The sequence below is a fragment of the Sapajus apella genome, unplaced genomic scaffold (assembly GCF_009761245.1).
Source record: "Sapajus apella isolate SASKATOON/1434 unplaced genomic scaffold, GSC_monkey_1.0 scaffold69, whole genome shotgun sequence".
NCBI lineage: Eukaryota > Metazoa > Chordata > Mammalia > Primates > Cebidae > Sapajus > Sapajus apella.
In genome coordinates, this window is record NW_022437009.1 from 8,986,158 (window position 1) to 9,058,246 (window position 72,089).

The following is a 72,089-nucleotide window of genomic DNA, read 5'->3' on the forward strand; positions in this document are numbered from 1 at the left end:
TAGCAGCACAGTTTACAATTCCAAAATCGTGGAACCAACCCAAATGCCCATCAATCAACGAGTGTATAATTGATATCTATATATAGATATACATATCGATATATATACATATATACATATATATACATATATGTATATATATAGATACCAATATAGATATCCACATATATACACACATAATAGATATATAGATATACATATAAATATGCATATATGTATATCTATAGATATCGATATAGATATCCATATATGTGTGTATATATATATATATATACATATACACATATATGGATATTCCATTGTGTGTGTGTGTGTATATTATATATATGTGTGTGTGTATGTATATATGTGTGTGTGTATATATATACACACACACACACACACGATAGAATACTACTCAGCCATAAAAACGTATGGATTAAACGTATTTTCAGTGACCTGAATGAGATTGAGACTATTATTCTAAGTGAAATAACTCAGGAATGGAAAACCAAGCATCATATGTTCTCACTGATATGTGGGAGCTTAGCTATGAGGATGCAAAGGCATAAAAATGATACAGTGGACTTTGGGAACTTGGGAATGGTGTGGAAGGTGTTGAGGGAGAAAAGGCTACAAATATGGAGTAGTATATACTGCGTGGGGGATGTGGGCACCAAAGTCTCACAAATCACCGCTAAAGAACTCACTCATGTAACCAAATACCACCTATAGCCCAATAACTTATGGAAAAATTAAAAAATTCCATGCAAACTTAAAAAAAAAGAAAAATCCCAAGGACTTTTTACCATTATGTTTTCACAAAAGAAAACATTAAAGGAGGTTTTTCATTCAAAATAAAGAGGGATTCCAGAAGCAGTTTTGGAAATTGGAGAATAAAGAAAAACAGAATGGATGAATGCATGCATAGATCTAAATTTATTTGGACTGTATACAAGAAAAATAACATTACTATATTCTGTGTTCTAAAACACATATAATTAAAATATATGAAAAATTCACATAAATCAGGAGATAAGTAAATTGAATAAAAATGTTTTAAGTTCCCTTAATTGTTCAGAAAATTTACAGAATATTTTTGTTAATAGATTAAGGGGTGCATTATTGATGGTTGATCCCCAATCAGTACATTGAAACACTAACTCCCTGTGTGATAATATTAAGAGGTAGGGCCTTTGGGGAGCCTAATTAAATTAGATGAGATTATGAAGGTGCACTTCCCATGATGAGACTAGTACCCTAAAGAAATGGAGACACCAGAGCTTCCTGTTGTCCCACCGTGTGCAAATACAGCAAGAAGACAGCCATCTGCAAGCCAAGAGGAGAATCCTTACCAGAACTCAACCTTGCTGGCACCCTGACCTCTAGCTTCCCACCCTGTGAGAAGTAAGTGTTTGTTTTTTCAGCTACCCAATCTATGATATCCACTTTAACAGATTTTTAACTGATGAAAAATTAACACGTTCTCTGCTTTTTAAGAAGGAACTTATTTAAGAAGGAAGTAATTCATTCCCTTTTCAAGAGGTAAATTTATGTTTTTGGCAAATTTATACATCATTAGAAACACTTTAAAATATTTAATCAAAGATGTTATTTACTGAAGATCAAAATTATATAAGTTGTTGGGGGAACAGGATATTTACATAGTGCAAAAGGACTAGTGGACAGAATACTTGCCCATTGTAAATAGAAAACACAACTTTATATTGGAGAGGACTGGTGGTCATATTAACCAAGGGATCAAATTGGGATTCACTACTTTTGGGATAGATGGACACAATGTGTACCTCCTGTTGGAATACATGGCATCACCTGTGAAAGATTTTGCCAGAGGTGTTTAACCTGAAGGTAATGAAGTGTTTATACCAAATTTCATTTTACCAAAAATATTGAAGATTGAGAAAAAGTTAAATGACAATGGGATATCACAGAAAAAATTATTTGGTATGTTAAGCAAAACAACTGGCGCCATTTCTTAAAAATGTTGATGTTGTAGATCATAGACTCATATTTCTGAGTGTAATCTTAGACCATGGGAGCCCAATGCTCCCACGTCAACAACTTTAAAAAATTCAAAAATTATGTTTTTGAAGAAATTGGAAAGTTGTTAAAACAGTGGATATTGAAACAATTGGAATTCCAGAAAGGGTGACCTTGTAATTGCCATTTTGTTCCCTGAGGGTTATTCACTGATTCTGGTCATGAACTGATCATGAGGTTTGTCTCACACAAAGAGACTCTATTAAGTAAATAGGACATAAACAAAACTTTTAACATCTCTTGCCTGAGATGGAACAACAGATTGGAAAAATGAGCTGCTTTATGTAGATACAATATTAGTTAATGATATGTCAAGCAGACAAAAAAGTACAGAATATTTTAGCATGTTTCATAAATGCAATAAAATTCTTACTTGAAAACACTATTTTTCTTCCATGTTCTTTGTCATTTCAAGAATGTAATATAAGTATAATCATAACCTTCCCCAGTGGTAGAGGTGGGGCCTTGTGGAAAGTGGGCCATGGGGGAAAGATTCCTTGTGAATGGATTTGTTATGCCTTGGCAGCTTCCATGTGGTGGTGTCTGCAGGTGTGCAGAATGCAAGCATGTGCAAGAATGGTGGAGACTTGGTAGCTTCCACCTAGATTTCAGAGGATGTATTAGAAAGTCTGAATGTAAGATAGCCTCTACTGTGCCTCTTCACAGCCTGTCTGTGGAGGGGTTCCAATCCCACATTTTCATTTCCCTGAGGAGCCAACACACAGAGTTCCCACTAGGGCACTGCCTAGTGAAGCTGTGGGAAGAGGATCACTTCCCTTTAGGCTTGAGAATAATTAAGCACCAGCAACTTGCATCCTGAGCCTGGAAAAGCTGCAGGCACTCAATTCTAACCCTGTGGTGAGAGCAACCATAAGGGCTCCACCCTGTAAAGCCATAGGAACAGAGCTGCCCAAGGCTTTGGTAACTCACCTTTTGCACCAGAGTGCTCTGGATGTGGGACATAGAGTCAAGGATTCTATTAGAGCTTTAAAGTTTAATGTCTGCCCTGCTGAGTTTGGGACCTTTGTGGGACCTATTGCCCCTTTTATTTGGCCAATTTCTCCCTTTTTGAATGGGAATGCTTACCCAATGCCTGTACTACCATTGTATCATGGGAGTAAAGAACTGAAATACCTGGTTTTTTACTTTACAAACTCATAGATGGAAGTAACTTGCCTCGAATCTCAGATGAGACTGGACTTTGGACTTTTGAGTTGATGCTGGAATGAGTTAAAACTTGGGGACTATTGGGAGTAGTCCCCCGCAGTGTGAGTTTGCACTGTGAAAAAGGCATGAGATTTGGGGAGGCCGGGGGTGGAATAATACAGTTTGGATGTTTGTCCCCTCCAAATCTCATGCTGAAATTTGATCACCAGTGTTGGAGGTGAAGCCCAGTGGAAGATGTTTCGGTCATGGGGGTGGATCCCTTGTGAATGCCTTGGTTCAATCCTTGCGATAATCCGTGAGTTTTCACTCTATTAGTCAGCACAAGATCTGATTATAGAAAAGAGCCTTGCCCCTCCTCACAACTCTCTTACTCCTTCACTTGACACGTGACATGCCTGCTTCCCCTTCACCTTTCACCATAAGTGGAGTCTTCTGAGGTCCTGACAGAAGCAGATGTTGATACATGCTTGTGCAGCCTGCAGAACCATAGCCAAATAAACCTATTTCATTTATAAATTACCTAGTTTCAAGCACACCTTTATAGTATAAGCCCAAAATATCTGACACAGGCCTCATTCAATTTAGAAAGTTTATTTTACTAAGGTTAAGGACACCTCTATGACACAGCCTCAGGAGGCCCTCACAACATGTGCCCAAATGTTCAGGATACAGCTTGCTTTTAAATATTTTGGGAGACATAATACATCAATCAATATGTGTAGGATTTACATTGGTTCAATCTTTACATATTTCATCCATGTTATCCATCTCTTTTATTCTATTTACCATGTTTATAATCTTTATTTTATAGTTCTTATTTTCAACATTTTTATCAACTGTGTATCTATTTATATTGTCTATTTTTTTCTGAACTGTTAGTAACATTGTCTTTTTTCTTAGAATGTCTTGTATTTTTTTTTTTTTTTTTGGAATGGAGTCTCATTCTGTTGCTTGGGCTGGAGTGCCATGGCATGATCTCAGCTCACTGCAACCTCCGCCTCCTGGGTTTAAGCGATTCTCCTGCCTCAGCCTCCCGAGTAGCTGGGATTACAGGCACCTGCCACCACACCCGGCTAATTTTCTGCATTTTTAGTAGATACGTGGTTTCAATATGTTGGCCAGCCTAGTCTCCAACTCCTGACCTTGTGATCCGCCCACCTCGGCCTCCCAAAGTGTTGGATTGCAGGCTTGGGCCACTGCGCCCTGCCATCTTTAATTTTTAAATGGATATTGGAGATAATATGTAAGGAATTACAATTTTAGAACACTTTATTATCTGAGGAAGTAACGCTGTATCTTTTAACACTTACCTCTCATTTCCTTAACCCCCACTTCAGCCTTATGTAACTATTAATTTACTTTCTGTCTCTATAGATTTATTTATTCTGGACTTTTATATGAGTTCAATTATACAGTGTGTGGTGTTTTCTGAATGGCTTCTTTGCCTTAGCATAATATTTCAAAGTTTATTTATGTAGTATCCATCAGTACTTCTTTCCTTTTTATGGCTGAATAATTGATTGTATGGTTATAAATTATACCACTTCTTTTTAAATTTATTCATCCCTTCAGGGACATTTGGGTTATTTCTACCTTTTAGATATAATGAATAATAGTACTGTAAACATTTGTGTATAAGTTTCTATGTGGATATATGTTTTAATTTTTCTGGAAGACTTACCTAAGAGAGGAACTACTAGATGATATGGTAAACTCTATATTAATTATTTGATGAAAAGTAAGACTGTCTTCCAAGTCAGCTAGACCATTTTAGATTCTGTAGTGTGTGAACATTCTGCTACCTCCATGTGCCCACCAACACTTGTTAACTGACTTTAAAAAAATAATAGACTATTTTTAGAGTGGTTATAAGTTCACAACAAAATTGGGTGGTAAGTACAGATATTTCCCATATACTCCCTGTCATCACACCTGTAGAGCTTGCCCTGCTATTTATCAACACCTCTAACCAGAATGGTACCTATGTTACAATTGATGAACCTACATTGACACATCATTACTACTTAAAGTCCATAGCTTACATTAGGTTTCACTTTTGGTATTCATTTGGTGGGTTTTGACAAATGCATGACATGTATCTATCATTATAATACCATAGAGCCGTGGTCCTCAACCTTTTTGGCACCAGGGACTGGTTTCGTGGAAGACAGTTTTTCTGTGGACTAGGGTGGGGGATGGTTTCAGGATGAAACTGTTCTACCTATGCTCATCAGGCATTAGTTAGATTCTCATAAGGAACATGCAGCATAGATCCCTCAGATGTGCAGTTCACAAAGGATTCACACTCCTATGAGAATCTAACATCACCACTGATCTGGCAGGAGGTGGAGTCCAGGCAGTAATGCACCCCAGCTGCTCACCTCTTGCTCTGTGGTCTGGTTCCTAAGAGGCCATGGACAAGTACCAGTTTGTGTCCTGTGGGTTGTGGACCCTTGCCATAGAGACTACTTTTTCAGCCCTAAATAGTCTCTGTTCTGTCTATTCATTGCCCCCTTGCCTCTAAACCATGGCAACCACTCAACTTTTTACTGTCTCCATAATTTTGCCTTTTCCAGAGTGTCATATATTTGAAATCATATACTGTGTAGACTTTTCAGATCAGCTTCTCTCAGTAATATGCTTTTAAGGTTACTCTTCTCTTGTCATGGCTTGCTTCCTCATTTCTCTTTAGAAATGAATAATATTTTATTGTGTGGATGTACTAGAGTTTACCATTTTATCTACTGAAGGACATCATGTTACCCTTCAAAATTTGGCAATTATAAATAAAATGGCTGTAAACATACATGTGGATGTTTTTGTGTACACATGGTTTTCGATTCCTTTAGGTAAAAACCAAAAAGCAGAGTAGCTAAATTTTATGTTCAAAGTATGTTTACTTTTAGAAGACCCTGCTAAATTATCTTTTAAATTGGCTGTACCATTTTCCATTTCCACTAGCAGTGAATGGGAGTTCTCGTTGGTTCACATTCCCACAGTATTTTGATGCTGTCGGTGTTTTTGGATTTGGTCATTCTAATAGTTGTGTAGTAGTAGTGGAATCTCAACATTTTAATTTGTAATTTACTAAAGACACATGATGTCAAGCATCTTTTCATATGGTTTTTCTGCTATGCGTATTTTCTCTGATGTGCTGTTTCTTTAGGTCTTTCGTCCATTTTTTTTTTAACCAGGTTGTTTTATTATTGTGTTAAAATTAGAGTTCATTGTGTATTTGTAGAAACAATAGATTTCAAGACAAAAAGTATAAAAAGAGACAAAGAAGGTTATTATGTATTGATAAAGGGATTAATTCAGCAAGAAAATGTAACAGTTATGAATATATATGCACCCAACACTGTAGCACCCAGACATATAAAGCAAACATTATTAGACACCATGAGAGAGAGAGAGAGTCTAATACAATAGTAGCTGAAGACTTCAGCACCCCACTTTCAGCATGAGACAGATCATCCAGACAGAAAATAAAGAAATATCTGAATTAATATGCACTATCAAGTAAATGGGCATGATATATATGTACAGAACATTTTTTTTTATTAGCTACCAAGGACATTTTTTCCCTCAGCACAGGAATCATTTTCAAAGATTGAACATAGGTCACAAAGGAAGTCTTAAAAATTCAAAAAATGGAAATAACATCAAGCATCTTCTCTGACAAGAGTGGAATAAATCTAAAAATATGAGACATTTCAGAAAATATACAAACACATGGAAATTAAACAGTGTACTACTGGGTCAATGAAATTAAGAAGAAAATTGAAAACTTTCTTGAAACAAATGATAATGGAAACACAACATACCAAAACTTATGGAATACAGCAAAAAAGTACTAAGTGGAACTTTATTTTTTTATTTTTTTTCTCCATTTATTTATTTTATTGCATTTTAGGTTTGGGGGTACATGTGAAGAACATGCAAGATTGTTGCATAGGTACACACGTGGCAGTGTGATTTGCTGCCTTCCTCCCCATCACCTACATCTGGCATCTCTCCCCTTGCTATCTCTCCACAACTCCCCACCCACCACCATCCCTCCCCTATTTCCCCCCAACTGACCTCAGTGTGTAGTGCTCCCCTCCCTGTGTCCATGTGTTCTTATTGTTCAACACCCGCCTATGAGTGAGAACATGCGGTGTTTGATCTTCTGCTCTTCTGTCAGTTTGCTGAGAATGATGGTTTCCAGGTTCATCCATGTCCCTACAAAGGACCTAAACTCATCGTTTTTGATGGCTGCATAATATTCCATGGTGTATATGTGCCACATTTTCCCTGTCCAATCTATCATCGATGGGCATTTGGGTTGGTTCCAGGTCTTTGCTATTGTAAACAGTGCTGCAATGAACATTCGTGTGCACGTGTCCTTATAGTAGAACGATTTATAATCCTTTGGATATATACCCAGTAATGGGATTGCTGGGTCAAATGGAATTTCTATTTCTAGGTCCTTGAGGAATCGCCACACTGTCTTCCACAATGGTTGAACTAATTTACACTCCCACCAAGAGTGTAAAAGTGTTCCTATATCTCCACATCCTCTCTAGCATCTGTTCTCTCCAGATTTTTTAATGATTGCCATTCTAACTGGTGTGAGATGGTATCTCAATGTAGTTTTGATTTGCATTTTTCTGATGACCAGTGATGATGAGCATTTTTTCATATGTTTATTAGCCTCATGTATGTCTTCTTTTGTAAAGTGTCTGTTCATATCCTTTGCCCACTTTTGAATGGGCTTGTTTGTTTTTTTCTTGTAAATCTGTTTTAGTTCTTTCTAAATTCTGGACATCAGCCCTTTATCAGATGGGTAAACTGCAAAAATTTTTTCCCATGCTGTTGGTTGCTGGTTCACTCTAATGACTGTTTCTTTTGCTGTGCAGAAGCTGTGGAGTTTGACTAGGTCCCATTTGTCTATTTTGGCTTTGTTGTCAATGCTTTTGCTGTTTTGGTCATGAAGTCCTTGCCTACGCCTATGTCCTGAATGGTTTTGCCTAGATTTTCTTCTAGGATTTTTATGCTGTTAGGTCTTATGTTTAAGTCTTTAATCCATGTGGAGTTAATTTTAGTGTAAGGTGTCAGGAAGGGGTCCAGTTTCTGCTTTCTGCACATGGCTAGCCAGTTTTCCCACCACCATTTATTTAACAGGGAATCATTTCCCCATTGCTTGTTTTTGTCTGGTTTGCCAAAGATCAGATGGTTGTAGATATGTTGTGTTGCCTCCGAGACCTCTGTTCTGTTCCATTGGTCTATATCTCTGTTTTGGTACCAGTACCATGCTGTTTTGATTACTGTAGCCTTGTAGCATAGTTTGAAGCCTGGTAGTGTGATGCCTCCTGCTTTGTTCTTTTTGCTTAGAATTGACTTGGCTATGCGGGCTCTCTTTTAGTTCCATATGAAGTTTAAGGTGGTTTTTTCCAGTTTTGTGAAGAAGGTCATTGGTAGCTTGATGGGGATTGCGTTGAATCTGTAAATTACTTTGGGCAGTATGGCCATTTTCACGATGTAGATTCTTCCTAACCCTGAACATGGAATGTTTCTCCATCTGTTTGTGTCCTCTCTTATTTCGTTGAGCAGTGGATTGTAGTTCTCCTTGAAGAAGTCCTTTACGTTCCTTGTTAGTTGTATTCCTAGGTATTTTATTCTCTTTGTGGCAATTGTGAATGGAAGTTCGTTCTTGATTTGGCTCTCTTTAAGTCTGTTATTGGTGTATAGGAATGCATGTGATTTTTGCACATTGATTTTGTATCCTGAGGCTTTGCTGAAATTGCTTATCAGTTTCAGGAGATTCTGGGCTGAGATGATGGGTCTTCTAGATATACAATCAGGTCGTCTGCAAATAGGGACAATTTGACTTCCTCCTTTCCTATTTGAATACCCTTTATTTCTTTTTCTTGCCTGATTGCTCTGGCTAGAACTTCCAGTACTATAGTGAATAGGAGTGGTGAGAGAGGGCATCCTCGTCTAGTGCCAGATTTCAAGGGGAATGCTTCCAGTTTTTGCCCATTCAGTATGATATTGGCTGTTGGTTTGTCGTAAATAGCTTTTATTATTTTGAGATACATTCCATCAATACCTAGCTTATTGAGGGTTTTTAGCATAAAGGGCTGTTGAATTTTGTCAAAGGCCTTCTGTGCATCAATTGAGATAATCATGTGGTTTTTGTCTTTGGTTCTGTTTATGTGGTGAATTACGTTTATAGACTTGCGTATGTTGAACCAGCCTTGCATCCCCGGGATGAAGCCTACTTGATCATGGTGGATAAGCTTTTTGATGTGCTGTTGTAGTCAGTTTGCCAGTATTTTATTGAAGATTTTTGCATCTATGTTCATCATGGATATTGGCCTGAAGTTTTCTTTTCTTGTTGGGTTTTGGAATCAGGATGATGTTGGTGTCATAAAATGATTTGGGAAGAATTCCCTCTTTTTGTATTGTTGGAATAGTTTCAGAAGGAATGGTATCAGCTCTTCTTTGTATGTCTGGTAGAATTCAGCTGTGAACCCGTCTGGAACTGGGCTTTTTTTGGGTGGTAAGCTCTTAATTGCTGCCTCAACCTCAAACCTTGTTATGGGTCTGTTCAGGGTTTCGGCTTCTTCCTGGTTTAGGCTTGGGAGGAGGCAAGTGTCCAGGAATGTATCCATTTCTTCCAGGTTTGCTAGTTTATGTGCATAGAGTTGTTTTTAATAATCTCTGATGATAGTTTGAATTTCTGTGGACTCTGTGGTGATATCCCTTTTATCATTTTTTATTGCATCAATTTGGTTATTCTTTCTTTTCTTTTTTATTGGCTAGTGGTCTGTCTATTTTGTCGATCTTTTCAAAAAACCAGCTCCTGGAATTATTGATTTTTTGAAGGGTTTTTTGTGTCTCTATCTCCTTCAGTTCTGCTCTGATCTTAGCTATTTCTTGTCTTCTGCTAGGTTTTGAGTTTTTTTGATCTTGCTCCTCTAGCTCTTTCAATTTTGACGATAGGGTGTCATTTTTTGATCTCTCTCCTTGCTTCTCATGTGGGCACTTATTGCTATATATTTTCCTCTAGAGACTGCTTTAAATGTGTCCCAGAGATTCTGGTATGCTGTGTGTTCATTCTCGTTGGTTTTGAAGAACATCTTTATTTCTGCCTTCATTTCATTGTTTATCCAGTCAACATTCAAGAGCAAGTTGTTCAGTTTCCATGAAGCTGTGTGGTTCTGGGTTAGTTTTTGAATTCTGAGTTCTAACTTGATTGCACTGTGGTCTGAGAGACCGTTTGTTATGATTTCCGTTCTTTTGCTTTTGCTGAGGACTGATTTACTCCCAATTATGTGGTCAATTTTAGAGTAGGTGTGATGTGGTGCTGAGAAGAATGTATATTCTGTGGTTTTGGGGTGGAGAGTTCTGTAAATGTCTATTAGGTTTGCTTGGTCCAGGTCTGAGTTCAAGTCCTGTATATCCTTGTTAATTTTCTGTCTGGTTGATCTGTCTAAGATTGACAATGGGGTGTTAAAGTCTCCCACTATTATTGTGTGGGAATCCAAGTCTCTTTGTAAGTCATTAAGAACTTGCCTTATGTATCTGGGTGCTCCTGTATTGGGTGCGTATATATTTAGGATTTAGCTCTTCTTGTTGCATCGATCCTTTTACCATTATGTAATGTCCTTCTTTGTCTCTTTTGATCTTTGTTGCTTTAAATTCTAATTTATCAGAGATGAGAATTGCAACTCCTGCTTTTTTTTTTTTTTTGCTCTCCATTTCCTTGGTAAATCTTCCTCCATCCCTTTATTTTGAGCCTTTGTGTATCCTTGCATGTGAGATGTGTTTCCTGGATACAGCACACTGCTGGGTTTTGGCTTTTTATCCAATTTGTCAGTCTGTGTCTTTTGATTGGGGCATTTAGTCCATTTACATTTAGAGTTAATATTGTTATGTGTGAATTTGATACTGCCATTTTGGTGCTAGCTGGCTGTTTTGCCCATTAGTTGATGCAGATTCTTCATTGTGTTGATTCTCTTTTTACCATTTGGCATGTTTTTGGAGTGGGTGGTACTGGTTGTTCCTTTATATGTGTAGAGCCTCTTTCAGGAGCTCTTGTAAAGCAGGCCTGGTGGTGACAAAATCTCTGAGTACTTGCCTGTTCACAAAGGATTTTATTTTTCATTCACTTATGAAGCTTAGTTTGGCTGGATAGGAGATTCTGGGTTGGAAGTTCTTTTCTTTAAGGATGTTAAATATTGGCCCCCACTCTCTTCTGGCTTGTAGGGTTTCTGCTGAGAGATCTGCTGTGAGTCTGATGGGCTTCCCTTTGTGGGTAACCTGACCTTTCTGTCTGGCTGCCCTTAGCATCTTCTCCTTCATTTCAACCCTGGTGAATCTGACAATTATGTGCCTTGGGGTTGCTCTTCTTGAGGAATATCTTTGTGGTGTTCTCTGTATTTCCTGGACTTGAATATTGGCCTGCCTTGTTAGGTTGGGGAAGTTTTCCTGGATAATATCCTGAAGAGTATTTTCCAGCTTGGATTCATTCTCTTCGTCACATTCAGGTACACCTATCAAACGTAGATTAGGTCTTTTCACATAGTCCCACATTTCTTGGAGACTTTGTTTATTCATTTTTATCCTTTTTTCTCTATTCTTGCCTTCCTGTTTTATTTCATTGAGTTGATCTTCAACCTCTGATATCCTTTCTTCTGCTTGGTCAATTCGGTTGTTGAAACTTGTGCATGCTTCACGAAGTTGTCGTGTTGTGTTTTTCAGCTCCATCAATTCACTTATATTCCTTTCTATTTTGTCCATTCTCGTTAGTATTTTGTCAAATCTTTTTTCAAGGTTCTTAGTTTCTTTGCATTGGGTTAGAACATATTCTTTAAGTTCACAGAAGTTTCTTACTACCCACCTTCTGAAGTCTGATTCTGTCATTTCATCACACTCATTCTCCATCCAACCTTGTTCCCTTGCTGGTGTGGAGTTGTGATCCCTTTTAGGAGGAGAGGTGTTCTGGTTTTGGGTGTTTTCATCCTTTTTACTCTGGTTTCTTCCCATCTTTATGGATTTATCCACCTGTCATCTTTGTAGTTGCTGGCTTTCAGATTGGGTCTCTGAGTGGACGTTCTGTTTGTTGATGATAAGGTTATTTCTGTTTCTTAGTTTTCTTTCCAACAGTCTGGCCCCTCTGCTGTAGATCTGCTGAGGTGCACTCAATCTGGGTTCATAGCCAAGTCGCCTCTGCACTGCGTGGGATGCTATCTCCGAGGTCCACAGGGAGAAAGCAGGCCGGCACCAGCCCCCTCGTTGCCTCCAGGCACGATCTCCTAAGTGCAACTTTATAAGTGCCTATATATATTTAAAAAACAACAACAACAACAAAAAACTTAACCAAACAATGCGTCTTAAGGAAGTAGAAAATCAGAGAGGATTAAAATGAAAATTAGTAAAAGAAAATAAGAAAGATCAAAGCAGGAATAAATTAAATTGAAATGAGGAAAATGAGACAGAAAATCAACAAAACAAAAATTTAGTTATTTGAAAAGATAAACAAAATGGAAAAACCTTTATTTAAAATAATTTAGAAAAAAAGGGACAAGACCCAAATAAATAAAGTCAGAGATGAAAAAGGAGTCATTACAACTGATAACAAAGAAATGTAAAGAATCGTTAGTGGCTACTATAAGCAACTATGTGGCAATAAATTGGAAAATCTAGAAGAAAGGGATAATTTTCTACAAACAGAATGCACCAGGGTTGAACCATGAAGAAATTTAAAACCTGAACAAACCATTAACAAGTAATGAGATTGAAGCTGTAATAAAAAGTTTCCCAGCAAAGAAAAGCTCAGGACCTGATGACTCTACTGCTGGTTTTTTCCATATATTTAAAGAAGAACTAATACCAATCCTACTGAAACTATTCTGAAAAATAGAGGTGGAAGGAATACTTCTAAACTAATTCTATGATGTCATTGTTACTCTGTTTCCAAAACCAAAGACGCATTAAAAAAGAGAGAGAGGGAGAGAAAGAGAAAGAGAGAGAGAGAGAGAGAGAGGAGAGAGAAAACTATAGGCTTATATTCCTGGTGAACATAAAGACCATATACAACAGACCTACAGCCAGTATCATGCTGAAAGGGGAAACTGAAAGTCTTTTCTCTAAGATCTGGAACACAACAAGAATGCCCACATTCACTACTGTTATTCAACATATTGCTAGAAGTCTTCACTAGAGCAATTGGACAAGAGAAAGAAATAAAGGGCATCTAAAATGGGAAAGAAGTCAAATTTATCCTTGTTTTCATATGATATGATGTTATATGTGGAAAAACCTAAAGACTCCACCAAAAAACTATTAGAACTGATAAACTAAATTCAGTTTAGTTGCAGTTTAAAAAATCAACATACAAAAATTACTAACGTTGGTTCCCGCGAGTGGCCTCGCGCCCAGACTGTGCGGGGGGCTGTTCGGGTGGAGGCGGGGGAGCAGCAGGGACACCAAAATAGGAGCTGCTTGTGGGCTGGAGCCGCACTAGCTGGCGGCCTGGGCACGCCTCTTCCAAAGATGGTCAGAGGGGCCAGAGGCGCCCCAGCTCCGGCTCGCTGCTAGCCCGCTGGCCAGCACAGCGTCCCAAGCCCCGGCAGGAGGTGTGGGAAATGCTACTGCCTGTGTCTTACATGATGTTATCTACGTCATTGGTGGCCACTGTGGCTACAGAGGAAGCTGTACCTATGACAAGGTTCAGAGCTACAATTCCGATATCAACGAATGGAGCCTCATCACCTCCAGTCCACATCCAGAATATGGATTGTGCTCAGTTCCGTTTGAAAATAAGCTCTATCTAGTCGGTGGACACACTGCAATCACAGAATGTTATGATCCTGAACAAAATGAATGGAGAGAGATAGCTCCCATGATGGAAAGGAGGATGGAGTGTGGTGCTGTCATCATGAATGGATGTATTTATGTCACTGGAGGATACTCCTACTCAAAGGGAACATATCTTCAGAGCATTGACAAGTATGATCCAGATCTTAATAAGTGGGAAATAGTGGGTAATCTTCCCAGTGCCATGCAGTCTCATGGGTGCGTTTGTGTGTATAATGTCTGATTGAATCTGTAGAAATGACCAAGCAATCACTGTTTTGGAGTATAGTTAAAAAAGAATGCAGGGTTTGAAGTTCCTTACCTGATATCGTGTCTGGCACATGATAAGGGATCAGTAAATTGTAATTCCTAACCCTACTCTACTCCCAGATGCAATGATTCATGGTTAAGATCTTAAGTATATACACAGTTGAATTAATGGGATTTTTACCTATAATCTCTGCTGTTCAAAGGTAATATGGAATATTTGACACTTGGTAAAAGGTGAACTACCTTTGCAGTGAATCCTTTCCTCTTGGTAGCATCAACACTGGGGATAGATCAGAATCATTCTGTGGAATGAAATGTCTCTCAAGAGCCTATAATATAGTAGATAGCATTATTAAGATGCCTGGCTGGGTATGGTGGCTTATTCCTGTAATCCCAGCACTTTGGGAGGCTGAGGCAGGAGGATCGCTTGAGCCCAGGAGTTGGAGATCAGGCTGGTGAGACCCTGTCTCAAAAAAAAAAAAAAAAAAAAAAAAAAAAAAAAAAAAAAATCCAATAGCTAACAGGGATTTGAAATTTAAAGAGGGAATCTTCTCTACCTCTACAAAATCAACACCTAACACTTTTTTCACCTTTAGAATTATTTAGAATGTGGATTTACTTTGTCTAGTTTTTTCCTTTATAGTATAATTTATTGTTATTATTGTCTATTTACTGACTACCAGAGATATACAAAATACTGTGCAAAAGATTGTTACTGTTCAGAGAGTTTACAAATGAAATTTAAAAGAACGGCAAGTCTGAAAAATCGATGAGAAGATAGTGAAATATTTGTTTATGCTAAGAGCTGTTTTTAATTTTCAGCTTTGATGTAAATTGCTAGTTTAGGTGTCTTTAGTTCAAGCATGTTAGGAAATCCTCTTTATTCTTAAATATAGATACACATCTGCACATATGATTGAATTTTAGTGCCAGAAAGCATGTAGAGCAGTTGTGATTAGTAGAAAATACATTGATAAGAAGATATTTGCATTTATTTCCCAGCGCTGCCACTAACTAGGTTATGTGACTTGAGTTTAAATCATTTAATGTCTCCTTGATGAGAACTTCCTGAGCCATGCACACTGGCACTGCAGATCACAGATATGCCTAGATACGGATCCCCTCACCCCTTGCTACACTCAGAGGTGTCCTGAGTGGCTGGAGCCGCTGGCCAGAACCACCTTTGTTCATTTTCTTCAGTGTGCCTACAGGATCACTTTCCATGTGTGCCATAACTTGGGAATAGTTGGGATGTGTTGCTTAACTCCTTTAAACCATTAGTTATCTGTGAGACCATCTATTCCACACTCTTCATTTTTTAAAAAGAGACAATAATTATTTTTAACTTTACTGAAGTTTAAAACTACCTAGCATTTTTGATTTAAAAAAAATTTAGAAGGAAATTTTTAGTGCATTTATTTCAGATGGTATTTTAAATAGATACAACCCTTTGGAAACACAGTATGGTACTACATAGCAAGGGCCGTACAAATGACCATATCCTTTGCCCTATAAATTCTGCTTCTATACTTTTAACCTTAAAAATAATTCAGAAAAAAAGATAAATGCATGAAGATGTTTATGTCTGCATTCTTTATAATAACAAAAATTGGGAAAAACTTCTCCATGTCAAAGAAGAAAGTAGGATAATAAAAATAGTGAAATATTATACTGCCATTAAAATAATTATTTGGAAGACTGTGGACATGTTTGTGATATGGTAAGTAAAATGATCACAGTAGAAAATAGTATGCATACTATGGTTGTGACTTTGTAAAATCTTTATGCATGTGGAAGGTAATATGCAAAACAAATTCATTGTGTTAGTATAGCAGGATATGGAATGACTTTATTTATTTAAATCTTTTCTTTAATATTACTTTGCATTTTCAATAAAAATAAACCACTATACTTAGTAAGACTAAAAACAAAACAAAACAAAACAAAAAAAACAAAAATTACTAACATTTCTATATGCGAATAGTGAGTAATCTGAAAAAAAATCAAGTAAGTAATCTGATTTACAATAGTTGTAAATAAAATTAAATACCTAGGAATTAGCCAAAGAAGGGAAGGATTTCTACAATGAAAAGTATAAAACATTGATAAAAGAAATGGAAGAGGACACAATTAAATGGAAAGATGTTTCATTTTCATGAATTAAAAGAATCAGTATTGTTAAAATGTCCATCCTACCCAAAGCAATCTACATATTCAATACAATTTCTATCAAAAATACTAATGACATTCTTTATAAAAATAGAAAAAATGTTATAAAATTTATATGGGACTACAAAAAACTCACAATAGCTAAAGCTACACTAAGCAAAAAACCCCAAAACTTGAGGAATCACTTTACCTGAATTCAAATTATACTACAGAGTTATAGTAACCAAAACATGGTAGCAGAATAAAAATTGTCACATGGAACTTTGGAGCAGATTAGAGAACCCAGAAATAAATCTATGATGAACTTTTATTTGTTGACAGTGATGCCAAGAACATGTGCTAGTGAAAGGACAGTCTCTTCAGTAAATGGTGCTTGGAAAACTGGATATCTATATTTAGGAGGAAGAAAACTGGACACTTATTTTTTGCCATATAAAAAATCAGGCTGAATGTTGTTTCTTAGGCCTATAATCCCAGTACTTAGGTAGCCAGAGGCTGGAGGATAGTTTGAGCTCAGGAGTTCAAGAGCTAGCTCGGTAACAAAGGAAGACCCTGATCTCCACAAAAAGAAAAAAAAAAAAAGAAGAAGAAAAGTTAGAATAAAAAGCAAATCAAATTTTATTAAATCCTTAAATCTAAGACTTCAAACTATGAAACCACTAAAAGAAATTATTGGAAAAACTCCCCAGGACAGTGGATTGAGCAAATATATATATATATATATATTTTTTTTTTAGTAATACCCCATAGGCAGAGAAAACCAAAGCAAAAATGCACAAATCAGATCACATCAAGTTAAAAATCTTCTGTAAAGCAAAGGAAACTATCAACAAATTGAAAAAGACAACACATAGAATGTGAGTGATGTGATTATTATACATTGTGTGCCTGTATCAAAACATATAACCCGTGTGTGTGTGTGTGTGTATATACACTATGTAACCACAAAAACTAAATATAAAAATTGTTTTAAAGAACTATCACCAGCCTACAGCACACTGCAGCTGCCTTAAGGAAAAGCTGTCTGAATGTTTTCCATGTGCTTCCCTGACCATGCTACTTCTCACTGGGTAGGACCTCCTGATCTGGGACCCCAGACAGGACAGTTGCCCTGCTCTATCCTGATCACTTCAGTCAGTAGTGGCTCTATGTTCCTCTGGGTAAGAAATCCCAGAGACAACCTGCAGGATCTCTCATTGCTGCTGCAATAGTACTTTCCCTTTTGCCCTCAGGCTGGGAAAAGAATAAAGCCTCCAATGCTTTGCATGCACCTCTAGCACTCCACAGCTGCCATACAGAGAGGAACCCAATCTAACTACCCTGTAAGCCCCACTTCTTACTCTTCACAGACAGGGCCTATGCCTTGGGCCCACAGCACAGCCATTTTATCCCTGGCTGAGCATTACCATTGGCAGTGGTTTTGTGTCTCTTTGGGATGGAGTTTTCATAGGCAACTAATAGCCCCTATGCTGCAGCTGCTGCTACACTATATGCCCTTCCCACCACCAGGCTGGGAAGGAACAAATAGCCTGACTGCTTTATTCACACCTCCAGCATGCCATTGCTCCCCTATAGAGAAGAGGGCATACTGTCTTCCCCATATTTCCCCTGTTCCCCTTGTCCTTCTCCAGGCAGGGCCTCCTAGCTTGGACCTGATGTACAGATACCCCACCCTAGGCTGATTATTCTGATTGGCAATGGCACTGCAGTTCTTTGGGGTGGAGCCCCAAGAGACAAGTGAAAGGCCCTCTGCCATTGCCACTACGAAGTTCCCTCACTCTGCTTCCTCTATGCTGAGTTGAGAACAAAAAGCTTGAACTCTCCAAGGCTGTGGTGTGCAGCCTGGGAGTGCCAAGCCAAGATCTGTAAACAGCACTTAAGTGGGAAAGGAGCTCAAACTCTTAAGACGGAGCACAGCTGCAAGTGTGAGGAAATATACAGGATTCATATGGCTGAATAAGAGCCTATCACTGACCATTACACTAAGCACCATCTACTGGATCACTGCCCAAACTCAACACCAAAAATACTTTGCGAATATACCCCCCTGTGAAACCAAGGACTAGATTTCAGCCACAAAGAAAGCCCCAGGCCTCTGAAAACATGCAGACATGAAGCCAGCTGTCTATAGTCAGATTATACGACTGTTAAGGGAACATCATTGCACACAGATGAGAAAAACCAGCACAAGAACTCTGAACAACTCTAACAACCAGAGTGTATTCTTACTTTCAAACAATCATACTAGATCCTCAATAATGGTTCTTAACCAGAATGGAATGGCTGAAATAGTATAGAATTCAAATCAGCATGGCAATTAAGATCATTGAGAGTCAAGAAAAGTTGAAACTAAATCTAAGGCATCTAAAGAATGCAGTAAAAATGATTTAAGAGATTAAAGACAAAATGGCCATTTTAAGAAAGAACCAAACTGATCTGATAGAGCTGAAAAACTCACTACAAGAATTTCATAAAACAATCAGAAATATTAAGAGCAGAGTAGACCAAGCTGAGAGGAATCTCAGATCTCAAAGCCTCGTTCATTGAATTAATTGAGACAAAAATAAAGACATATGAATTTTTTTTAATGAACAAAACCCCTGAGAAATATGGGATTATGTGAAGACACTGAATTTATGACTCATTGGCAGAATGAAAAGGTAGAGAGAACAACCAACTTGGAAAACATATTTGACAATGTTCCCTACAAAAGTTTTCCCAATCTCACTAGAGAGGTTGACACTTAAAGCAGCTAGAGACAATGGGCAAGTCACCTACAAGGGAATTACAATAGGCTGACAGTGGGCCTTCCAACAGAAACCCTACAAGCCAGATGAGATTGGGGGGCCTATATTCAGCATCCATAAATAAAAGGTATTCAAACCAAGAATTGCATATCCAGGCAAAATAAGCTTCATAAGTGAAGGAGAAACAAGATTTTTTTGAGACAAGCTAATGCTAAAGTATAGAGATCCAGAGTAGCCCACCCCTTCTGGGGGGATCAGCAGCAAGGCTGCTGTGAACTTTGGGTGAACTCCAGAGAAGTGAAACCATAATAGGAGGATGTGTATGTCTCAGGGTAGAGCAGACAGGCCTAGAGAGATAGTTAGCTTTCACTGACCTTGCTGCAAGGTAGTTGTTAGCTGAAGTATGTTAAGTGAAGTATGAGAATAATATTCACAGGCTGTTCTAAGTAACTGCACCCCCCGCCCTCTACTATGTGCTTTGTGAACATATAAAATAAAGTACACTGAGACGGGACAGGGCCGGAGAGATTGACATCCTTCACCTCTTGGACTGCCTGGCCCAGCTTTCTCTATGTTTCCGTTTGTGTCTTTATTCCCCACCATTCCCTCTTAGGTCTTTGAACGCTTGTGCAGCACTGGATGCAGCACATGCCAGACTAAAGGAATTCATTACCACCAGATCTGCCTTAGAAGAAGTCCTTAAGAGAGTGCTAAAGATGGAAATGAAAGACCATTACTGGCCACCACAAAAACACACTTAAGTACATACACCATTGGCACTATAAGGCAACCACGCAAGTCTACATAAAAACCAGCTACTAACATGATGACAGGATTGAATCGGCACATATCAATATTAACCTTGTACATAAATGGGCTAAATGCCCCCACTTAAAAGACACAGATTGGCAAAGTTGGATAAAGAAGCAAAACCCAACTATTGGCTACCATCAAGAGACTTATCTCAGATGCATTGACATCCATAGGCTCAAAGTAAAGGGATGGAGAAAGATTTCTCAATCAGACAGAAAACAAAAAAACAGTAGAAGCAGTGACTCCTTTTTCAGACAAAACAGACTTTAAACCAGCAGTGATCAAAAGGACAAGGAATAGCATTACAAAATGATAAAAGGTTCAATTTAACAAGAAAACGTAACTATCCTAAATGCATATGCACTCAACATTGGAGCAAGATTCACAAAATAAGTTCTTACAGACTTATAAAGAGACTTAAATACCCATACAATGATAGTGGGAGACTTTGTCACCCCACTGACAACATTGGACAGATCATTGAGGCAGAATGCTAACAAAGATATTCAGGACTTAAATTTGACACTTGACCAAATAGATCTAACAAATATCTACAGAACACTCCACCCAGCATCACCAGAATATACCTCTTTTTAATCTGTATGTGGCACATACTCTAAAGTTGACCTCATGGTCAGCTATAGAGCAATAATCAACAAAATTTAAAAAACCAAAATGATGCCAACCACATTCTCAGACTACAGTGCAATAGAAATACAAATCATTACCAAGAAGATTTCTCAAAACCATATAATTAAGTGAAAATTAAGCAATCTGCTTCTGAATGACTGTTAGGTAAACAGTGAAATTACAGCAGAAATCAAGAATTTCTTTTAAACAAATGAAAACAATGATACAACATACCAGAATCTCTGGGACATAGCTAAAGTAGTGTTAGGAGAAAAGTTTATAGCACTAAACATCTACATCAAAAAGTTAGAAAAATCTTAAATTAACAACCTAACATCACACCCAGAGGAACTAGAAAAACAAGGAAAAACCAACCTTAAAGCCAGCAAAAGGAAAGAAATAAGTAAAGTTAGAGCTGAATGTATGAAATTTTATTCCTCATCTCTGAGATGAGTAAAACCACGTGTAGAGTTTGTTCTCACACTGGTATAAAGACATACCTAAGGCTGGATAATTTATAAAGGAAAGATATTTAATTGACTCAGTTCTGCATGGCTGGTGAGGCCTCAAGAAACTTACAGTTATGGCCCAAGGGGAAGCCAGCATCATCTTCACAAGGTGACAGGAGCAAGAGAAGCACGAAGGGGGAAAAGCCCCTTATACAACAATCAAATCTTGTGAGAAATCACTCACTATCATGAGAACAGTATAGAGGAAGCTGCCCACATGATCCAGTCACCTCCCATTGGTCCCTTCCTTGACACATGGGGATTATGGGGATTACAATTTGAGATGAGATTTGGATGGGGACACAGAGCCAAATAATATCATCATGCAAAATCTCAAGAAAAGCAGAAGCTTTTTCTTTGAATGAATAAAATTGATAGATGACTTGCTAGACTAATAAAAAAGGAAAGAGGATCTAAATAAACATCAGAAATGACAGGAAACATTACCATCAATCATACAAAAATTTTAAAAACCTCAGAGACTATTATAAAAACTTCTATGCACACAACCTAGAAAATCTAGAAGAAATAGATAAATTTCTGATTGTATATAAGCTTACAAACTCCAAAGATTGAACCAGGAAGACATTGAAACCCTGAACAGAACAATAACAAGTTCTGAAATTGAATCAGCGATAAAAAACCTACAAATGAGAAAAAGCCCTGACGAGAGAGATTCACAGCTGAATTCTACCAGATGAATAAGGAAGAGCTGGTATGAATCCTACTGAAACTATTGCAAAAAATCAAAGAGGGAGGACTCTTTTTAACTCTTCTGTGAGGTCAGCATCATTCTGACACCAAACCTTTCAGAGACACAACAAAAAAGGCAAACTTTAGGCCAATATCCCTGATGAACATAGATACAAAAATCCTCAACAAAATATAAGCAAATCAAATCCAGCAGCACATCATTAGCTTTTCTTCCATGACCAACAAAGTATTATTCCTAAAATGCAAGGTTGGCTCAACATACACAAAGCAAAAAATTTGGTCAATCACATAAAAGCCACTAAAAACAAAAAGCATGTAATCATCTCAACAGACACAGAAAAAGATTTTTAATAAAAACAACATCCCTTCAGGATAAAAGCCCTTAACAAACCAAGCATTGAAGATATATACCTCAAAATAATAAGAGTCATCTGTGACAAACCCAGAGCCAGTATCCTAATGAATGAGCAAAACCTAGAAGCATTTCCCTTGAGATGTGGAACAAGCTAAGTATGACCTCTCTCATCATTCCTATTCAACATAGGTTCTAGCCAAGGCAACCAGTAAATAAAAGGAAATAAAAGGCAGCCAAATGTGAAGAGAAGATGTGAAACTACCTGTCTTCACAAATTTAATTCTGTACGTAAAATCCTCATAGTCTCTGTCCAAAGGCTAGAGATGCTGATAATCAACTTGAGTAAAATTTCAGGATACAAATCAATTGCCTAAAAATTATTAGCATTTCTGTGCACCAATAACTTCCAAGCTGAGATCCAAATTAAGAATACAATCCTATTCACAATAGCCACAAAATAAATAAATTACTTAGGAATATAGCTAACTAGGAAAGTGAAAGATCTCTACAACAAGAATTACAAAACACTGCTGAAAGGAGTCAGAGATGACACAAACAAATAGAAAAACATTCTGTACTCATGGACAGGAAAAACCTGTATTGCTAAAGTGGCCATACTGCCCAAAGCAATTTATAGATTAATTGTTATTCTTAACAAATTACCAACAATGTTTTCCACAGAAATAGAAAAAACTTTTTTGAAATTCATATGGAATCAAAAAAGAGCCCAACTAGCCAAATCAATTCTAAGCAAAATAAAGAAAGGTAGAGGAATCACATTACTCAACTTCAAACTATACTGCTAGCCTATAGTAATAAAAATAGAATGGCACTAGTACAAAAACAGACATACAGGTCCATGGAGCAGGTTAGAAAGCTAGAAATAAAGCCAGACACCTATGATCATCAGATCTTCAACAAAACTGACAATAACAAGCAGTGGTGAACAGACTCCCTATTCAATAAATAGTGCTGGCATAATGGGCTAGCCATATGCAGAGTATTGAATCTCTCCCCTACCTTTCTCCATATGCAAAAATAAACTCAGTATGCATCAAAGACATAAATGTAAAACTATAGAGATCCTAGAAGAAAACCTAAAAATACCATTCTGGACATAGTCCCTAGCAAAGACTTCATGATAAAGAGCTCAAAAGCAATTCCAACAAAAACGAAATTTGATAAAGCGGGCATAATTAAACTGAAGAGCTTCTGCATAGCAAAAGAAACTATCAACAGAGTAAACAACCTACAGAATGGGAGAAAATATTTGCAAACTATGCATCTGACAAAGGTCTGATATCCAGAATGTATAAGGAACTTAAATCAACAAGCCAAAAACAAACAACTTCATTTAAAAAATGAGAAAAAGACATGAACAGTCACTTCTTACAAGAAGACATACACGTGGCCAATAAGTTTATTTTAAAATGCTCAATATTATGTATTATTCAGAAATGCAAATCAAAAGCACAGTGAGATACCATCTCACACTAGTCAAAATGACTATTATTTAAAAGTCAAAAAATAACAGGTAAAGTTACAGAGAAAAGGGAATATTTATACATTGCTGGTAGCAATTTAAATTAGGTCAGCCAATGTGGAAGGCAATCTGGATATTTCTCAAAAACTTAAAATAGAAGCACCGTTTGACCCACCAATCCCATTACTGGGTATATACCCAAAGGAATATAAATTATTTTATAATAAAGAGGTATGAATCTTTACTAAATAGCACTATTCACAATAGCAAAGATGTAGAATCAACCCAGATGCACATGAATGGTAGATTGGATAAAGAAAATATGGTACATATACACCATGGAATACTACACAGACATAAAAAATAAGGAGATCTTGTCCTTTAAAGCAACATGGATGGAATGGGAGGAAATTATTCTAAGCCACTTAACACAGGAACAGAAAACAGAATAGCACATGTTCTCACTCATAAGTGGGAGCTAAACAGTGAGTACACATGAACAAAAGGAAGGCAATAATAGACACTGGGTCCTACTTGAGGGTGAAGGTTAGGAGGAGGGTAAGGACTGAGGAACTACCTGTTGGATATTATGTCGATTACCTGGGTGACAAAATTATCTGTACACCAACCCCCATGAGATGCAATTTACCCATGTAACAAACCTGCATGTACAAAAAAAAAAAAAAAAAAAAAACCGCTTGTACATCTTGAGCTGAAAATAAATGCTGGGAAGAAAAAAAAAAAAAAAAGAAGAAGAAGAAACACACCTAACACAATAAAACGACTATATACGATAAGCCCACATCTTATATTACACTCCAATTATAAAAAGTTGGAAGACTTCCCCAAAATCAGGAAGACAAAAATGCCCATTCTCCCAATTTTTATTCAATATATAGTATTAGAAGACCTAGCTAAAGTTGTTACACAAGAGAAAGAAAAGGTGCCCAAATAGGAAAAGAAGAAGTGAAATTGTCTCTGTTTGCTAATGACATGACCTTGTATATAGAAAACCCTGAAGGCTCTAAAAAAAACAGTTATAAATGAAATTTATAAATGAATTCAGTAAAGTTGCAGGATACAAAATCAACATTCAAACACTAGTAGTGTTTGTATACTCTAACAGTAAAATATTTGAAAAGGAAATCCTGAAAACAACCTCATTATGATAGCTACAAAATGCTTAGAAATAAATTTGATAAAGGAAGTGAAAGACCTCCATACTGAAAACTGTAAAACATTGATGAAGACATTGAAAAAGACACAAATAGGGCCGGGAGCGGTGGCTCAAGCCTGTAATCCCATAACTTTGAGAGGCCGAGGCGGGTGGATCACGAGGTCGAGAGATCGAGACCATCCTGGTCAACATGGTGAAACCCCGTCTCTACTAAAAATACAAAAAATTAGCTGGGCATGGTGGCGTGCGCCTGTAATCCCAGCTACTCAGGAGGCTGAGGCAGGAGAATTGCCTGAACCCAGGAGGCAGAGGTTGCTGTGAGCCGAGATCGCGCCATTGCACTCCAGCCTGGGTAACAAGAGCGAAACCCCGTCTCAAGAAAAAAAAAAAAAAAAAAAGAAAAAGACACGAATAGATGGAAAGATATTTAATGTTCATGGATTGAAAGAATTAAGAAAGAATTGTTACAATTTTTATACTACCCAAAGCAACCTATAGATTTAACACCAACCCTATCAAAATTCCAATGGCATTTGTCACATAAATAGAAGAAATAATCTTAGAATGTGCATAGAATGACAAAACCCCAAAGAGCCAAAGTAATCTTGAGGGGAAAAAAGCTGGAGACATCACACTCCTTGATTTCAAAATATATTATACAGCTATTGTAAAAAATATAGAATGGTACTGGCAAAAAAATAAAAAGAAAAGATGTTGACTGTTGAAACAGGATAAAAGCTCAGAAATAAACCCCTGTGTTTAAGGCCAATCGATTTTTGAGAAGAATGGTGGTTAACGGAGGCGGGCATGAAGCAGGGCTAGTGGAGATGGAGAGGAGGAAAGGGAAATTGTTGAAGAAAGGATACAAAGTTCCATTTAGACAGTAGGAATAACTTTTAGAGATCTATTGCACAGCATGTTGGTTATAGTTAATAATAATGTATTATACATTTCAGTTGATAAAAGAGATTTTTAATATTCTCACCAGAAAAAAAGATTAGTAGATGAGATGATAGATATGTTAATTAGCTTGATTTAATTTTTCCACAATGTATACATATTTCAGAACATTCCATTGTACCCCAGAAATATATATTATTGTTTCTTGTTAGTTAAAAATAAGACACAAATTTTAAAAACATCATATTTTTGAAACACTTATCAAACAAAAAATTAATTAGTTAAATATAAAGGCTTTCATTTTAAAAAAGGAATAACATTAGATCAAAAAATTTAACTAGTAACATTATAATGTTAAAAGTAAATAGGAAATGTCAATATAAATTTATGACCTTAAAAATATAAATTTGCCATGTTTATTTTATAGCTCTTTATTTTGAACTGATGTAGGACAAATTGTCATCTCTAGTAAAAATTAAAGATGCCCAGATCATGATTTTTAATACTTTGTTTTTCCACTGAAAGGATGGCTACTTGAAGAAATTTCTGATTTCATGTCTGGACCAGGAAGGAACAAAAAGACCCGTAAGTAATTTTTGTGCCAGAAAGAAAAAGCAATAAAGTGATGTCAAAAGAAAACAAGACCTAGCCTATAAGAAATTCTAATGGGCCAGGTATTACAATTTGAGCATCAAAAGAAGAAAACTTGAATGTGGTTGATTAAAATACATTGATTTTGTAAAAATACATGAATCTTTATTGAAATAAATAAAAAGGAAGCACTACACATTGTTAAGCAGAATACCATGCACTGGTATCCACACTAATCTGAGGGAAGGACTCTAAATACCTCACTAATTTCTTCTAAGATTCCTATGTTTGGCAGAAAAATTTGCACAAAACAATCTGTGAGAGATTTTCAAGTGTTCTTGACTCTGGCAGGGGCTTATAAAAGATCCAAATGCATAGCAGTCACACTGCTACCACTTTCCTTCTTAAGACTAGTCTTTTAAAACAGAACACTCTCACAAGTCAGGCAGGCATTACTCCCTGGTAAGCAGTAAGAATGAAAATAAATTGAGTCAGTGCCACATGGATCAGGGAAGTTGCCCAGGATGGATAGGGTCTTCTCTTTGTGTGCTGCATTGTACCACAGGTGAGAGACCCCAAAAACATTTTGCTCTGGGTTTTATATTCTGATTGTAACTGGGATTGCTGTGCCAAAGTTTTGTGGACATTCTATTCTAAGAGAGATGAGGACAATGACTGGGCTGTTCTGTACAGTTCCTTTTTATCTCTGGATGTTGCATTCTTGGTACATTCTACCCAAGAGTTGCAAGCAAAAAGGGAAAGTGTAGGGTTAGCCAACATTGTAAGAAACTTGTCATTCTGTAAACATAATTGTATAACTTTAATAAAGTTAACTAGAATTTTTTTTGTTATAGTTCGATTTTGTTAGTCATGCTGTGACTATGAATTCAATTATTTTATTTTTTAAAAATGCATAAATGGAATACATAAATACACCAATCAGAAGGCACTGTATATCTCAAGTTGTAATGATTAGAATGAACAACGCTATAAGCTGTGACCCTAAGTTACACCAAATTGTAAAAAAATCTATAATTAAATGTTATAATTTAAAGATTACCAGGTGTCCTAAAATGGTGAAAGTATCAAATATTCCATTAGTTCCAGTGTCATTAATATAAAAATCACATACTTACATGGATTATCAATGGAAATGATATTGCCACCAATCAGGACAGAATTTGTTCTTAGGGGTCAAAAATATAACTATACTGTATAAACAAATGTACAGTATATTTGTGGTATTAAAATTCCACTTGAGTGACTAGAAAAAACTACCATGAAAGCCTTAGAAAGGCAATAATTAAAATAAGGTTTGGTCTATGCACACAAGCTAGAAAACCTAGAAGAAATGGATAAATTCCTGGATGCATACAACCTCCCAAGACTGAACAAGGAAGACATTGAATCCCTGAACAGACCAATAGTGAGTTTTAAAATTGAATCAGTTATTAAAGTTCTACCAATCAGAAGCCTGGGACGTGATAGATTCACAGCCAAATTCTGCCAGATATATAAGGAAGAGCTGGTACCATTCTTGCTGAAACTATTCCAAAAAAAAAAAAAAAAAAAAAAAAAAAAAACAATAAGGAGGAGGGAATCCTTTCTAACTTATTCTATGAGTACTCATCTGATACTAAAGCCTGGCAGAGACACAACAGCTCAGAAAAACAAACAAACAAAAACCTGGAGACCAAGATTCTTGATGAACTACAAATACAAAAAATCCTCAACAAACTACTAGTAAACCAAATACAGCAGCACATAAAAAAGCTAACCCACCATGATCAAGTAGGCTTTATCTATGGATGTGAGGTTGGTTCAACATATGTTAATTAATGAATGTTATTTATCTCATAAGCAGAACAAAAACAAAAAAACACATGATAATCTCAATTGATGCAGAAAAGACTTTCTAGAAAATTCAATATCTCTTTATGTTAAAAACCCTCAACAAACTAGACATTGATGGAACATACCTCAAAATAATAAGAGTCATTTATGACTAACCCACAGCAAATATCATACTGAACGGAAAAAAGCTGGAAGCATTCCCCTTGAAAACAGAAAAGGACAAGGATACCCTCTCTCATTACTTGTATGCAGCATAATAGTGGAAGTTCTGGTCAGGGCAATTAGGCAAGAAAAAGAAATAAAGGGTACTCAGTTAGGAAAAGAGGAAGTCAAATTGTCCCCATTTGCAGACAACATGATTCTATATTTAGAAGACCCCATCGTCTCAGCCCAAAATCTCCTTAAGCTGTTAAGCAACTTCAGCAAAGTCTCAGCATACAAAATCGGTGTGCAAAACTCACAAGCATTCCTATATACTAATAACAGACAGAGAGCCAAATCATGAGTGAACTCCCATTCACAATTGCTACAAAGAGAATAAAATATCTAGGAATACAACTAACAAGGGATGTGAAGGACTTATTCAAGAGAACTACAAACCACTGCTCAAGGATATAAGAGAGGACACAAACAGATGGAAAAACATTCCATGCTCATGGTTAGAAAGAATCAATATTGTGAAAATGGCCATACTGCCCAAAGTGATTTACAGATTCAATGCTATCCCCATCAAGCTACCATTGACTTTCTTCACATAATTGGAAAAAAACACCTTAAACTTCATATGGAACCAAAAGAGAGCCAGCACAGCCAAGTCAATTCTAAGCAAAAAGAACAAAGCTGGAGGCATCACGCTACCTGACTTCAAACTATACTATAAGGCTACAGTAATCAAAACAGCTTGATACTGGTACCAAAACAGACATAGATCAGTGGAACAGAACAGAGGCCTCAGAAGTAATGCCACACATCTACAACCATCTGATCTTTGACAAACCTGAGAAAAGCAATGGGGAAAGGATTCCCTATTTAATAAATGGTGTTGGGAAAACTGGCTAGCCATATGCAGAAAGCTGAAACTGGATTCCTTCTTTACACCCTATACAAAAATTAACTCCAGATGGATTAAAGATGGAAACATAAGACCTAACACCATAAAAACCCTAGAAGAAAACCTAGACAGTACCATTCAAGACATAGGCACAGGCAAGGACTTCATGACTAAAACACCAAAAGCAATGGCAACAAAAGCCAAATAGAAAAATGGGATCGATTAAACTTAAGAGCTCTGCACAGCTAAAGAAACTATCATTAGAGTGAACTGGAACCAACAGAATGAGTTTTGCAATCTACCCATCTGACAAAGGGTTAATAACCACAATGTACAAAGAACTTAAACAAATTTACAAGAAAAAAAACAACCCCATCAAAAAATGGGCAAAGGATATGAACAGACACTTCTCAAAATAAGACATTTATGCAACCAACAAACATATGAAAAAAGGCTCATCATCACTGGTCATTAGAGAAATGCAAATCAAAACCACATTGAGATGCCATCTCAAGCTGGTTAGAATGGCAATCATTAAAAAATCTGGAGACGACAGATGCTGGAGAGGATGTGGAGAAATAGGAATGCTTTTACACTGTTGGTGGGAGTGTAAATTGGTTCAACCATTGTGGAAGACAGTGTGGCAATTGCTCAAGGATCTAGAATTAGAAATACCATTTGACCCAGCAACCCCATTACCAGGTATATACCCAAAGGATTATAAATCATTCTATTATAAAGACACATGCACATGTATATTTATTGTGGCACTGTTCACAATAGCAAAGACTTGGAACCAAGCCAAATGCCCATCAATGATAGACTGGATAGAGAAAATGTAGCACATAAGTGGGGTTGAACAAAGAGAACACATGGACACAGGAAGGGGAACATCACACACTGGGGCCTGTTGGCAGATAGTGGGGCTAGGGGAGGGTTAGCAAGGTGTGGGAGGATTGGGAGGACTAACATTAGGAGAAATACCTAATGTAGATGATGGCGGGATGGATGCAGCAAACCACCATGGCACGTGCATAGCTATGTAACAAACCTGCACATTCTGCACATATGCCCCAGAACTTAAAGGATAGAAAAAAAAAGAAAAAAGAAAAACTGCTCAGCATCATTAACAATCTGAACTGCAAATAAAAACCATGATGAAATACTATCCTACACCAGTTAGAATGGCTATTATAAAAAGACAAAATTAACAGACTATGGTGAGGATACAGGCAAAAGGGAACGCTTTTTTATACCCTGTTCTTTGGAATATAAACACATCTGTAATCTGTAATGCTCATGTCTGTAATCCCAGCACTTTGGGAGGCCAAGGCTGGTGGATCATCTGAGGACAGGAGTTCAAGACAAGCCTAACCAACATGGTGAAACTTATCTCTACTAAAAATACAAATGAATAAAGAAAATGTCATGTACATACACAGTGGATTACTATTCATCCATAAAAAAGGAACGAAATCATGTTATTTGCAGCAACATAGATGGAACTGGAAGTCATTATGTTAAGTAGAATAACCCAGGCACAGAAAGATAAATACATGTTTTCACTCCTATATGGGAGCTAAAATGTTGATCACATGAATATAGAGAATGGAATAATTGACAGCAGGGACTGGAAAGGATGCATGGGTAAGGAGATGATGAGAGATTGGTTAATGAATATAAATATACTATTAAATAGAAGGAATAAGTTCTAATATTTGATAGCAGAGAAGGGTGACTATAGTTAACAACAATGTGTTATGTATTTCAAAGTAGCTAAAGGAGAGAATTTGAAGTCTTTCCAGCAAATATAAATGATAAATATTTGATATATGGATACCCTAGATACCTTAACTTCATCATTAAACATTTCATATTTTCATGGAATTGAATGGAAAAGGGTTTGGGGTTTATCTGTGTGCAGGATAGCGGGGCATGGTGGGCCAAAAGGGAACTTTTGGGCATGAAAACAGGAATGCCTGTTCCCATTTAGGGCCACTGGTTTTCAGGCCAAGGGTGGGCCTTTGCCAGGGAACCACCCTCTTCTTCCCAGTATTTTCTTGCCTCCTGTCCATATTGCAATGAACTAGAATTGGAAACATTCAATAGAGGATATAAGATAAAGTAATTTAAAAAACTTCATTAATTCAAAAGAATAAAATAATACAGATGGGACAATTTTAAAAAAACCAAATAGCTAATAGACACAAATCCAGGCAAATTAATAATTACATTAGATGTAAATACACTGAATATGCCAATTAAAGGACAGATATTGTCAGAATGAGTCTTAGTTGTTCATTCCTGAATATGGCAAACCACACTAAACTTAGTGGCTTCAAAAGCAATTATTTTATATGCTTACAATTATGTGATTTAAAAATTTGCACAGATTCAGATAGTTGGTTCTCATACTGGTCTCACTTGTGGACATTCATGCAGCTGCAGACATTTGACACCTGAGCTAAGGCTATATGAATTAATTTGGACTGACTTACATATCTGGCAGTTGGTGCTGTCAGTTGGGCTATATCTTTCTGATACTCTTTCAGGCTGCTTTGAAACACAGCAGAATTATTCAAAATAGGCAAGAGCCACAGCCCTCTTGAGAAGTCAGCTTAGGAATCTATCAGTGTCATTTATATCACTTTCTGTTGGTCAAAGAAAATAATAAGATTATTTCAGCTTTGCCAGGTACAGTGACTCATGCCTGTAATCTCAGCATTTTGAGAGGAAGAGGCAGGAGAATTGCTGAGCCTAGTTCAAGTTTAGCCTGAGCAACATGGTGAGACCCTTGTCCCCATGAAATTTTTTTTTTTAATAGCTGAGTTTGAGGGTGTTCACCTGTAGTTCCAGCTACTTGGGAAGCTGAGACCAAAGGATTGCTTGAGCCCTGGAGGTCAAAGCTGCAGTGAGTTGTGTTTGTGCCACTGCACTCCAGCTTGGGTGACAGAGAAAGACTCCATCTTAAAGAAAAAAAAAAAAATCTCAGCTTTCAAGGGTAGGGAAATAGGTTCTATCTAGTGATAGGAGATGCTACAAAGAATTTGGGGCCATGTGCAATCTGTAACAGTTTGCACTCTTGCTACAAATAATTTCTATTTTCCCACATGCAAAACGTGCATATTTAGTCCAAGTAAACACAAGATGTCACCTAATTATGGGACCAAGCTCAAAATCTATGATCTAGTGATTTGCATTGAGTCTAGATATCATTGAGTTTTTTTCAGCATAACTCCTCAAGTGTGGCTTTTCTTGATTACCAGAATTTTGAACTAAAAAGACAAGTTATGTGCTGTACACACTCCCAATTTACAATACCAAGACAAGGAAATGGTAACTGCAATAGACACTTCCCATTAAAAATGAGAGAACTATAGCAGTTGCTGTCCCATAGCAATTCTGAAATTCCACTTAGGCAAATATTGTCAGGTTTCTCTACACTGAGCCAGAGATGTTCTGTCACTGGGGTCTGGTTCTGCTTCTGGAGTGGTTCCATATTCCATAGCTCTCTGTGGGACTTGGTTCTCTATCTGGGTCTTGGGCTCTGTCATCTGAGACATTCTTTATTTTCTAGAAGAAATTGACTATATTTGCACTAAATAGTTTTCTTAGTTTGCTTTCTGTTCATGTAAATGTGGGGATCTGAGATCACTTTTTCATTTTGAACCATCTTAGTCCCTTTTAATCTAAACTGATAATGTCTTTTCTAGTGATGTTTCCTAAAAAAAAGTAGGTTCCAATGAGCCATACTAGGGTTTATTCCATACCCCAATAGCAATAACCATACTTTTTTTCTGAGACAGACTACTCTTTAGTGTGGGTATATCAGGTTGCTGTTGAAACATGACCTTAATATTCTATTAAGGAACTCTTTGAGTGGCCAAAAACATCTACTAAGAACTGCCTTAATGTCTCAGAGTTTCTAGCAAAAGATCACACTCTTGACTGAATATGTATCCTAAGTCTATTTCTCACTTTGAGAATAGTTTACCAGCCGAATAGATAAAAGATAAGAAATTACTTTATTTTCCAGCACAGTAAGTCCTGGGAACTCTATAATTTCTCTAATTTCTGCTTGAAAACAGAACAGTTGTTTTTTTAGTTCATCTCTATTTCTGTACATTTTATGCAGGTATAAGAAGCTAGTTGATTTTTGCAACAGTCTTTCTATAAATCTTCCTAGATTCACAAGTTATTAGGTGTATTTTCTATTTTCCAAGATTCTGTAGGAAACAGAAAAAAAAAAAAACCTCTCTTTATTTCTCTACTCATTAAAACAAAGAAGTAGAACTAAAAAATCAAATAGAGGGAATAAAATGAAATGCTAAAAAAACTTTATTAATCCAAAAGAAAACAAGAAAGGCAGAAAAAAGTAACAAAGTATAGATTGGATAAATTAAAAATTACAAGATGATAGACACAAACCCAGCCAAATTAGTAATTACATTAAATGTAAATGGACTGAATATGCCAATTAAAACATAGATATTTTCAAACTGAGTCTTAGTCATTTACTGCTATATAACAAACTATCCCGAACTTAGTGGCTTCAAAAAGCAGTTATTTTATATGCTTACAATTTTGTGATTTAACAATTTGCACTGAACTCAGATGCCCAGTTTTGCCAATTGTTTCATACTGCATATATGAGTCACTGATTTCCCAGTCCCCAATAACATTTTCCTCACTACATTTTGGCTTCTACCTATTGCACAGTCTCAAAGCCAGTGAAATATTTTATTTATTTTTTTGTTGTTGTGCAGCACCCAATTTCCAGATATCATTTTCTGATTCAGTTATCTTTGGCTGAATAGCAAATGACTCCCAAATTTAGCTTGAAACAACAAAAATTTTATATCATCAAAAGTTCTGTAGGCTATTAGTTTGTACGATTAGTTGGAATGTTCTTGCACTGCTCTTAATGGGTTCTTTCATACAGCTGAAGTTACCTAGCTTCTTTTTATGGCTCTGTGTATTCCAAAATGGAAGAGCATAAATTCTAAGGCACCTTGAAGCCAAGACTTGAAAATTAAATATTTCACTTCTGACACACTATATTGAATAAAGGATAGTGGCCCAGATTCAAAAAATGTGTGTGTGTTGCGGGGGGGGGAGGCTGAGAAAAAATAGCAGACAGGAGGCAGGACTAATTTGCAGCTCTCAGATGGACAGAACAGCATGTGCAGACTTGCATTGTGAGCTTTTGCTCCAAGAACTCCTGCAGGAACATACCAGGAAAACAAAAGAATACATGGGCCCTTTGAATGAAGTGGCTTGCCACTGCAAACTCCATGAGACAGCCAAAATCTGTGAGTGCCCAAAGTGTGAGAGGAGGAAATTTCATCTCTGAACACACATCCTCACTGAAAATCCAGATCACAGGAGAAGGATTTAACCTTACCTAGAGCTGAAATAAAGTTAGAAAGCTGAGAAATATAAAAGTAAAAGAGGCAGTGGGAAGGGCCCTGTGAGAATTCCCAGTCCCCACAGAAGCCCAAGGAAGACATTTCTTACTTTATCTCACCTGGATTTTGGGAGAGAGCTGTCAGTAGAATCAGGGAAGGACCACAGAAAGAAGAATACTACCAGCTTAACTTTGTGATAATTTTGACTAAGCATGAATTTTTCTGGGCTGAATCTGGAGGAGACAGATTAACAGGAAGTACATACATGAGCACAGAAGCCATGGCAGATGGGAAGGTGTGGGACCTGAAAGCCCTGCTTGCTTTCTCAGTAGGGAGGCTTGTAGCCTGGAACAAGATCTCAGCCCTGATCACCACCTGCCTGGATATAGGCTTGGTGCTGTTGGTGAGGCATAGCGTGAGTGAGATTGGCCTTGTTTGCTGAGTGGGAGCTGGGTGATGCTTGTCACTGCCAACTTTTTCCCACTTTGCTGGTGACTGTATGATGTAGCAGAGGCAGCCATAATCTCCATGGAAACATATTTCCATTGGCCTGAGGCCCACACTCCCATTTCCCACAGCGGGCTGCAGCAAGCCCTGCTCAAGGAGAGTCTGAGCTCTCACATGCCTAACCCCTAACCCTTTCCCTACCTGATGGTATTTCTCTACCTAGCCTGGTAGCTGAAGACAAAATACATAATCTCTTGGGTTTTCCAGATGAGTCCTGCCCATCATCTAGAAAACCTGAATTCTTATCTAGGTGACCTTAGGGCAAGCTTATATTCCTTCTATACTGTGGCAACTGATGTTCTCCTAATAGTGCATCCTCCTGGCTGGAGGCCAACCTACTCAAGCGATTACAGTAACTTATAAAAAAAACTACCCACCTCCAAGAAAGGAGAAAACAACAGCTAATTCCACTGTCTGTAACATCCTGGCTAACCAGAGGGCCTGAGTCTGTCTACACGACAACTTCACTAGCATAATCAGCATTTGAGAAAACCAGCACACTAAACAAAACAACCAAGGACACTCACAGAGCCCACTTCACTCTCTTGCTTCCTCCACTGAAGCAGTTGCCAGTATCCATAACTGAGAGACCTGAAGATGGATCACATTACAGGACTCTTTGCATACACTTCCCTATACCAACCCAGAGCCTGGTAGCTCTCCTGAGTGGCTAGACCCAGAAAAGCCATAACAATCACTGCAGTCTGGCCCTCAGGAAGCCCCATCCCTAAGGGGAGGTAGAGAGCACCATATTAAGGGACCACCCCATGGGACAAAAGGATCCGAACAGCAGCCCTTGAACCTTAGATCTTTCCTCTGATGTAGTCTAACCAAATGAGGAAGAAACCAGAAAATAGATTCTGGTAATATAAAACAAGGTTCTTTTTTTCAAGGTTCTCACCCTGAAAAGATCACACTAGTTCACCAACAATGGATCTAAATTAAGAAGGAATCTCTGAATTGCCAGAAAGAGAATTCAGAAGACTGATTACTAAGCTACTGAAGGAGGCACTAGAAAAACATGAACTTCAACTTAAATACATTTTTTAAATGGTACAGAATATGGGTGAAAAATCCAAAGAAATAGATAGCATAAATAAAAAAAAATAATAACTTCTGGAAATGAAAGACACACTCAGAAAAATGTAAAATACACTGGAAAGTTTCAACAATAGAATTGAACAAGTGGAAGAAAGAATTTCAGAGCTTGAAGACAAGGCTTTTGAATTAACCCAATTCAATAAAGACAAAGAAAAAAATAAAAGAAATGAACAATGCCTCCAAGAAGTTTCAAATTATGTTAAATGACCAAACCTAAGAATAATTGGTGTTCCCAAGGAAGGAGACAAATCTAAAAGTTTAGAAAACTTATTTGAGGGAATAATTGAGGAAAACTTCCCTGGCCTTGCTAGAGATCCTGATATCAAAATAAAAGAAGCTCAAAGAACATCTAGAAAATTCATCAAAAGATCATCAGCTAGGCACATAATCATAAGGTTATCTAAAGTCAAGACAAAGGAAAGAATCTTAAGAGCTGGGAGGCAAAAGCATCAGGTAACCTATAAAGGAAAACCTATCAAATTAACAGATTTCTCAGCAGAAACCCTGCAAACTAGAAGGGGTTAGGGTCCTGTCTTTAACTTCCTTAAGCAAAACAATTATCAGCCAACAATTTTTTATCCAGTGAAACTAAGCCTTGTAAATGAAGGAAAGATAAAGTCTTTTTCAGACAAATGAATGCTGAGAATTCACCACTATCAAGCCAGCACTACAAGAGTTCTAAATCTTGAAATAAAACCTTAAAATACAACAAAATAGAGCCTCATTAAAGCATAAATATCATATTGCCTATAAAACAACACACACACACACACACACACACACACACACACACACACACAGAAACCAAGGTATTCAGGCAACAACTAGCATCATGACTAAAAGAGTACTTTACATCTCCATACTAAAATTAAATATAAATGGCCTAATTGCTTCCCTTAAAAGATACAGAATGGCAGAATAAATAAGAATTCATCAACCAAGTATCTGATCAGCAAACTAACACACAACAGAAAACCAAACACCACATGTTCTCAGTCATAAGTGGGAACTGAACAATGAGAACATATGGACACAGGGTGGGGAAAAACACACACTGAGGCCTGTTGGAGGTGTGAGGGAGGAAAAGCATCAGGATAAATAACTATTACATGTGGAGCTTAATACCTAGCTGATGGGTTGATAGGTGCAGCAAACCATCATGGCACGTTTACTTTTGTAACAAACCTGTATGTCCTGCTCATGCATCCTGGAACTTAAAATAAAATAATAATAAAAACATGTCAGAATGGCTTCTTACCTACAAATGATCGGAATAATTCCCCAACAATGATTCTTAACCAGGCTGAAACGATAAACATTTCAGAATCTGGGTAGAAACAAATATCAAGATTTAGGAGAAAGTTGAAACCCAATCCAAGGAATCTAAGAATCCAATAAGATGATACAAGAGGTGAAATGTGAAAGATGGAGACTTAGCAGCAGCAGCAGTGTGTAAGGGTGTGTGAACCTAGAGGAGTTCTTATATTAATTTTTTGTCATTGATTTATACTAGGCAGGTGCAAAAGTAATTGCTGTTTTCAGCATTGTAAGTAATGGCAAATAGTTTAATTTTACTGTTGTCAAAGTGAATATCTTTCATAATTTTGACCCTTTGAATATTCAGACTTGCTCTAAGTCCTGATATTTTAAGAATTTGAACCAAGCTGAACTGATAGAACTGAATCACTCACTACAAGAATTTCATAATACAACCACACGTATTAATAACAGAATAAAACAAGCTGAGGAATTGAAGAGATTAAAAACTGATTCTTTGAATCATTTAATCAGACAAAAATAAAGAAAAAAATAAACAAAACCTCCACAAAATATGAGATTATGTAAAAAGACCAAATCTATGACTCATTGGCATTCTTGCAAGACAGTGAAAGAAAGGAAGCAATTTGAAAAACATATTGAGGATATTCATGAAAATTTCCCAAACCTCAGTAGGGAGGCCAATATTTAAATTCAGGAAATGCAGAGAACTTTTCTGAAATACTACACAAAAAGACCTCATCAAGACACATACTCATCAGATTCTCCAAGATCAAAATGAAAGAAAAAAATGTTAAAGGTAACTAGAGAGAAGGAGTAGGTCACCTACAAAGGGACCCATATTAGGCTAACAGTAAACCTTTCAGAAGCAACTCTTCAAGGCAGATGAGACTGGAGGCCCATATTCAGTATTCTTAAAAAAAAAAAAAAAGAAATTCCAACAAAGAATTTCATATGCAGCCAAACAAAACTTTATAAGCAAAGGAAAAATAAGATCCTTTTCAGACAAGCAAATGCTAAGGAAATTCATTAACACCAGACATGATTGCAAGAGGTTCTTAAGAGAGTGCTCAGTGTGAAAACACAAGACCATTACTGACCACCACAAAAACACACTGAAGTAAATAAACCATTGACAATAAAAAAGCAACTACACAAACAAGTCTGCATAACACCACGATGACAGGATTGAATCCACACATATCAATATTACCCTTGAACATAAATGGACTAAATACTCCACTAAAAAGGCACATAGCGGCAAGTTGGATAACAAAGCAAGACCCAACTCTATGTTGTCTTCAAGAGACCCATCTCACATGCAAGAACACACATAGCCTCAAAGTACAGGTATGGAGAAAAATCTACCAAGCAAATGAAAAATGAAAAAGAAATTAGGCCCCAAATTTGACACTTGACTATTGGATCTAACAGACAACTACAGAACACTCCATCCAAAAGCAACAGAATATACATTCTTCTCATCTGCACATGGCACATACTCTAAAATTGACTACTCAATTGGCCATATAATAATTCTCAGCAAATCCAGAAAAACCAAAATCATACCAACCACATTTACAGACCACAATGCAATAAAAATAAACATCAAGACTAAAATGTTTGCTCAAAATCACACAATTACATAGAAATGTAAAACCTTGCTCTAGCATGATCTTTGGGTAAATAATGAAATTAAGGCAAAAATGAAGAAATTCTTTGAAATTAATAAAAGCAAAGACACAACATACCAGAATCCCTGGAAAATAGATAAAGCAGTGTTAAGAGAAAAGTTTATAGCATTAAATTCCCACATCAAAGAGTTAGAAAGATCTCAAATAATAACTGACCATCATACCTAGAAGAACTAGAAAAATGAGAGCAAATCAACTTCAAAGCTAGCAGAAGACAAGAAATAACCATATCAGAGCTGAACTGAAAGAAATCGATAATTGAAACAGATTTTTATCCATATTTTACTTTGAGGCTGTTGTGTGTCCTTGAATGTGAGATGAGTCCCTCGAAGACAACACAGAGTTGGGTCTTGCTTCTTTATCCAACTTGCCACTATATGTCTTTTAAGTGGGGTATTTAGCCCATTTATGTTCAAGGTTATTATTAATATGTGCGGATTTGATTCTGTCATCATACAAAAGATAAATGAAACCAGAACTTTGTTCTGTGAAATAAGATTGAGAGATCATTAGCAAGACTAATAAAGAGAAAAGGGGAGAAGATGCACATAAACACAATCAGAAATAAGAAAAATAACATTGCCACTCACCCCACAGGGGAAAAGAAACTCTCAGAGATGATTACAGACACCTCTATGCCCACAAAATAGAAAACCTACAGGAAATTCTTAAATTCCAGAAACATACAACTTTCGGAAGATTGAATCAGGAAAAAGGTGAAACCCTGAACAGATGAATGAGTTCCAAAACTGAATCAGTAATAAAATTCTACCAACCAAGAAAAGCCCTGTACCAGAGGGATTAACAGCCAAATTCTACCAGATGTATGAAGAAGAGCTGGTACTAATCATACTAATAATATTTTAAAGTGTTGAGAAAAAGGGATTCCTTTTTAACTCATTTGATGAGGCCAGTGTCAGCCTGATACCAAAATCTGGCAGAGACAACTAAAAAAGAAAACTTCGGGCCAATACCCTTGAAGAACATAAATGCAAAAATCCTCAGCAAAATGCTAACAAACCAAACCCTGCAGCATATCATAAAGCCAACCCACCATGATCAAGTAGGCTTTATCCTTAGGATGCAAGTTTGGTTCAACATATGCAAATCCATAAATGTAATGTATCACATAAACAGAACTAAAGTAAAAACCACATGATCAACTCCATAGATGCAGAAATCCGTTTGATAAAATTCAACTACCCCATGATAAAAATCCTCAACAAATTAGGCATTGAAGAAACATACCTCAAAATAATAAAAGCCATGTATGACAATCCCACAGCCATCATCATACTGAATGGAAAAAAGCTGAGAACATTTCTATTGAACACTGGAATTAGACAAGGATATTTACTCTCACCACTCCTATTCCACATAGTACTAGAAGTCCTATCCAGAGTAATGAGGAAAGAGAAAGAAATAAAAGGCATCCAAACAGGCAGAGAAAAAGCAAAACTATCTCTGTTAGCAGACAATATAATTATATACCTAGAAAACTCCATAGTCTCTGCCCAAGAGCTCCTAGTTCTGATAAAACAACTTCAGCAAAGTCTTGGATACAAAGTCAATGTGAAAAAGTCAGTAGCATTCCCATACACCAATAACATCCAAGCTGAGAGCCAAATCAATAATACAATCCCATCCACAAGAGCCCCAAAATGAACAAAATACCTAGACATATAGCTAACCAAGGAAGCAAAAGATCTCTGCAATGAGAAGTACAAAACACTGCTGGAAGGAATTAGAGGTTACACACACAAATGGAGAAACAGTCCATGCTCATGGATGAGAATAAAACATTTTGTTAAAATGGTCATACTGTCCAAAGCAATTTATAGGTTAAATGCTATTCCTATCAAACTACCAACAACATTTTTTACAGACTTAGAATAAGCTATTCTAAAATTCATTTGAAACAACAACAACAACAAAAAGCCTCACAGCCAAAGCAATCCTAAGCAAAAAGAACAAAGCTGGTGGCATCACATTACTCAACTTTTAACTATATTACAAGACTATAGTAGTGAATACAGCATGATACTGGTACAAAAACTGACACGTAGGCCAATGTAACAGAATAGAGAGCTCAGAAATTATGTTACACACCTACAACCATCTGATCTTCAACAAAATCAACCAAAACAAGCAATGAGGAAAGGACTCTCTATTCAACAACTAGTGCTGAGTTAACTGGCTAGGCATATCTAGAAGACTGAAACTGGACCCCTTCCTTACATCATATAAAAAAATAAACTGAAGGTGGATTAAAGACCTAAATGTAAAAAAAAAAAAACACAAAAAACAAAACAAAACAAAAAACGCTAGAAGTAAAGCTAGGTCCTAGCAAATATTTAATGATGAAAGCAAATGCAATAAAAACAAAAATTAATTGATGGAACTTTATTAAACTAAAGAGCTTTGCACAGCAAAAGAAACTGCCAATAGAGTGAACAGACAATTTGCAGAATGGAGAAAATATTTGCAAACTATGCATCTGACAAAAGTCTAACATCCAGAATGTATAAGGAACTTAAACAAATTAACAACTGAAAAACAAACAACCCTGTAAAAAAAAAAGTAGAGTATGAACAGACACTTCTCAAAAGAAGACATACAGGTGGTCAAGAAGCATATACAAATCCTCAACATCATTAGAGAAATTCAAATTAACAGGCAAAACATAACAGATGCTTGTGAGGTTGCAGAGAAAAGAGAACAATTAGTCAATGCTTGTGGCAATGTAAATTAGTTAATTCAGTGTGGAAAGCAGTTTGGTAATTTCTCAAGAAACTTAAAAAAGAGTTATCATTCAACTCTGCAGTCTCATTATTGGGTATATACCCAAAGGAATATAAATTTTTTTTAATTGCATTTTAGGTTTTGGGGTACATGTGAAGAACATACAAGATTGTTGCATAGGTACACACATGACAGTGTGATTTGCTGCCTTCCTCCCCTTCACCTATATCTGGCATTTCTCCCCATGCTATCTCTCCCCACCTCCCCACCCCGCCGTCCCTCCCCCATTTCCCCCCAACAGACCCCAGTGTGTAGTGCTCCCCTCCCTGTGGCAGCCATCAAAAATGATGAGTTCGTGTCCTTTGTAGGGATATGGATGAACCTGGAAACCATCATTCTCAGCAAACTGACACAAGAGCAGAAAATCAAACACCACATGTTCTCACTCATAGGCGGGTGTTGAACAAGGAATACAAATTGTTTTAAAGACAAATGCATGTGTATGTTTATTGTGGTACTATTCACACTAGCAAAGACATGGAATCAACCTAAATGCTCATCAAAAGTGAGCTGTATAGAGAAAATGTGGCATATATACACCATGGAATACTAAATAGCCATAAAAAGAACAAGATTATCTTTTTTGCAGCAACATAAATGGTCCTGGAGGTCATTATCCTAAGTGAACTAACACAGAAACAGAAAGCCAAATACTGCGTGTTGTCACTTACAAGTGGAAGTTTAATACTGAGTATATGTGGACACAAAAAAGGGAGCAATAGGCACTGTGGCCTACTTGAGGGTGGAGGGTGGAAGGAGGATGTGGTTTTAAAAACTACCTACCAGATACTATTCTTATCATCTAGGTGACAAAATAATGTGTATACCAAACTCCTGTGACACACAATTTACCTGTATAACAAACTTGCACGTATACCCTCAATTTATGATAGTTTTATTTCTACTGAAATGTCTAGTTCTATCAAATTTTTACTACTGAGCAATGTTATAGGCTAATAAAATACAGTTTGCTCCTTCATTCAGGCAGTTACTCATTTATTTAAAAAATTTGAGTGTCTGTTTTGTGAATCAGGAGGGAGAAGAAAAACAGACATAAGAAACTGCCCTCAGGAAGTTCACAGTCCAGAAGGGGAAGCAAATAAATGAATATGTTCACTACAATACCATAACAATTTGTGGTACAATAAAAAATACATTTGGTCTTTGTCCTTTCCCCATTCCCAATAAAGCACCTAAAAATACTCTAAATATTTGGAAATTAAGTAACATGCTCTAATGGCCATGGGTCCAAGAAGACCTCATGATGGAAAATATTTTAAATTTAATATGACAGAAAAATCATTTCAAAATTTGTGGAACACATCTAAAGTAGTTCTACAGGGAAATGTAAAGCTTGAAGTAATATGTTATAAGAGAAGAAAAGTTGTAAGAAAGTGAATTAAACCTTGCCAGATTGTCTCACTGGCAACTGTGGCTCCTGTTCTATGCCTTTCTGAGTAAATCCCTGGCAAGGGTAGCCTCTGCGCTGTGTTGGCAAGACATACTGATAACAGCTTAATGATACAGTCACAAGGAAAAAGCTTTGCAAGGTTCTCAGTATGTATGAGAGTGAGTAACCATAGCCAGACTGGAAGCAACATTCCAACACAGTCAGCCTATGCATGTTTGTATAGCATGACCCTCTACTGGAGTCTGACCAAAGTCCCCTGCTGTCATTGGTCTGAGAGAAATGAAAACATATCTTAAATAACTTCAATTGACTAAGTTTTTCTTTTTAAAATCTAAGTCAAAGGATATGTACAAACCCTTGTTTTTGAGTGACTAAAAAGGTACTTTCAAAAAGAATAAAATTCCTAATTTACTGATGGTATATCAAAAGTAAAAATGACACTGTATGATGTTTGCTTTATTAAATGTTCTGATGTATTTTTTGAAGTAAACTTACATTTGATCTCTAGGATACAAAGATCCCTGATCACTCTGAAAATTAACTGGCCAAAGAAAAGTCCAATTGGCTAAGGGACAAGAAGAGATAATCGAATAAGAAGTCTCATTAAATGATTAAAATTCTGGTGATTATAAAACGTGTTAATTTTGTTTTTACTGTATTAAAGAAGTTAATGAAAGGTCATAGGAGGGTAAACTGGGGATAAATTATTTCCTTTTCTGAATGACAATTTCACCTTCAGTTAGCTGACCGGCTCTGGAAATAAAGATTGTATGTGTCAATTATGTAATTAAGCAATATTTACTATGGTTAAAATGAACTCTGATTGGTAAATTCCATCTGGACTTAGAGAGCTATAAATACCTCACAAGAAGTCGTATCTTTAAGATACCTTTTGTGTGGAATTCTTGTAACTCAGCAAGTCCCTTGTGCGAACACTGGAAGGTATGCCTATAGAGTTATATTAAGCTTCTAAGGAGCATGAGGCTTTTAAGTCATAGCAGCTTTCACATTTCGTTCAATGTGAATCTTATTACTTTGAAACTGAGCTGTTACTTGGAGAGTCAATAAAAAATAGCTCCTATGTGGCTGTGGGACTATGGCAGGGACTGCTGTAGGGTCTACTTTTATAGAAGATAAACATTAGGCAAGCTGTGATGCTTGTCCATATCCTTTTGAGTAGATTAACGGTGATCACCTTTTTTTTTTTTTGGTTGGTTTTATTTTTGGTCAGTGAATACATACATATGGCATAGTTAAGTACAATTGCTTTTCTTACGTTCCATTGCTTTATAAACTCACATCCCTTATACAGTCATCATTAAAACTTACTGACTGACAGTACCAAAGGTAGAAGCCTCCAACACGGTAAAAGCATGGCAAGATAGACTTCAGGCTAGGTCAGCCCTGACAGTACTCACTGTGGAGTTTAGCACTGAGTACTTTCTAGTTCTGTTTGAGAGAGGATTTCATCCACTGTCACTCAATCACCCAACAGGGAACAAGGCTTCTCTTGGCTTTGGCACTCACTGTTCCTTGGAAGGGTTTCTGATTGGTGGAGGCAGAGCAGACATTGAGTGGTCGAAAGTGGATTGATGGCCCCAAATGAACCAACAGAACGTGCAGGAATCCTACACAGGCCAAGACCCAGAGGCAAAAGGTAAGAGCTGTTGGCAGCCACATGCAACTTCATCAAAGTTGCAGCAGCATAGTTTTTAATATGTAATAGTTGAAACTGAATAAACCACAGGTGGAAAATTTCAAGATATGTATGAAAAACAAAAGTAGAACTATAACCATAACATATTTAATGGTGAAACATTAACCTTTTTAAAATCAAAAACAGGACAACAATGTCTGCTATCATATTGGTGCAAGTAGAACGTTGGGCATAAGGATTAGAGACTCAAAACTGTCATTATTCACAAATTATGTCATCATAACAGAAAATCCAAAGGTCTTTATAGCCAAATTATTAGAACTAAAAAGATTTAGGAAGTTTTCCAGATTCAAAAATTAATTCCCTTTTGTTTATTAGTACCAAACAATTAAAAATATTCAGTAATGCTGGGCGCAGTGGCTCACGCCTGTAATTCCAGCACTTTGGGAGGCTGAGGCAGGTGGATCACCTGAGGTCAGGAGTTCAAGACCAGCCTGGCCAACATGGTGAAGCCCCATCTCTACTAAAAATACAAAAAATTAGCTGGGCATGGCGGCGGGTGCCTGTAATCTCAGCTACTTCGGAGGCTGAGGCAGGAAAATCACTTGAATAAGGCAGAGGTTGCAGTGAGTTGAGATCTCACCATTGCACTCCAGCCTGGGCAAGAAAGCGAAGCTCCATCTCAAAAAAAACAAAACAAAACAAAACAAAAACCAAAAACCTCAGTAATAAATCAAACAAAATATTCAATATTGGTATGGTTTGGATTTGTGTCCCCACCGAAATATCAAACCGAATTGTAATTCCTAATGTTGGATTTTAGCAGCATTCATGAACATTTGATGCTGTTCTCAAGAGATCTGGTTGTTGAAAAATGTGTAGAACTGTTTGAGCACAGTGGCTCACACCTATAATCCCAGCACTTTGGGATGCCAAGGCAGGTGGATCGCTTAAGGCCAAGAGTTAGAGACCAGCCTGGCCAACATGGTGAAACATTCTCTTCTAAAAATACAAAAATTGGCTGGGTGTGGTGGCACATGCTTATAATTCCAGCTACTCGAAGGCTGAGGCAGGAGAATCACTTGAACTTGGGAGGTGGAGGTCGCAGTGAGCCGAGATCGTGCAACTGCATTCCAGCCTGAGTGACAGAGTGAAACTCTATCTCAAAAAAAGTGTGTAGCACCTCCCCACTCATCACTCTCCCTTGCTCCTGCTCTGGTCATGTAAGATGCCTGCTCCCTCTTTCTGCTGTGATTGAAAGCTTCCTGAGGCCTCTCTGGAGGAGAAGCTGCTGTGCTTTCTGTACAGCCTGTAGAGCCATGAGCTAATTAAATTTCCTTATAAATTATTTCTTTATAGCAATGCAAGAATAAACTAATGCAAATATCTTCATGGAAAAAATTGTAAAAACCTTATTAGATACGTAAATAAATCAAAAGAAACAGCATGTTGATGAATTGGAAGACAATGTTATAAAGATGATGACCTTCTTCCAATTGATTTATAGAGCTAATATTATCCAAATAAAAATTTCAAGAGTATGTTGTGAACTTGCCAAAAAATACATAACATTAGAAAGAGTTATGGATAACCAAGACGTTTTGAAAAAGGAAAACAAGATGTACTAGTATCTTCTATTTCAGATAACAAAATTTTAAATGAAGCTGTGTATTTAAGGCAATGTGTTATTAAAACAGGAATAAACAAAACAGACCAAAAGGAAAAATAGAGATCTAGAATTTGACGTGGGAACACATGGATTAGTGCTGTATGCTGGAGGAGGCATTGCAGAACACTGTAAAAATATTCTTTCTTTCTTTCTTTTTTTTTTTTTTGAGATGGAGTTTTGCTTTTGTTGCCCAGGCTGGAGTGCAATGATGCAGTCTTGGCTCACCACAACCTCCACCTGCCGGGTTCAAGGGATTCTCCTGCCTAAGACTCCTGAGTAGCTGGGATTACAGGCATGTGCTATCATGCCAGACTAATTTTGTATTTTTAGTAGAGATGGAGTTTCTCCCTGTTGGTCAGGATGGTCTTGAACTCCTGACCTCAGGTGATCTGCCCACCTTGGCCTCCCAAAGTGCTGGGATTACAGATGTGAGCCATCACGCCCCGGGTGTAAAAATATTCTTTATTCAATAAATTATTTTAGGACAGATGAGTATGCATGTAGATAATTAGGAAATTTATTTTTCCTTCACACTATACACAAAAATAAAATTTCAGGTTTCACCAAGTCCTGTTAAAAAATTAACTACAAACATTTTAGAAGATAACATAGAAGACCATCCTCAAGACCTCAGGATAGGAAAGAATTTACTGCATAACACACAAAAAGCATTAACTATAAAGGACAAGACTGATATATCCAACTACATTCATTTTAAGTACATACTTCATTAAAAGACATATTTAAGAAAAAGGTCAATTGTGAAATGATGGAATATATTTGTGATACATATCTCTCATTCAAGTATTAACCAGGCCCAACCCTGCCTAGCTTCCTAGATTAACAAGGTCAACTGTGTTCAGGGTGGTGTGACTGTAGACTGCAACACGTATCTGACAAATAACACTGACATAGAATTTCTGCAAATCAATTTTAAAAATACAGACTACTCAATAGGAAGAAATAGAAAACCAACATTTTATAAAATAGTAATTTAAATGGCCAAAAATGCATTAAAAGTGCTCATTCTCATCAGTAATCAGAGATTGGAAAGTTAAAACCATAATGAGAGATTATTACACATCAAGGGATTACAAAATTATAAGTCTGACAATATCAGGGTTGGTAATGTGGAATAACAAGAACTCTCACTGCTGGCAGAGTAGAAATTGGTATAATAACTTTGAAAAATTGTTTGGCATTATTTAGTAAAGCTGAGCATATGTATATTTTAAATCTGAGCAATTTTCTTCCTAGCTATTTATTTAGAGAAGCTCATGTACATGTGTAGCCGGATATATGTATAGGAATTCTCACAATAGCACAATTCAAAACAACAAAAAAATTTAAAACCACAATACTACCAGTAATTTGCACAATGGAATTTTTTATATAGAAATGAAAACAAATAAATTAGAGCTACATGGAACCACAAGGGTAAATCTAAAAAAGTAATTTTGAGCTAAACAAGCAAGAGATAATATAGTTATATGATTCAATTTATGTGAAGTTTTTCCTCTAAAGGCTAAATTAGGGAGAGTACCGAGGAGTTTTTATTCTAGCCACATCTTTTTAAAGTTTTATTTTTAATTGATATATAATAATTGTACATATTTATGGAATAAAGTGTAATGTTTTGATACATGCATACATTATATAACGATAACATCAGATTAATTGCATATTTCTTCACCTGAAACATTTACCATTTCTTTGTGGTGAAATATTTAAAAATCATTGGCTGGGCGTGGTGACTCAAGCCTGTAATCCCAGCACTTTGGGGGACTGAGGTGGATGAATCACCTGAGGTCAGGAGTTCTAGACCAGCCTGACAAACATGGAGAAACACCATCTCTACTAAAAATATAAAATTAGCTGGGTGTGGTGGTGCATTCTTGTAATCCCAGTTACTTGGGAGGCTGAGGCAGGAGAATTGCTTCAACCCAGGAGGCAGAGGTTGCGGTGAGCCAAGATCATGCTACTGCACTCCAGCCTGGGTGACAGAGTGAAACTCCATCTCAAAAAAAAAAAAAAAAAAAGTATCTTCTAGCAATGTTTAATATACAACATATTATTGTTAACTATATTCATCCTGGGACACTAGAATTTATTCCTCCTAACTACAACTTTGTGCGCATTTGCCAACCCCTCCTCATCCTCCCCTCTCGCACTTCCAAGACTCTAGTAACTACTATTCTACTCTCTACTTGTAAAATATCAACTTTTTTCAATTCCACATATGAGTGAGAACATGTGGTATTTGTCTTTCTATGCTTGGCTTATTTCATTTAATATAATGGCTTCATGTTCATCCATGTTGTTGCAAATAACATTTTTATGGCCAAATCGTATTTATTTGTGTATATCTACCACAGTTTTTGTACCCATTTATCCATTGATGGACACTTAGATTTATTACATATCTTCTCTATTGAGAATGGTGCTATAATAAACAAGGGATTACAGTGTTTTTCTGTTTGTTTGTTTTTTGTTTTTTTTAAAACATACGGATTTCATTTCCTCTGGATATATACTCAGGGGGAATGACTCAGAAGTGGGATTGCTGGATCATATGGCAGTTTGATTTGTAATTTTTAGGAACTTCCATACTGTGATTCATAATGGCTGTACTAATTTATGTTCCCACCAACGCTGTGTCCTTTCTCCACAGCCTTGCCAGCATTTGATGTTTTTTTTTTTTTTTTCCTTTTGGTTAGCCCTTCCAGCGGGGGTGAGGTGACATCTCATTGTGATTTTGGATTTTGATTTGCATATACCTGATGATAATGATGTTCAGTATGTAAAAATAAACCTATTAGCAATTTGTGTGACTTCTTTTGAGAAACATTTATTCAGATCTTTTGCCCATGTGTAATAAGATTTTTTGTTTTCTTAGTTACTGATTTGCTTTTCAACTATTTTCTCTCATTCTATAGATTGTCTCTTCACTCTATTGATTTTTTCCTTTGCTGTGCAGAAGCTTTTTAAATATATGATCCCATTTGTCTATTTTTGCTTTTGTTGCCTGTGATTTTGAGTTCTTATCCAAAAAATTATTGCTCAGACCAATATCATGAAGCAATTCCCAGATGTTTTCTCCTAGTATTTTCTTGGTTTTTGGTCTTAAATTTAAGTATTTAAGTACTAAATCCATTTTGAGTTCTCTTTTCATATGTAGTTAGAGATAGGCATCTAGTTTCGTTTTTCTGCACACAGATATTCGATTTTCTTATCACCAATACACATTGGGGAAAGGGAAAGCCTCTTGAATAAATGTGCCTTTGTCAGAAATCATTTGACTGTAAATGCATGCATTTATTTCTGGGTTTTCTATTCTGTTCCAGTGGTCATGTATCTGTTTATATGCTGGTATCATGCTGTTTTAATTACTATAGTTTCATAGAATATTTTGAGGTCAAGTAGTGTTTTGCCCCCAGCTTTGTATTTTTTGCTTAAGATCGTTTTCATAATTTGGGGTCTTTTATAATTCCATATACATTAAAAAAATTTTTAATTTCTGTGAAGAATGTAATTTGTATTTTTATACAGATTGCATTGAATCTGTAGATCACATTGGATAGTATGGATATTTAAAAAATATTTTTCCAATCATGAACTTGGTATATCTTTCCATTTATTGTATCCTTCTCAATGTCTTTCATTAATGTTTTATCATTTTCATTGTAGATATCTTTAAACTCCTTGGTTAAATTTATTACTAGGCATTTTTGGGTAGCAATTAAAAATGAGATTTTCTTAATTTCTTTTTCAGAGAGTGCACCATTAGCATATAGAAATACTACTGATTTTGTATGTTGTGTACCCTTCAATTTTACCAAATTTGTTTGTTAGCTCTAATAAGGTTTTTTTGTGTGTGTGTGTCTGGAATCTTAATGCGTTCAGAGTTTTTATCATGAAACATGTTGAATTTCATCAAGCGCTTTTTCTGAGCTTTTTGAAACAATGAGATAGTTTTTACCCTTGATTTCATTTATGGGATGAATCAAGTTTATTGATTTGCATATGTTGAGCCATCCTCACATGTCTGGGATGAATCCCACTTGATTAAGGTGAATGATCTTTTTAATATAATGTTGAATTAGGTTTCCTAGTACTTCTTAAAATTTTTCAACTTTTATTTTAGATACAGGGGATACATGTGCAGATTTGTTACATAAAAATGTTGTGTGATAATGAGGTTTCAGAGTGTGAATACTGATCTTGACATTCTGGTAGTGAACATAATACTTAATATACAGTTTTTTAAATCCACTCTCCCTTTGATAGTCCACAATGTCCATTGTTTCTATATTTACGTCCATGTGTGCTCAATGCTTAGTTCCCACTTATAAATCAGAGGATATGGTATTTGGTTTTCTGTTTCTGCATTACTTTGCTTAGGATAATGGCCTCCAGCTGCATCCATGTTGTTGCAGAAGACATGATTTCATACTATTTATAGCTGCATAGTATTCCATGATTGTGTATGTACCACATTTTCTTTGTATGTGTGTTTAACTTTTTAATTTTTTATTTATAATTTTTGTGGGTACATAGTAGGTGTAGACATTTGCAGATTACATGAAATATTTTGATATAGGCATGAAATGCATACTAGTCACATCAGGGTAAATAGGGTATCCATCACCTCAAGCATTTATCCTTTGTAGTACAAATAATCCAATTATATATACTCTGCATTATTTTTAAATTAGAATTAAATTACTTTTAACAATAGTCACACTGTTGTGCTAGCAAATACTATGTATTATTTATTCTTTCTAATTAATTTTGTATTAATTAATCATTCCACCTCCCTGCCTCACCCCTACTGCTCTCTCCAACCTGTGGTAACCATTCTTCTACTCTCTATCTTCATGAGTTCAAATTGCTTTAATTTTTAGCTTCCACACATAAGTGAGAACATAGGAAGTTTGTCTTTCTGTGCCTAGCTTATTTAACTTAACAAAATGAACTTCAGGTCCATTCTTTTGTTGTAAATGACAGGATCTTGTTCTTCTTTATGGCCAAATAGTACTCCATCGTGTATATGTACATTTTCTTCCATTTTTTTTTCTTCAGCTTCTATTTTAAGTTCTGAGGTATATGTGCAGGATGTGCAGGTTACATAGGTGAATGTGTGCCAGGGTGGTTTGCTGCACAGCAGCGTCCATTAGCTATTCTTCCTGATGTTCTTCCTTCCCCAATGCTCCCCACCCCAATAGGGCCCAGTGTGAGTTGTTCCCCTCTAGGTGTCCATGTGTTCTCATCATTCGGTTCCCACTTATAAGTGGGGACATGCAGTGCTTGGTTTTCTATTCCTGAATCAGTTTGCTGAGGATAATGGCTTTCAAATCCATTTATGTCCCTGAAAAGGACATAAACTCATTAGTTTTTATGGCTGCATAAATGGTCTACATATATGACCACATTTTCTTTATCCAGTCTATCATTGATGGACATTTGGGTAGATACCATGTCTTTGCTATTGTGAATAGTGCTTCAGTGAACATACACATGCATGTATCTTTATAATAGAATTATTTATATTCCTTTGAGTATATATGCAGTAATAGGATTGCTGTGTCAAATGGTATTTCTGCCTTTATTTCTTTGAGGAATCAAAACACTGTCTTCCACAATGGTTGAACTAATTTACACTCCCATCAACAGTGGTAAAGCCTTCGTCTTTCTCTACAACCTCACCAGCATCTGTTGCTTTTGACTTTTCAATAATCAGCATTCTAACTAGCATGAGATGGTGTCTCATTGTGATTTTGATTTGCAAGTAATGATCAGTGATGCTGAAGTTTTTTTCTTTATATGATTGTTGGCTGCATGTATGTCTTCTTTTGAGAACTGTCTTTTCATGTCCTTTGCCCACTTTTTAATGGGTTTGTTTGTTTCTAGTAAATTTTTAAAATTTCCTTTTAGGCTCTGGATATTAGACCTTGGTCAGGTGAATAGATTGCAAAAATTTTCTCCCATGCTATAGGTTGTCTGTTTACTTTGATAGTTTCTTTTGCTGTGCAGAAGTTCTTTAATTTAATTGGACCCCATTTGTCAATCTTCGCTTGTGTTACAGTTGCTTCTGGCGTTTTTGTCATGAAGTCTTTGCTTGTGCCTATGTCCTGAATTGTATTGCCCATATTTTCTTCTAGGGCTTTTATAATTTTGGGTTTTACATTTAAGTCTTTAATCCACCTTGAGTTAATATTTACATATGATGTCAGAAAGGGGTCCAGTTTCAATTTTCTGCTTATGGCCAGCCATTTCTCCCAGCACCATTTATTAAGTAGTAAATCCTTTCCCCATTGCTTGTTTTTGTTAGATTTGTCTCATCTCCATGTGAGACCACCTCAGCCTGGATCTTTATTGTTCATATCACTGTCAGCATTTTTGTCAAAGCCATTCAACAAGTCTCTAGGAGGTTCCACACTTTCCCACATTTTTCTCTCTTTTTCTGAGCCTTCCAAACTGTTTCAACCTCTGCCTGCTATCCAGTTCCAAAGTCACTTCCACATTTTCGGGTATTGTTTCAGCAACACCCCACTCTACTGGTACCAATTTACTATATTAGTTCATTTTCACACAGCTGATAAATACATACCTGAGACTGGGTAATTTACTAAAGAAAGAGGTTCAATTGTGATACGACTCTGATAACTGGAGAGACACCAGGGTTCTTGGTCTTGTGCTGATTGAGATATAATGACATGGACACACATTGAGTGGTTTTAAGGAGTGGAAAGTGTTTAATAGGCAAGAAAGAAAGAAGAAACTCCCCTGTACAAAGACAGGGGGGAAGGGGCTCCAAGCCAAGAGAGGAACCCTGTGTGTGGTGGAAATGGTTGGTTATACTGGAGGCTGGAGGAGATAGTGTTTTGTTTGCATAGGGCCCAGGGAATTGGTTTGACTAGGGGTTTCATTTTTGTCACCTGTGAAAAACCTAGCCCTCCCACCTTAGCCTTTTAATATGCAAATACAGGGGGCCATGATGTTCTGAATACATGGCGTAATCTGGAGGTGGCCATGACACTTGGTACACCTGGTGATAAGAAGAAGAAGGCAGAAATCGCCATATGGGGTGGACCCAATATAATGGTCAGCATTTGCATATCAGAGTTTGTCAGCCTAGCTCTTTAAGTCACCTTTCTGTTAGAAAAGAAATGATTTGGAGGTTGCTTCTTATTTCAGGAAAATTTCCACCAAGAATCTTTACCCTTTTTAACTGCCTAAAAATTATTTCTTAATTACTCCTGTATTATTCCTTCCCCCTAAGAGAAGCAAACCTCACTGCTGTTAGGGGGTATTGGACAATGATTCTTTCTGGCTACTTCCTGCTGAAAAGGAATGTCATGTGGGGGAACAGCAGTTGGGCCTTCTCCTGAGGTTGATTTAAGGGTTTTTGGAAGAATGGCATGTCCATGTATGGTTCTGTTTGCAGCACTGTTTGGAGTTTGCTTCTAAGCAAAAAGAGATAAATTTTACAAGAAGGTTTAAAATATAGGGTTAGTATATGAGCATTAAGATTATCACTGCTAGTGGGGGCCCTATAGGTCATAACTGAGATCAGAGTTTGACACCTGTTACACCAATGGATTGCAATGCCAGCTTGCCTCCACTAGATGTTGCTGTACATGACCAGAAATGTTAATATAAAAGTAACATTTCCCTTGATAAAAGCATACGTTTTCTGTTGGTTTGCCATTAGAGAATAACTTTAGGCTTAGCCATTTTTATAACTTGCAATATGCTTGGGAGAGATATGTTTACTGTCTGGCTAAAATACCTTTAGCATTAATCTTGGTAATTCCTTTCCTTTATTAAATTCTTTTATGGCTTTCACAGACCCTCTAACATACTTAAACTTTTTGACTTGTCCTAAACATCCATCCTTTAAACAAGCAGCTATTTTCTTTTAGGAAAAGTATTTGCCATACAAAATCTTTTCCTATATAAAATCTTTTTCTTTATAACCTTCTTTCCATAACTTAGAGCATATTATATTGCTAATTTTTAATAAAAAAGTCTTATTAAACTTAATGATAGTAAAATTTTTATGCTTGCTTCTTATTCATAACTATTACTCCTGCTATAAGCAAAAAAACCGTTACTAAGTTTTTCTTGTAATTGTTAATCCTACTATACCACAAAAGTAGCATAGTAAGTAATTTCTGTTTAAAATTTTATTTGCCAAGATATAACATTTCCCTTTGGGGATCTACAAAGTTACAAATGCAATCCAATGTATAATTAAATCTCCTTTCAAATATGTGTTACAAAAAAGTTTTACTATTTGGTGGCAAATTTTGAGAGGAAACGGTAGAAATAATAAAAAGTGTTTGGTGAGGTAGGAGTGCGACTGACTATAATGAGTAGCTCTCAATCAGTTACTTATCTTTTATGATTTTCAGCTTAAGATCTTCTATTTCTTAACATTGATATTCAGGATGTTCCTCTGGGCTGCCCCCTTAGCTCTTCAGGCTTTGACTTGAGTGTGATGCATCCGGTAGTTGATTCCTGTAACTTTTACTGCCTAAGGGGTTGAAAGAAGAACAGTGTAGGGCCCTTCCCAGCTTGGCTTAGGGAAGGAGACAGAGATGAGAGTTTTTACTAATACCAAATTTCCTGGGTTAAATAAAGGTTGTCATATTTCCTGGGGTTGGGCTTCTGCTAGTTGTACTAATATCTGTTGGAAGTGAACTACATGCTTAACCAATTTAGAGATTTCCTGCCTGAAAACAACCTTTGAACACATTGATAAGTTTTGTCCTTTCCCAAATGAAAAGCTTGGTGAAGAATTTTAAGGGCTCTTCATTGGCTGGGAGGCTGGCAAATGGTGTTTGTTATCCTTTGACTGTAGCCATTATGAGGGCTGGGAAAAATGCCCTCAACAAGTGGCCTATTTTATTTTTGCAGGGAAATACTGAGGTTTATTAATTTCTCTTATGGAGCCTTCCTAGATTACAAGTGGCTTGAAGTGCATTGAGGCCTTAAGACTTCCTTGCCTTTGATTTAGCTGCCTGATTAGCTAACCTATTTTCTTTGGCTACCTCATTTGTTTTCTTTTGATGTTCCTTACAATGCATCTCTGCTATCTCTCCTGGAAGAAAAACTGAGGATAGTAATCTGTTAATTTTCTGGTAATATTTTATAGGAGATTCATTGGTGGTAAGAAAATATTTTTTCTTTGAAATGGCAGCATGAGCATGGAGAGCTTAGAAAACATGCTTGGAGTTAGTATAAATGTTAGCTATCTTTCCCTTGCTTAATTTAAGTGGTCTTGTAAGACCTATTAGCTCAGCTAATTGAGCGCTTGTGTTTGGGGAAAGTGACTACTGTTTATCTTGCATTATGTACTTCTTGCTCTACTGGCTGTTTGCTAAGAACTCCCGCTAGAGGACAGTGATTCTGCCACATCATGTGAAGTGTAAACAGTGAAATTACTTCCTAGGGTTGACTTGGAGGCTTTTCTGACTAGTAAAGCTATCATGACAATGGCTTTGAGGCATGTGTAAACAATAGGTTCTCCTAACTGCAATGAAGGTTGAGAAAAATACTGGATTAGAGTTATTCCTGAGATGCCCCTTAGACATGCTATGAAAAGAAGGAGGGCTGGATTAGAGAGGAGAAAAGAGAGACTAGCTCTAGTGTTTAGCAGGAAGTTTACTTTCCTTCCTTTAATTTCCAGACTCTCCCAGGGCTCCTGTGCTATAATGGCAGTCTAAGCCACTGGAGCTGGGGTTTGAGCCCTGGGACCCATCAGTCCTGCTGGATCATCTGTGAGACTGGTCCTGCACCCAGTGACCTTCATCTCTGGGGACAGTTCCATCTCCAGTGGTTTCTGCTACACGCTGGACAGGATTGAGGTGGCTTCATCTTGCTGCCTAGGCATTCCTTTTTAAAATGTCCTGGTGCTACAATGATAGCAACTAGTGGATGCACCTTGGGGATCCTGGACTTTGCAAGCCTGCAAAGATGCTGCTAGAGACTTGGTCCTTCTTCTGAGCTTTCTCTCTTTCTTTTGGGTCTCCTCCTGGTCCCTATTGTAAACGACTGTAATGGCCACCTTCAGGAGGTTTTCTAAGGTGCATTTGGTCCTATAGCTTGCTTCTTTAGTTTCCTCCTAATATCAGGAGCTGTCTGTGTAATAAACTTGTCCTTCATGATGAGCTGTTCCTCAACTGAATCAGGGGTTAGAGAGGCACTCTATTAGTGCCTCTCTCAGTCTTTCCTTAAATGCTACAGTATTCTCATCCGGCTTCTGGTTTATTATAGATAGTTTAGAATAATTGAGAGGTTTGGCCCTGGTTTTTTGTAGGCCTTCTAAAATTCATATTAAAAAGTCCTTCCTTTTCAATTCATCTCCTGAGTTACTGGGGTTCTGGTTAGGGTTGTTAAGGGGAACTGCTTCCCTCCCAATTGGGAATGGTGTTCCTGCTTTTTCTTTGCTTTTCTCATCTGCTTTCTTGTTTTTTGGTGTATTAAAGGAGATATATTGCTACCTGAATTAAATTTTGGAAAGCTTCTGTATACCTATTGGGTTATCAGAAAATCAGCCTAAGTTTCCCTTTATTTGCCTAAGGTTCTGTAATGAGAAGGGAACTTGAAGGAGCCCCAAATAAGGGGGATCCTCAGATGTTTCTCCTGGAAGTTACTTCTCTAACTTTTGGGAAACTATTTTCCCCAGATGTGTCTCCATCTCTTTGAGTTCAGCTCTAATCTTGGTTATTTCTTGACTTCTGCGGGCTTTGGGTTTGTTTGCTCTTTGTCACTAGTTCTTTTAGTTGTGATGTTAGGTTGTTAACTTGAGATCTTTTTAGCTTTGTGATGTGGCATTTAGTGCTATAATTTTTTCTCTTAAGCTGTGTCCTAGAGGTTCTGCTATATTGTCTCTTTGTTCTCATTAGTATTAAATAACTTCTTGATTTCTACCTTAATTTCATTATTTACCCAATAGTCATTCAGGAGCAGATTGTTCAATTTCCATGTAGTTGTGTGGTTTTCAGTAAATTTCTTAATTTTGAGTTCTAATTTGATTGTAGGTGGTCTGAGAGACTATTTGTTACGATTTAAGTTCATTTACATTTGCTGAGGAGTGTTTTACTTCTGATTATGTGATCAGTTTTAGAGTAAGTGCCATGTGGTGATGAGAGAGGTATGTATATGTTGTCATTTTTGGGTGGAAAGTTCTGTAGATATCTATCAGGTCCACTTGATCCAGAGCTGAGTTCAGGCCTTAATATCTTTGTGAAGTTTCTGTCTCAATTACCTGTCTAATATTGTCAGTGCAGTGTTAAAATCTCCTATTATTGTGTAGGAATCTAAGTCTCTTTGTAGTATCTAAGAACTTGCTTTATGAACCAGAGTGCTCCCGTTTTGGGTGCGTATATATTTAACATTAGTTAGCTTTTCTTGTTGAATTGAACCTTTCTCTTTCGCAGCCATGAGTTGTGCTGCCTGGGTTGTGGGGATGAGTGTGGTGAAAGCACTCCTTTAGCTGTTCTCTCTGGTGTTTCAGTAAATTGTATGCCCCAGAAGTCTGCTGACTTTGAGCTCTTCTCAGTAGTAGGGCTTCTCCAGGAATTGCAATTTTTGTGCCATAGCCTGCCCTTTTGGTTTATTTAGAGCTCCAGGACACTTGAGCTCATGGTGCAGAGGCATACCAGAATTTAAGTTCTGACTACTGGGATGGGTGATTTCCCCCTGGCTAGAACTGGTTTAAGTTCTTTCTCCATGGGCAGGTATCAGCTTAGGTCAGGATGGTTTTGCTTTCCCCTGTGACAGGGCAGCACTGAGTTGAATGCAAAGTCTCGATTAATGCACTCTCTGTCTATCCCATGCACAGCTTTCTCCATGACATGTGGCCTCTGCAGGAGTGGGGGAGGAGTGGAATTGACAATTCAAGACTATCTTGTCTACCATCATCAGTGCCTTTTTTAGTGACATGAAGTTAAAATCAGTTACTGTGAGTGATCACCTGATTTTTTGTTCTTATGAAGGGTGCTTTGTTGTGTAGATGGTTGTTTAATTTGGTGTTCCTGCAGGGTGATGGTCAGTGGAGCCTTCTATTTCACCATCTTTTTCCACCCGATGTCTTATACCACGTTTTCTTTACCCAGTCTACCGCTGATGAGCATCTGGGTTGATTCTATGTTTTTGTTATTATGAATGTTGCAGCAATTAACATGTGGGCGCATGTATCTTTATGGTAGAATAATTTATATATACCTTTGGGCATATGCCCAATAATGTGATTGCTGGGTTGAATGGTAATTCTGTTTTATGTTCTGTGAAAAATCACCACACTGCTTTCCACAATGACTGAACTAAATATACGTTCCTAACAGCAGTGTGTAAAGTTTGCCTTTTTCCTGACAGCTTGATAAGACCTGTTTTTTTTTTTTTTTGCCTTTTTAATAATATTCTACTGGTGTGAGATGGTATCTCATTGTGGTTTTGAGTTGTATTTTTCTGGTTACTAGTGATGCCGAACATTTTTTGATGTTTCTTGGCCATTTTTGAGATGTCTGTTCATGGCCTTTGCCCACTTTCTAACTGGGGTTAATTTTTTTAAAATCAGTTGTTAAGTTCCTTATAGATTCTACATATTAAACCTTTGTTGGATGTATAGCTTGCAAATATTTTCTGTTATTCTGCAGACTGTCTTTTTACTCTGTTCATAGTTTCTTTTGATGTTCAATTAGGCCCCATTTGTCTTTTTTGTTTTGTTTTGTTGCAATAGCTTTTGGGGACTTAGCCAGAAATTCTTTGCCAAGGCTGATGTTGAAAAGAGTAATTCCTAGATTTTCTTCTAGAATTTTTATGGGTTGAGGTCTTACACTCAAATTCTTAAACTATTTTTAATTAATTTTTGTATATGGTTAAGGGAAATGATATGGACCCATTTTCAATCTTCTGCTAGCCAGTTATCCAAGCACTATTTATTGACTTGGTGTCCCTTCCCCTTTGCTTGTTTTTGTTGGCCTTGTTGAAGATCAGATAGTTGTAGGTATGCAGTGTTATTTCTTATTTTCTATTTTGTCACATTATGTCTGTTTTTGTTCTACTGTACCAAGCAGTTTTGGTAACTGTGGCTTTATAGTATAGTTGAAGTCAGATAATGTTATATCTCTGGCTTTGCTCTTTTTCCTTAGGATGCTTTATCTATTTAGACTCTTGTGGATCCATATACATTTTAGAATAGTTTTTTCTAAATTTTGTCAAGAATAATATTGGTAGTTTGATAAGAATATCATTGACTTGGGAAATTGCTTTGAGCAGTATGGCCATTTTAATGATATTGATTCTTCCAATCTATGAGCATGGAATTATTCCATTTATTTGCATTATCTCTTATTTCTTTCATGAGTGTTTTGTAGTTCTCCTTTTAGAGATCTTTCACCTCCTTTGTTAGCTGTATTTCTAGGTATTTCTTTTGTGTATGGCTATTGCAAGTAAAATTTTTTTCTTGATTTGGCTCTCAGCCTGGGTGTTGTTGGTATATAAAAATATTACTAATTTTTGTACATTGATACTGTATCCCGAAACTTTACTAAAGTTGTTTATCAATTGTAGAATCTTTTTCGTAGAGTCTTTAGGATTTTCTAAGTATATAATAATATCAGTGAAGAGAGATAGTTTGACTTCTTTATTTCCTAATTGGATGCTTTTTCTTTCTTTTGTCTGATTGCTCTATGACATTCAGTAATATGTTAAACAGGAGTGGAGAGAGTGGACATCATTGTCTTGTTACACTTCTCTAGGGGAGTAATTTGTGCTTTTGCTCATTCAGGATAATGTTGGCTGTGCGTTTGTTATAGATGGCTGTTAGTATTTTGAGGTATGTTCTGTCAATGTCTAGTTTATTGAGGATTTTTATCATAAAGAGATGTTGGATCTTATCAAGAGCTTTCTCTGCTTCTATCAAGATGATCATGTGGCTTTTGATTTTGATTCTGTTTATGTGTCAAATGACATTTATTGATTTTTGTATATTGAACTAGCTTGCATCCAGGAATAAAACCAATTTATTGTGCTGCCTTAACTTTTTGATGCACTGCTGAATTTGACTGGCTGGTATTTTGCTGAGGATTTTTGCATCTATGTTCCTGAGGGACATCGGTCTAGAGTTTTCTTTTTTTATTGTATCTCTGCCAAATTTTGGTATCAGGATGATGTTGGCTTCATAGAATAAATTAAGGAGGAGGACCTCCTCCTCAATCTTTTGAAATAGTTTTTGTATAATTGGTATCAGTTCTTCTTTGTACATATAGTGGAATTTGGTTGTGGATCCATCCAGTATGGGGCTTTTTTGTTGTTGTCAGGTTCTTTGTCACTGATTCAATTTCAAAAGTTGACTTTGGTCTAACCAGGGTTTCAAGCTCTTCTATATTCAGTCTTGGGAGATTGTGTGCTTCAAGGAATTTATCCATTTTCTCTAGATTTTCTAATTTGTCTGTATAGAGTTGTTCATAGTTTCTCTGAAGATCTTTTGTATTTTTGTGGGATCAGTTATAATACCACATTTGTCACTCTTGATTGTGCTTATTTGTATTTTCTTTTTCTTTGTTAATCTAGGTAGGTTTCATCGATATTACTTATTTTTTCAAGACCCAACTATTGGTTTCATTATCTTTGGTATGGATTTTTGAATCTTAATTTATTAAGTTATTACCTAATTTTAGTTATTTCTGTTCTTCTGCCAGCTTTGGGGTTGGTGGGTTTTTTTTTCTTTAACCAAATTTTTTGAATTTATTATAATCATGTTTCTCTACAAGTAATGATTCTTGTGATTTGCAAATCATGTCTGCCTTTATTTACCTACACAAACACAGAAGAGAATTTTCAGTAGGAGAGGTTCACACAGCAAACAAAATACAAAGTGTGCGACCTCAATAAGGCATTCAACAAAGACACAAGCCATCTTTCCTTCTGATGGGTTCCCTTAGGATGCTCTGATGTTGCCGTTATTTTTTGTTTTTCCTATTTCATTTAGGTGCAAATTTAGATTGTTAAATTGAGACATTTCTAACTTCTCGATGAAGGTGTTTAGGTCTATAAACTTTCCTGCATGGCTCTGGCTGCATTCCACAGATTTCTGTATATTTGTGTCCTTATTTTCATTGATTAAAAAATTTTTTTATTTCTCCCTTAATTTTAATGTTTCCCCAGGAGTTATTCATTAATAAGTTTTAAAATTTCCGTGTATTTGTGTCATTTTGAGAAATCTTGGTATTGATTTTTATTTTTATTGCACTATGGTCTGAGAGTGTGCTTTGTATGATTTCAATTTTTTTGAATTTATCAAGGTTTGCTTCATGAGCAAGCCAGTGGTCAATCTTAGGGTATGTTCAATATGCAGATGAGAAGACTGTATATTCTGTGTTTGTTGGGTGGAGTGTTCTGTATACATCTATTAGATCCAGTTGAGCAAATGTTGAGTTTAAGTCCAAAGTTTCTTAAGTTTCTTATTTATTTAATTTATTTATATATTAATTTCTGAGCCAGGGTGTCACTCTTCTGCCCAGGCAGTAGTGCAGTGGCCTGATCACAGTTCACTGAAGCCTTAACCTCCCAGGCTCAATTGATCCTTCTGCCTCAGCCTCCTGAATAACTGGGATTACAGGTGCATACCACCATGCCCTGCTAATTTTTGTATATTTTGTAGAGACAGGATTTTGTTATGTTTTCCAGATTGGTCTCAAACGCCTGGGCTCAAATGATTCACCCGCCTCAACTTTCTGAAGGGCTGAGATTACAGGTGTGAACCACTGTGCCCAGCCTCAGAGTTTCTTTGTTAGATTTTTGCTTTGATATTATCCATCTAATGCTGACAGTGGAGTGTTGAAATGTCCCACTACTGTTGTGTGGTTGTATAAATATTTTTGTAGGTCAAAAAGAACTCGTTTTATGAATCTGGGTGCTTCAATATTGGATGTGTATATATTTAGGATAAACTTTTTGTTGGAATGTATCCTTTATCCTTATGTAAGCCTTTTACTGTTTGTAATTTTTATTAGTTTAAAGTCTATTGCATCTGATGTAAAAATAGTGACTCCTGCTTTTTTGTTGTTGTTTTCTGTTTGCATGGTAGATCTTACTCCACCCTTTTACTTTGAATTGGTGGGTATTGCCACATGTGACATGGATCTCTTGAAGACAACAGATGATTGGGTCTCATCTTTTAATCCAGATTGTCACTCTGTATCTTTTAAGTGAGACATTTAGCCCATTCACATTCACAATTAGTATTGATATGTGTGCTTTTGATCTCGTCATGGTGTTGTTAACTGGTTATTATATAGACTTTACTGCACAGTTGCTTTATAGTGCCTGTGGGCTATAGGCTTAAGTGTGCTTCTATGATAGCAGATGCCATTCTTTTGAATTCATGTTTAGTATTCCCTTAAGGACCTCTTGTACAGCTGGTCTAGTTGAAATGTATTCCCTCAGCATTTGCTTGTTACAAAAGGATTTTACTTCTCTTTCACTTATGAAGCTTAGTTTGGCGGGACATGAAATTCTTGGTTGGAATTTCTTTGCTTTAAGGACACTAAAAATAGGCCTCCGATCTTATCTGACTTATAAGATTTGTGCTGAGAAATCTGCTGCTAGCCTGATGGGGTTTTCTCTGTAGGTGAACTGCCTCATTCTCTCTAGTTGTCTTCATAGTTTTTTTTTTGTTGCATTGACCTTGGCAAATCTAATGACTATGTACCTTGGGAATGATCATCTTGTATACTATCTGGCTGATGTTCTCTGTTTGGTCTCTTTACATAATCCCATATTTCTCAGATTTTTTTCATTTTTCTTATTTGTTCTTTTTTTTTGACTGTGCTGGTTAAAATAACTCATACTTTAGCTCTGAGCTTCTTTCCTCAGCTTCATTGATTATGCAGTTAATACTTCCAATTGTATTTTCTTGAGCAGTGGTTTGTAGTTCTCCTTGAAGAGGTCTTTAAATCACTTGTTAGTTGTATTCCTAGGTATTTTATTCCCTTTGTAGTAATTGTGAATGGGAGACACTCATGATTTGGCCCTCTGTTTCTCTATTATTGGTGTACAGGAATGCTTGCAATTTTTGCACATTGATTTTGTATCCTGAGACTGCTGAAGTTGCTTATCAGCTGGAGATTTTGGGCTGAGACAATGGGGTTTTCTAAATATACAATCATGTGATCTGCAAGCAGGGATAATTTGACGTCCTCTCTTCCTATTTGAATACCCTTTATTTCTTTCTCTTGCCCGACGGCCTTAGCCAGAACTTCCAATTCTATGTTGAATAGGAGTGGTGAGAGAGGGTATCCTTGTCTTGTGCCAGTTTTCAAAGGGAATGTTTCCAGCTTTTGCCCATTCAGTATGATATTGGCTGTGGGTTTGTCATAAATAGCTCTTATTATTTTAAGATACCATCCATCAATACCTAGTTTATTGAGAGTTTTTAGCATCAAGGAAATAAGAGGGGACACAAACAGATGGAAATACATTCCAAGCCCATAGTTAGGAAGAATCAATATCGTGAAAATGGCCATACTGCCCAAAGTAATTTATCATTTAATGCTATCCCCTTCAAGCTACCAATGACTCTCTTCACAGAATTGGAAAAAAACACCTTAAACTTCATATGGAACCAAAAAAGAGCCCGCATAGCCAAGACAATCCTAAGCAAAAAAGCAAAAACAAACATAAAAACAAAAACAAAAAAACAAAGCTGGAGGCATCATGCCACCTGGCTTCAAACTATACTACAAGGCTACAGTAATCAAAACAGCATGGTTATTGGTATCAAAACAGAGATATAGACCAATGGAACAGAAAAGAGGCCGCAGAAGGAATGTCACACATCTACAACCATCTGATCTTTGACAAACCTGACCAAAACAAGCAATGGGGAAAGGATTCCTTATTTAATAAATGGTGTTGGGAAAACTGGCTTGCCATATTCAGAAAGCTGACACTGGATCCCTTCCTTATACCTTACACAAAAATAAACTCTAGATGGATTAAATATTTAAACATGAGGTGGAACACCATAAAAACTCTAGAAGAAAGCCTAGGCAATACCATCCAGGACATAGGCAAGGGCAAGGACTTCATGACTAAACCACCAAAAGCAATGGCAACAAAAGCCAAAATAGACAAATGGGATCTAATTAAACTTAAGAGCTTCTGCACAGCAAAAGAAACAATCATTAGAGTGAACCAGCAGCCAACAGAATGGGAAAAAATTTTTGCAATCTACCCATCAGACAAAGGGCTAATATCTATAATCTACAGACAACTTAAATTTACAAGAAAAAGAAAAAAACAACCCCATCCAAAAGTGGGCAAAGGATATGAACAGATGCGTTTCAAAAGAAGACATTTATGCAGCCAACAAAAATATGAAAAAAAAGCTTATCATCACTGGTCATTCAGAAGTGCAAATCAAAACCACATTGAGATACCACCTCACACCAGTTAGAATGGTGGTCATTAAAAAATCTGGAGACAACAGATGCTGGAGAGGATACGGAGAAATAGGAATGCTTTGACACTGTTGGTGGGAGTGTATATTAATTCAACCATTGTGGAATACAGTGTGGTGATTTCTCAAGGCTCTAGAACTAGAAATACCATTTGACCCAGCAATCCCATTACTGGGTATATACCCAAAGGATTATAAATCATTTTATTATAAAGATGCATACATGCATATGTTTATTGTGGCACTGTTCACAATAGCAAAGACTTGGAGTCAACCCAATGCCCATCAATGATAGACTGGATAAAAAAATGTGGCACATACACACCATGGAATACTATGCAGCCATAAAAAAGATGAGTTCATGTCCTTTGCAGGGACATGGATGAAACTGGAAACCATCATTCTCAGCAAACTGACACAAGAACAGAAAACCAAACACTGCATGTTCTCACTCATAAGTGGGTGTTGAACAATGAGAACACACAGGCACAGGGAGGGGAACATCAAATGCTGGGGCCTGTTGGGGAGGGACTAGGGGAAGAATAGCAGCAGGTGGGGAGATTGGGGAGGGATAGCATTAGGAGAAATACCTAATGTAGATGACAGGGCAATGGATGCAGCAAACCACTACCATGGCATGTGTATACCTATGTAACAAACCTGCATGATCTGCACATGTAGCCCAGAACTTAAAGCATAATAAATTAAAAAAAACCTCCCAATTGTATTATGAAATTCTTGTCGCAAATATTTCATTCAGCTTATGCTCAGTTTGGGTTAGTCTTAAAATAGGAATTCTATCTTTCAGCCTTGAATTGGTTTATTGGATTGCTTGCCTTCCTTGGATTGAGTTTCAACTTTCTCCTCAATCTCAATGAACTTCCCTGCCATCCATGTCTGTTATTTCAGGCAATTCAGACTGGTTAAGAAGCATTGCTGGGGAGCCAGTGGGCTCATTCGGATATAAGGGAACGCTCGCTTCTTGAATTGCCAGAGTTCTTGTACTGATTCTTGCTCATCTGGGAGGGCTGGTATTCCTTTAATTGAGGTGTAAATTGAATTTCAACTGTTGACTTCATTTATTGAAGTTTTCAGAGGACTATGCCTCTGTTCAGGGTCTGTTGTAGAATTCTTGCTCTTGGTTTCATAGGGGGTAAAATTAGTAAGGTGATTTTTGATTTTGTAGTTTGGGCTGCGATTTAGTAGATGGCAGTTGACAGCAATGGGCAGTAGCTAAGCTCTTACTCAGCCACATGGTTCCTTTGTGTATCTTTGCATTTGCAGTTGTGTATAGTAATGTAAGGAGGAGAGAGGTAACTTTCTCACCAGATCTGCTGATGGGCTTTGGGGAGCCCCCTCTGATGCTACACTTTACTGGACCAACACCAACCTTGTAAAAGGAGACATAGCTAGGTCCCACACCAGCCTGTTTACCTGTGCATTTAAGCCTGCTCAGTTTTTTCTGAGTATGGGCTTCTCCATTCTAGACTTGAGAAATAGCCCTGGGGGCCACCTGAGCAGACACACACCCAGGCCTGCCTAAAAGACATGTGGCCATGTCTCAGGCCTATGAAATTGCCCCATGGGCCACACTCAGCAGATATTTCCCTAGGTCACCAAGAACCTATGTGTCCATGTTCTGGGCCTGAGAAACAGCTCTGAGGGCCATCCCTGGCAGACATGTCTCCAGGCTAGATGAGCAATCACACACAGTGCCCCTGACTAGAGTAATAGCCCCATAGTCCCAACCCCAGTGAGCCAGACATTAACTTGGCCAATCCACTGTGTACATGCATGCACCAGTAACCTGAGAAACAGACCAATAAGTCCACTCCCAGCAAAGCCACACCACCACTGCCACACTCTTTTCAGCATGGGTTACTGAGACACTTGTAAATGTCACTATGTCACTAACATGAGTTACAGCTAAAGAAACTACACAGAGACCACATTATTACATCCACCTAGAACCAAAGCCAATGCACCTCACAGAATCAACACCCCAAGACCCAACTAAACAAATAAATATTTCTCTATAAAACTTATTTCAGGGCTGGGCGCGGTGGCTCATGCCTGTAATCCAGCACTTTGGGAGGCTGAGGCGGTTGGATCACGAGGTCAAGAGATTGAGACCATTCTGGCCAACATGGTGAAACCCCATCTCTATTTAAAAAATACAAAAATCAGCTGGTCATGGTGGCGTGTGCCTGTAGTCCCAGCTACTCGGGAGGCTGAGGCAGGAGAATTGCCTGAACCCGGGAGGCAGAGGTTGCAGTGAGCCAAGACTGTGCCACTGCACTCCAGCCTGGTGCCTGGCGACACAGCAAAACTGTCTCAAAAAAAAAAACAAACAAACAAAAAAAAAAAACAACAGTTTATTTCATAAAATTGGAGGTGGTGACTATTTCATCAGATACATAGATATCAACATAGGAATAGATAAAATGTGAAAAAAGGAAACATGACACTTCCAAAGTAACATAACAATTCTCTAGTAACAGACCCCAATCATAAAGAAATATATGAAATGCCAGAAAAAGAATTTGAAATAACAACCTTCAGGAAACTCAGTGAGATACAAGGGCCCCCCCAAAAAAGAAGACTACAGGCCAATGCCCTGATGAACATAGACACAAAAATTCTCAAGAAAGTACTAGCAAACTAAATCCAAAAATACATCAAGATAATGCGCCATGATCAAGTGAGATTTATCCCATGAATACAAGGATGGTTCAACATATGAAAATCAATAAACATGATACATCACATCAACAGAATGAATGGCAAACCCATATGATCCCTATCAAAATACCAATGACATTCTTCACAGAAATGGAAAAAAAGAAAGCATTTGATAAAATTCAACATCCCTTCATGATAAAAACTCTCAATAATTATGTATGGAGGGAAAGTAACTCAGCACAATAAAGGCCATGTGACAAACCCACAGCTAACATTATAGTAAATGGGGGAAAGCCGAGAGCTTTTCCTCTAAGTATTGGAATAAGACAAAGATGCCAACTCTCACTACTCTCATTCAACAGAGTCCTGGAAGTCCTAGCCAGAGCAATTAGGCAAGAGAGAGAAATAAAAGGCATCCAAATTGGAAAGGAAGACATCGATATGTTCCTATTTTCAGATAACATGATTTTACATGTCAAAAACTTAAAAGACTTTATCAAAATATTCTTAGAAGTAATAAACAATTTTCAGCAACCTTGCTGGATACACAATCAATATACAAAACTCAGTACTGTTTCCATACATGAACAACAAACTACCTGAAAAAGAAATCAAGAAGGAAATCTTATTTATAATAAATACAAAAGAAAAATACCTAGAAATAAATGTAACCAAGCATGTACAAGACCTCTGCAAGGAAAACTACAAAATACTGATTCCATGTTCATGGATCAGAATAATTAATCATGTTAAAATGACTATGCTACCCAAAGCAATCTATAGATTCAATGCAATCCATATCAAAATACTAGTGACATTCTTCTCATAATTAGAAAATTTTTAAAAAAATTGTATAGAACCGAGAAAGGCCTGAAATAGCTGAAGGAATACTGAGCAAGAAGAACAAAGTTGTAGATGATACACTACCAGATTTCAAAATATACTACAAAGAACAACAAAAAAGGCATGGTATCAGCATATATACAGGTATATAGACTAATAGAACAGAATAGATAATTCAGAAATTAATGCCTGTGTCTCCAGTCAATTGATTTTTGACAAAGACACCAAGAACGCTCATTGGAGAAAGGACAGTCTCTTTAACATATGGTGCTGGGAAAACTGGATATCCACCTGCAAAAGAATGAAACTAAAATCCCACTTCTCACTTATACAACAATAAGCTCCAAATGGGTCAAATAACTAAATATAAGACCTGAAAGTGTAAGACCACTAGAAAAAAAGATAGTAGAAACACTTTAGGAAATTGGTCTGGGAAAAGGTTTTATGAATAAGACTTCAAATACATAGGCAACAAAAGCAAAAACAAATGGGACTGTATAAAACTAAAAAGCAACATAAAGAAAAGACAACCTACAAAATGAAAGGATATATTTTCAAACTATTCACTCAATAGGGGATTAATATCCAGAATACACAAGAAACTCAAATATCTCAGCAGCAAAAAAACAAATAATTCAACAAAAAAAGGCAAATAATCTAAACAGACATTTCTCAAAAGAAGACATACGAATGGCAATACATCAATATACAAAAATACTCAACATGACTAAGCATCAGAGAAATGCAAATCAAAAACACAGTGAGGGCTGGCCATGATAGCTCACGCCTGTAATCCCAGCACTTTGGGAGTCCAACGTGGGCAGATCACGAGGTCAGGAGATCAAGACCATTCTGGTCAACATGGTGAAACCCCATCTCTACTAAAAATACAAAAATTAGCTGGGCGTGGTGGCTCACGTCCGTAGTCCCAGCTACTTGGGAGGCTGAGGCAGGAGAATCACTTGAATCTGGGAGGCAGAGGTTGCAGTGAGCAGAGATCGCACCACTGCACTCCAGCCTGGCAATAGAGTGAGACTCCATCTCAAAAAAAAAAAAAAAAAAAAAAAAAAACCACTTCTCCCCCCAATAAAACCAACCAACCAAACAAAAAACCCCCCAAAACTACAAATGGAACTACCATATGATCAAGCAATCCCACTACTTGGCATTTATCCAAAGGAAGGGAAATCAGAATATTGAAGAGACATGTTTATTGCAGCACTATTCACAGTAACCAAGATATGAAATCAACCTAGATTTCCAACAAAATATTAATGGATAAAGCAAATGAGGTATACATACACACAACGGAATATTATTCAGTCATAAAGGGAATAGAATTCCATCATTTTCCATGACATGGATGGAACTGGAAGACATAATATTAAGTGAAGTAATCCAGGAATAGAAAGTAAACACTGCACATTCTTACTCACATAATGGAAGCTAAAAATGCTGATCTCATAGAAGTGAAAAGTAGAGCAGAAGATACTAGAGGTTGGTAAAGGCAGGGGAAAGAGGAGAATAGGGAAAATTTCTTAAAGGATACAAACTTGTAGCTAGATAGGAGAAGTAAATTCTAGTTTTCTATAGCTCCCTAAAATTAGTATAATTAATCGTTATATATTATATAGTTTCAAACAGCTAGAATGAAAAAAAAAAAAAACCCGAATGTTCCCAACACAAAGAAATAATAAATGTTCAAGATAATGGATATGCTAATAACCTTTATCTGCTTACTATACATTATATGTATTGAAATATCACTATGTAGCCCATGAATGTGTACAATTATTGAATGCCAATTAAAAGAAAAAGATATAATTTGTGGGGAGTGGGTGGAGGAGAAAGTGTCAGGGCGCCAGACGTGGTGCTTCTTCTCATTGGCTCTTTACTAGGGAACAGCTGGACAACAGGCCAGCTGTGAAGTGCAGCTCGATAAAAAGCTATCATCCCGCTGGCAGGCAGCCAATCTCATTCAAGACATGGGACAGCATCTCAGTGTCTCTCAGCTTACAGTAAACACTGCAATTGTTTATATGCACTATTCTTTCACCAAATTCAGTAGGATTCCTTGATGGAGTAAAATGTCTATAGACTGATGAGGAGGCAATGTGAATGAATTAGTGGATTTCACCAGAAACTTTCGAAGAGTGCTGGGTATTAGTGTTGCACTAAAGGAAGATGAGAATTTAGCTCTATTTAGAGGAAACAGAAGTACTTCTGTGAGGAGTGTGATTATTGTCAACCATGTAATTTTTTGCCAGTGAAAGGGGAGAAACAGGCTCAAATGTTTGAACATATTATCAAAGTAGCACATGCTTTTCTTTACACCCTACAGTACTGGATACTAAATGTGGTGCTTAATTTCAACAGACTTAAGAACTTGTTTTAATTGAAGCCATCATCCTACAAACTCCAAATTTTGAGATCAGCATTGAACATCAACAAACAGATGTGGTAAAATGTATCAAGTTAGTAAGAGCAAGCAAGGATTTGACACATACATCTTATTTCATGGCTATAAAGAGTCTGCATCTCATAACCTTCCCTCTTTAGTACAAACCAACAGTGATATCATATGTATACACTCATTTAACTTGCAAACGATCCAATTAAGAGATTCCTGTGTCCGTTGATGGAAAACATTGGTGGTAATATGTGGATTCTACAATTACTCTAGAATTATTAGATGAGCTAAAATATGAGTTTCTAAAAATATTAGAAAAAATACCTGTTAGGTTGAAAAGGATTAGAAACTGAAAGGCCAACCGGGCATTTAATAAACCAAAAATAGATGATATTCATCAGAGATACCACTTCTTTATCTTTGGTCCAGAATTCCATTTTAATAAATAGTATCACTGATGTGACTACAAACTCAAGTTTTCAGAAATGATCTCCATTGGCATTCCCTACGCCACTATTTCTCCTTTTTTTTTTTTTTTTTCTAATTGAGTTCTATGATACATGTACAGAACCTTCAGGTTTGTTACACGGGTTTAAGTATGCCATGGTGGTTTGCTGCACCTACTGACCCATCCTTTAAGGTCCCTCCCCTCACCACTCACCCCCTGACAGGCCCTGGTTTGTGTTGTTTCCCTTCCTGTGTCCACCTGCTTTAATTGTTTAGCTCCCACTTGTGAGTGAGAACATGTGGTGTTTCGTTTTCTGTTCCTGATTATTTTGGTGAGGACGATGCTTCCAGCTTCATCCATGTCCCTAAAAAGGACATGACCTCGTTCTTTTT

The 72,089-nt window shown here is 36.9% G+C and overlaps 1 long non-coding RNA gene across 1 annotated transcript; it reads left to right on the forward strand.

Annotated features, from left to right (window-relative positions):
- The first annotated feature begins 364 nt into the window (after positions 1 to 364).
- LOC116531126 lies at positions 365 to 12,199 on the forward strand. The gene is made up of 3 exons (XR_004260282.1): positions 365 to 3,434; positions 3,661 to 3,662; positions 12,186 to 12,199. It is a non-coding gene; the product is annotated as an uncharacterized LOC116531126 (long non-coding RNA).
- The last annotated feature ends 59,890 nt before the right edge of the window (positions 12,200 to 72,089 follow it).